This window comes from Hakea prostrata, chromosome 9 (genome assembly GCF_041222555.1).
Source record: "Hakea prostrata isolate BN-2017 chromosome 9, UWA_Hpros_2, whole genome shotgun sequence".
NCBI lineage: Eukaryota > Viridiplantae > Streptophyta > Magnoliopsida > Proteales > Proteaceae > Hakea > Hakea prostrata.
The window spans coordinates 57,750,176-57,820,371 of NC_142608.1; the positions used below are offsets into that span (position 1 = coordinate 57,750,176).

At 35.8% G+C, this 70,196-nt stretch overlaps 5 protein-coding genes and 1 pseudogene across 6 annotated transcripts; 5 read left to right on the forward strand and 1 right to left on the reverse strand.

Annotated features, from left to right (window-relative positions):
* The first annotated feature begins 9,931 nt into the window (after positions 1-9,931).
* Positions 9,932-17,926, forward strand: LOC149005708 (putative protein S-acyltransferase 4). Its single transcript, XM_089168942.1, has 6 exons — positions 9,932-10,460; positions 12,178-12,369; positions 13,769-14,077; positions 15,645-15,872; positions 16,027-16,505; positions 17,716-17,926. The coding sequence occupies exons 1-5, from the start codon at positions 10,368-10,370 to the stop codon at positions 16,501-16,503; spliced, it is 1,299 nt and encodes a 432-aa protein (XP_089025068.1). The 5' UTR covers positions 9,932-10,367; the 3' UTR covers positions 16,504-16,505; positions 17,716-17,926.
* A 1,075-nt stretch (positions 17,927-19,001) lies between these two features.
* On the forward strand, positions 19,002-21,919 carry CRD1 (dicarboxylate diiron protein, putative (Crd1)). The gene is made up of 5 exons (XM_089168969.1): positions 19,002-19,540; positions 19,759-19,823; positions 20,173-20,500; positions 21,125-21,223; positions 21,506-21,919. Exons 1-5 carry the CDS (start codon positions 19,091-19,093, stop codon positions 21,767-21,769), a joined length of 1,206 nt encoding a protein of 401 aa, XP_089025095.1. The 5' UTR covers positions 19,002-19,090; the 3' UTR covers positions 21,770-21,919.
* Positions 21,920-41,270: 19,351 nt separating this feature from the next.
* On the forward strand, positions 41,271-46,442 carry LOC149005710 (co-chaperone protein p23-1-like). The gene is made up of 6 exons (XM_089169171.1): positions 41,271-41,494; positions 44,394-44,574; positions 44,646-44,799; positions 44,884-44,921; positions 45,712-45,766; positions 46,011-46,442. The coding sequence occupies exons 1-6, from the start codon at positions 41,490-41,492 to the stop codon at positions 46,094-46,096; spliced, it is 519 nt and encodes a 172-aa protein (XP_089025297.1). The 5' UTR covers positions 41,271-41,489; the 3' UTR covers positions 46,097-46,442.
* Positions 46,443-48,907: 2,465 nt separating this feature from the next.
* On the forward strand, positions 48,908-52,053 carry LOC149005711 (uncharacterized). Of its 2 annotated transcripts, none has more exons than XM_089169418.1 (4): positions 48,908-49,327; positions 50,279-50,389; positions 50,473-50,562; positions 50,672-51,287. In XM_089169418.1, exons 1-4 carry the CDS (start codon positions 49,082-49,084, stop codon positions 50,747-50,749), a joined length of 525 nt encoding a protein of 174 aa, XP_089025544.1. In that variant the 5' UTR covers positions 48,908-49,081; the 3' UTR covers positions 50,750-51,287. The 2 variants fall into 2 exon arrangements, with proteins under 2 accessions (XP_089025544.1, XP_089025545.1); XM_089169419.1 differs by having other exon boundaries at positions 48,911-49,327; positions 50,473-50,553; positions 50,672-52,053.
* Positions 52,054-56,855: 4,802 nt separating this feature from the next.
* LOC149005712 (uncharacterized) lies at positions 56,856-58,289 on the forward strand. Its single transcript, XM_089168982.1, has 2 exons — positions 56,856-57,303; positions 57,560-58,289. Exons 1-2 carry the CDS (start codon positions 57,106-57,108, stop codon positions 58,100-58,102), a joined length of 741 nt encoding a protein of 246 aa, XP_089025108.1. The 5' UTR covers positions 56,856-57,105; the 3' UTR covers positions 58,103-58,289.
* An 8,758-nt stretch (positions 58,290-67,047) lies between these two features.
* LOC149005713 (glycosyl hydrolase 5 family protein pseudogene) lies at positions 67,048-68,954 on the reverse strand (annotated as a pseudogene).
* Positions 68,955-70,196: the final 1,242 nt, after the last annotated feature.

Below are 70,196 nucleotides of genomic sequence, written 5' to 3' on the forward strand. Positions count from 1 at the left end.
TAGATTCGCGATCTTAAATGCATTTTTGGCTTTATTCCCCCTTCTCCACCGTACTAGCTTCTCTTCCTCTAATTTTTCTTTTACATCTTCAGTTGATTCACCATTTTCTCAAATGCCAAGTCTTCAAATCGATGAGATCTCAGGCTTTTAAATTGCTTTTACTAGATTTTTAACACCCTAAATTAAATTTACATGATTTGTGATCAAATCACAATTAGTAACCCATCAACTATTTCTCATTTTTTATGTCATAAATTATAATAAATGAAAAAGATAATCAAATAAGTGCGCACATACAAATCATACCAAAGCAACCATAAGGTCAATTATGTAGAAATTTTAAGGAATAGACCATCATTTCCCTTTGGATGAAGGACACATGTCCATCAATTACATTCAAAGGTTCATATTAAATTAAACTAAAAATTTTCTATGTTCTAAATATTACCTCAACCTTCGGATGTGATTGATGGACATTGTGTCATTCATCCAGAGAAAAATGAATGATCCATTTCTTTGATTAGTTACGGTGATAAAATTTCCAATTATGTCACCCATGACTCCATGAGATAGCTAGCGTATAAACTACCATAAAAGTGTAGCGTATTCTTGCGTTCAATGGTTGCAACTCATGCAAGGGAAACATGTCAGCGTTCAATGAGCCTCTTATATTGGCATGATACCCGTCTTTTTACTTCATGGTGGCCTGGTTTTCACCTTGTCAACCCTTCTTTATATATAAACATGCCTTGTCTGCAATTACAATCTCCAAATTAAGTTCCACTGGATTTTCTCCCTCCCTCCCTCACCATGGCAAGATTTGCTGTGGCTCTCACTCTCATCTTCTCTCTGTTCCTTCTTTGTCATGCTCGTTTCCAACCAAATAAACCAGAGAACCCACTTGCGGAATGGATTCCTTTAACTTCACACGCTCATCCTGATTCTGCTACTGAGCCCAAGATCTTACTTCCTTCCCAGAGGCTCAATGAAGAAGCTATTTCCACAGAAGAAGTTGCTGAATTTGAATCAACTGACGCTGCTGAGTTCTTCCCATCTGATGATGTAGCAGTTACATCTCCCATTCTGGTCTCAGAGACAAGTACCAGTTCTGTAGATGATGAGGAGAAGCACCAACACCACCACCACCACCACCATCACCATCACCACCAGCACCACCACAAGAAACATCATCATCATCACAAGAACCATACAGATTGCCACCATCACCATAAGAACCATACAGATTGCCACCATCATCACAAGAACCATACAGATTGCCACCATCATCACAAGAACCACTCACACTGGGAGAAGGAAGACAAGCAAATAGCCAGAGAAGAGATTCCATCTGGAGATGACTTGAACAAGGCTGAGATGATAGAATCATTCCATGCTGACAGTACTGAAGGGATGATAAGATCTGAGGAAGGTAACATGAAGAAGCACCACCACCACCAAAAGGAAGGAAAGAAACATGGATGCATCAAGAAATTTTTCCGCAAGCTCCTCAAGCACTTTCACTACTGAGTCCTCTTGCCTCATTATGTTTTCTCTTTGGTGATTTATATATTTACAATTCTATGTGATTTTTGAATTTAGATACATGGACTGATGAAGCATCATTATGTGTTTCTCTTTGGTGATTTATATATATTTGCAATTCTATGTGATTTTTGAATTTAGATACATGAAATGAGGGGGATCCCTGTATATTGTTAATAAATACAATCCTTTAATTTATTTTTCTGTTTAACAATAAATTGTATAAGGGATATGAATACTATTGTTCCTGTATTTGTACATTTTCACTTTTGATGCAAATGGTTTAGCCAAAAAATAAGTTATCTATGAGAACATTTGTATCAATTGATCTCCAGTTATTACATTATTCGCAATTAATTTGCCTTTTTATCCTGTGTGAGTCCCTACTGGTTCGAGTTTAGTGTGTGAACCAACTCAACTGGTATCTCAGATTTTTTATTTTGTTTTGGTGAGAGGTACATATCAGATATGGATTTATGTAATCTAATGTTTATGGTTGAACAGAATTGAAACAGAAAGTGACTTATAGATACAAATCTCTTCTGCCCAAGTCGTTCAAGGGGATAAATTTCCTAATTAATTATAGTTTAAGCGCAGAGGAATGGAAAAAATTTATTTGATGAATATATTAAATTCTGTAAACCAAAAAGACGAAAATGCATCATCTGATTCCTTGATTGCTGATTTCAAGAGTCCTTGCTCTAATGCTCTTAATTAATTATATTGGAGTTTTCCTTAAACTCACCCATAAATTGAAATTTTATTTAAACTCTAGTTTGTTAGGTAACCATTGGATTACTTAAATGCGAGAGGAAAACTTTAAAAGTTGGTCTTTTTCGGTAGAAGTTAGAAAGGTGCTGCTGTCAATTTCATTTGGACATTTGGTATTGAATTTGAAGAGTCCTGGCTCTAATGCTATTGGGTCTGTTTGGAGATGAGATCTCCAGAAATTGGAGATTTCAAATCTATTGATTTATAATGTGGGTAGTCGATGGGCCAATTTATAAAATTAGATGTTTGGCTGACCATTGCACGATAGATGGATTCTTTCTAAAACGCATTTGATCGCCTGCTTTTGGTGACCGAGAAAATGAAAATAATTTTTTTTTTGAAATCTCAGATTAAAGAAAACACGAGAAACATGTTACAGAATCATTGCAAGTTTGTATCTCCTACGTTTCATTTTGTTATTTGTTCAACTTTATTGTGGTTTTTTTTTTGGATTCATGAATCCCGGTTTTGAATGGCTTCATGCCTTGACTAATCTAGTGTTTGAAATTTTCCTCCATGGACGGATGAGACTCCGAAAATGAAAACTTGTGCCAGTGTTTGAAATGGAGAGGAAAACTTTAAAAGTTGGTCTTTTTCGGTGGAAGTTAGAAAGGTGGTGGTGTCAATTTCATTTGGTATTGAATTTGTAGAAATTATTTATTGAAGATGAATCTCCAGAAATTTTATTTAAATTTAAAATTAAATTATAATGTGGGTAGTCATGTTTAAATAGGAAAAGTTATTAGCTCCATATGCCGAAGAGCATCCAGATGGGAGCATACGTTATTTGGTACTGAGAAAAGAAAAGAAAAGAGTTTTTATTTTTTAAATATTAAAGAAAACACGAGAGACATGTTAGAGAATCCTTGCAAGTTTCTATCTCCTATGTTTATTTTTTGTTTGTACTTATTTATTTATCAGAAATTTTACTTTAATTTTTTAAAATATTAAAAAGATAAAAATAATAATTTGATCATTTTTAAGTAGGAGAAGTCATAGTTCATATGGAAGAATCATATGGAAGGATAGTTATTTAAGTATAAAAAAATAATTCATGATTAATTCTTGTCTGAATTGTACAATTTATATGCGAATGATTCTTCATTGATTAATAAAATTCTCAACTATGAAATAAATTATGTTTAATCTTCCCTTTACAAATTTTCTTTATATAATCCATTTACAAATTTTCTCTATACAATTTTCTAATGTAGCAGATTAATTGGTTGCAATTGGACTCAATGAGGACAGAATAAAACCCGCAAGCATAATCAGTTAGAAACTTACTATCAATATCAAATTATTAGTATCTCTCTCCTCTCTTTTTTTGTTAAAAAATTATTAGTATATTTGACACCTCTATTCTTCAATAAATAAAAAAAATCTAAAAAACATAAAGACATTTTGATCATAATAATGAACTTAAATCCAAAATGTAAAGAATTTTAATTATTATAAGAGAGATAAATATAAAATAATTAATTTTATTAAACTGAAAATAACTTGGATGAAACCTCAGGGCTCCCAATAAAAATTAGCATCTAACTTACTTGAAAATTAAGTTATTGTAGTAATCTTCTCAGGAAGGCGGAAAATCACATCCTTTTCCTGCAAAACAAACGGCTTGGTTCTCACCTTCCAAACCCTTCTTCATATAAAAGCATTTATTCTCTGCTACAATTTCCAAAGTTCCACCATGTCGAGACTTGCTGTTACTCTCAGTCTCACTCTCATCTTCTCCCTTCTCCTTCTTTCCAACGCTCGTCTTCAACCTAAGGAACCAGAGAATCCACTCGTGGAATCTAACCCTTTTATCACAAACGATCTTCCTGATGCTGCTGACGCATCTGAACCCAAGATCCACCTTCCTTCCGACGAAGAAGATAGAGTTTCTTTTAAAGTAGTAAGAGGATATCCTCCAGTTCTCTCAGAGGAAGTTGCAGAATTCGATGCGGATCTGTCACTATCTGATGCTATCGCCATTGCCATTGAACCAGAAATTATTGAGGAGATCCAAAAGAAGAGCTTCTCTTTTGGTTTCCACGAACACAGCCATCACATGAAGTACAAGCAGCATTACGAAGAAGAAGAAGCAAACAATGTTGCTGACTTTGAATCCACTGCCACCGCTGAACTGACTTCCGACGAGAGCACCCAACCCCATCATCACCACCACCACCACCACCACCATCACCATCGTCATCACAAGAACCATAGAGAGAGTCATCACCATCGTCACAAGAACCACTCACACTGGGAAAAGAAAGACAAGGAGATCGCCGGAGAAGAGATTCTATCTGGGAATGACTTGAACAAGGCTGAAATGATCATAGAGTTACCCCATGGAGACAGTACTGATCAAGAGATGATGAGATCTGAGGAAGGTATTATCATGAACCACCACCAACAGCACCAAAAGATGGAATGGAAGAAAGAGAAGAAACATGTTGACCTTATGAAGTATCTCCATAAACTCTTCAACCACTTCTTCTGATTTCTCTTTTCTGGTTATTTGCGATTCTTTAAAATTTTGGAGATCGGTGTATATTTCAGCAGTTAATGGTATTCTAATGTTTTGTGTGCTTAGTTGTTTGACCTTGCATCTGTGTTTTGGTTGTTAATTTCCTTCTAATCTCCATAAAGTAGCAGAAGATCAACAATTTTATGAAAAATAAAAGAGAAAAAAAACTTAACCATTTTCCCAATTCACTTGATCGATGGATCTAACGAGTCAGAAGTAGTTTGAATTAAAAGAAAGTATGGGGTTGATCTCTAGCAGAACTGACCATATTCCTAGTTGACTTCACTTATGCTACATGGGGCATGCATAGTTAACTCTAAATATAAATTAATTTCCTAAGCTGGAAGATTCTCTCAGCTACTGGCACAGAGACAGGCAGATCAATGAGATGTCATAAACGATTTGAAATAGAAAACCAGAAATTTTCAATACTAAAAATACCAATAGAGAGGGTTGGGCATGCCACCCACTCCAGATCATGTGGTCTTTTTCCACGGAGAGAGAGATAATGGATGCTCCATGATATAGTTGTGTTCCCTTCATCCTTTCTTATTATATATTAGGAGAGTGTGGATCATCTTCGTTGAAGGAGAGCAATGGAGAGCACTCTATCCTCTACGGCGTTACAATCACAAATTATGTGGGGCCCACAAGTAAGAAATAATAAAATATTTAAAAATTAAACCCCATCACTCAAATCCTGTGTGCCCCCTGTAATTCGTGGTTAATTAACAAACGAGTGCTTTGCTTCGGGAGAGACAATCCAGACTCATATTAAGAATGGGTTCTATCTTTAAGTGCTCACAAAATAAATCAGATGTAGGACATTCAATTGGCTCTTCATGATTAATCCACTTTTAATATGTGATAAAGATGTGTGAGGGGAACATAAACTTTAGAGAATTCCAACTCGAGGGGGAGATGGAGATAGCATGCACACCCACGATCATGCTAGGCCTAATAAATCTGGATCCTCTATCTGTTAGGATAAAGATATGTGCTCCCTCACACTTTCCCCCATAATTGGGGTAAGACCCACCTCTGAGTGCTAACAAAATGAATCTGAGGTGGAATCCCCAATGGACCCCACGTGGACCCACTCCTATGTGGTAGACAGGTGTGAGGGGAGCACTGAACTCTACGTACCCATCATGGTAGAGGATCCGACTCCGTTCTAGTTGGTGTTATTTAGTTGCTTAGTATTGGGATTAAGCTTTATGTCATTAACCAAAAATTTTTTAGTCAATTTTTAATCAATCTTTACAATTTAAATAAATATAGGAGATTTCTTCAGTTTAATTAAGGGTGTAAATTTGCCTCTGAATTTGCATTTGTATTTGTTTGGGTATCTGAATTCATACTATTACTAATAGGATGTACTATGGTAATATCATTTCCGTCCGATTATTATCCGTCCAATAAGATTATGTGATTAAGTTGCTTTCTTGGATATGTTTTCTTATTTTATAAAGTTTCACTAGAGATATGTGATTTTTTTTTTCTAGATTTATTACTAAAATAAATACAAAGAATAATCAATAATGAAACAATTTAAGAAAATCAAAGGATAAAATGAGTAGGAAAAAAATGATAAATTATTAATTTTCAAACTTAATCCTCACAAATAAAATGGTAATCTATGTCAACTGGTGGTGAAAATTTATATTTGATTTGTATTCATATGCATTTAGAAGAATAGACATAAAGATTTATTATCCGAATATCATCTGAATTCAATTGAGTCCATATGAAAATCAATAGAATACTATCTGAATCCTTCCGAATATAATAGAACACGGATATGATATTACCACCATCCGATCCGTTTAAACCCCTAGTGAAAAAAAAAAGAAAGAAATAAAGAAAAGAATCAAACCAAACCAAATGGAAGTGTTGGTCTTTTTCGATGGAGTGGGTGAGCATAGTGGATGCTCCATGATATAGTTTTGCATTCCCTTCATCCTTCCTTATCATATATTAGGAATGAGGTCTATTTTTAAGTGGTCACAAAATAAATCAGAGGTAAAATATTCAATAGACTTTATATGAATCCACTTCTAATGTATGATAGAGATGTATGAGGGGAGCATAGACTTCACCCCTAGGAGTAGAGAATTCCGACTCAAGGGGGAGATGGAGATAGGATGCACACCCAAGATTGTGCTTGGGTGATGGGTTCTAACAAGTTTGGATCCTCAACCCGTTAAGGTAAAGACCTGTGCTCCACTCACACTTCCCCACACAATAGGAGCAAGACCCACCTTTGAGTGCTAACAAAATGAATCTTAGGTGGAATCTCCAATGGACCTCATGTGGGCACACCCCTATGTGGTAGACAGATGTGAGGGGAACACAAAATTCTATCCATTAGGATAGAGGATCCGACTCCGTTTTAGTTGGTGTTATCTAGTTACCTAGTGTTGGGATTGTCCCAAAAATTTTTTTACTCAAATTTTAATCAATCTTTACCATTTAAATAAACAAAGGATATTTCATCAATTTAAGTAGGGGTGTAAATGGATAACTAAAATTTGCTTATAAATTCGCATTACTAATATTATGTGGATATGGTAATATCCTTTCCAACCGATTATTATCCATTCAATCAAATTATCTAATTAAGTTATTTTCTTGGATATGTTTTCTTATTTTTATAAAGTTTTTACTTGAGATATGTGAACTTTTTTTCCCAAGATTTTCTCCTAAAATAAATACAAAGATAATCAATAATGAAGCAATTTAAGAAAATCAAAGGATAAAATGAGTAGGAAAAAAAATTGCTAAATTCTTAAATTTCAAACTTAATCCTCACAAATAAAATGTAACTATATCAACACTTAGCCAAAATTTATATTCATTTGTATTCATATGCATATAGAAGAATAGATTTAAAGATTTATTATCCAAATATCATCGGAATCCAACTGAATCCAGTCCAAAAGCAATAGGATATTATCTGAATCGTCCCAATATAATAAAATACGGACAATGGAATTTACCTCCATCCAAATGAAAAGAACCAATCCAAACCAAACCAAATGGAAAATGTTGATCAAACGCAACTCTTCTTCTCCATCAAACACACTCTCTCTCTCTCTCTCTCTCTCTCTCTCTCTGGTTCTTCTTCTGGCAAGCTTGATGAAGTAGTTGATATGGCCATTGGAGCGAGAGGGGTAGCTCAAGCCCGCGCCAGGCGCCCCCGGGGTAGTCGACGGCCAGCCCGCCCTAAGAAACGCAACGCCGATGCCAGGAACTCGTGTGTTCTGTGCCTGATGGAGACAAGAAGTCTTGGATCTGTCAGTAGACAACAAGTTCAAACCCTATCTAAACATGAAAAGAATGAGTTCAGCTTCAATATCTCGCAAACAAAGACTGCTGCTCATCCAATCTATAAGTTGGAAATATCACCAAGACAAAATATGTTTTTCTTTGTATCCTATGTTTTTGGTTAAATAATTATTTTAAGTTAATTGTAAGATGTTTGTATTTGAAGCACCATAGTGTTGAGTGAATTTGTTTCTTCTTCACCCAGCTTGCCTATGTAGTTATATATTCACTCACATCAGTGTGTGACTTACACTATTTTGACATGGGCAGCACTTGTGAGCGTGAATATGAATGTATAACTGTATGGCAGTTGGGAGGAAAAAAATTCCTATACCCTATTATATGCTTTAATATTATTTTAAAAAATAATTAACATAACTCATCATAAACTTACCAGAAAAAACTCATTAGTCAAAAATTTGACTATGGTTGAGAGGCTAAGTTTGTTACACCACTGCATGAACGCATGTATCTGTAGTTAACTCACATAGAGAGGTGAACCAACTAAACAACACCAACAACCCAAAAAAAAGAAGGAAAAGAAGAAGAAGAAGAAATGAAAGAAGGAAAGAAAGAAGATAGATATTAATTATCAACAATTCAGGCACAACATGCACCTACTATAAAATAAAGAGTTTGAATCTCTCCCTGCCCCTTTTATATAAAATACTATTACCCCAAGATGCCGATGCCGTTGAGCTACACATAACTTAGCCTTAACAAAAATCAGTCCCCAAAAAAGATAAAGATAAATGAAGAATGACTATACTCGGTCTAAATTATTATAAACGCGACATTCTTGAGTTGCACGTACCATGATTGATCAAAGTTATTACTCTTCTCTATCTCCACAAATTATTTCAAGTCAAAAGCCTGGTGCCTTTTCTTTGCATGGTAATGTATATTATAAATCCATCACCCATAATTATATATGTAATAATAAATATTTTTTTGTTAATTGTATTAATAAATATGACTAGAAAACTACATGCATATCATAGTTTATTTCTCAATGCAAAAGTCCAAAGGTTTTACCTATTCAAGGTGGATTGGATTACATATATATGTACATATGTACATATATGTTTATACAAAAATATTTGTACATTAATGTATTTATTCAAAACCACTAATGATATGAGTAATAATGCTTTAGGTCCTTTGGCAAGTTGATATATTTAATTGTCCTCGTTCATCTTATCAATTATTTAAAATTCCTCTTACCAAAAAAAATTATGAAAAATTCTCAGCATTGTGTTTATTGGTTATTTTTAAATATGATATAGAAAAGGCATATTACTCTCTTCAATCAGGTGTTTTAATAAAACATACGTGCGTGCTATTGAAATAATATTTGAATAAATAGAAATTGAATCAGCTAGGAATTGGCCTCCATTTTTTTTATTTTCATCTACTGAGTTAAACTAATTTAGACCCGATTCCTTCAGAAACAAGGGCGATTCAAACCGATTCCAGTGCCATTTGGAGTTTTAAAAGCTTGATGGCCTTTGTTCGTGGAGAGCTTGTTCGTGGGCATGAAATTTAAAATTCTCCCAGACATTGCATTGGGATAAACGAAGAATCTAATAAACGGAAAAAAAAATTAATAAACAAAATCAAACAATTTTGGGTTGAAACTTGAAAGCCAGGAAGATAATGAATGAAAAAGAGTATAATTTTTTTTTTTTTCAAAATAAGAAACAACAACGATCTTTTCTCGCGAAAAAGCCGCGGGGAAATTGAAAATTCCAGCGAGGTTATTGTTAGGTACATTAGGGAAGACAGTGGGCAAACAGGTGAAGACAGGTTCTTAAAAGAGAGAGAATTTTTGTTGGATTGGTTTATTAGAGAGAGAAAAGGGAGGAGAGAGAAAGACGTGAAGGGAACGTTCTTGTTTGCATTGATCCGTTTCAGAAGGATGAGCAGGGGGTAGCTGGTTTTGATCCTAAGAAGACATAATTGAGCACCAGAACCTCCTTCCCCTGCTTCATCCTATCCCTTACGGTTTCTGAAGTTGTAGTCCTGTCTGAAAAAAAAAATCTGCCAAAAAAACAAAAAAAAAAAAAAAAAGAGAAGAAAAAGAAATAGAGAAGGAGTTGAAGAACAAAGGATTTGAAATTTTCTCATATGGGTAGAGACCAAAAGCAAGGAAATCTCTTCTGTGAAAGATAGTAGCTGCAGAAGTTGATTAAGAAAAGAAAACGTCATGAGTGGATATAGCGATCCGCATTGGGGTTCTGCCAAGGACATGAGCCCGCCTAAACCCATAAGGCTTTATCATGTCTGGAAGGGAAGCAATGTGAGTTTTTTCCTATCTTATTCTTTTGGGTTCATTTTATTTTATCTGAATTTTGTGTTGTTTGTAGTTTGTATCTTTAAATTGAATTCGATTTTTATCTTATGGGTCTTATGGTAGAGGATTTGGAAACGGAGCAATGTGGGTCCTCTGGTTTTTTATTTCATTTCTTCAATACTTGAAATCATCTTGGTTAGACGGATGATTTATCGATTTTAATGTGATTTTTCTGACCATCACATGATTTTGGGTTATTCTGGTTTTGATTAGAGCTTTATGAGCATACTGTCTTGATCGTTTGCATTGATCATTGTTAAAGTAACTTTACAATCCGAGATTTTTTTTTTTTTGAAATTTGGTGCGGTTCTAGTTTTCTATTATTTCCTTATGAATTTGGTATTCAGAGATTGATTCCCAATTTTGATGCGCATGTTGGGTGATTTTCCACCAATCTGAGGTATTGGATGTAGAAATTAACCAAACAGGCTTTCTGATTTATTTTTTATTTTCATAAATTTTGTTTTGAATGACTGAGATTGTTTAAGTTTGAACATACTTACCTACTCCTGGAGTCAGGAACTACTAGTATCATTGGTTCTGATGCTAGTTGCTGAGATTACATCTCTTTGCCTCATATTGGCTGGCATTCTTTTTCCTAACTTGTAATTTCTGTGTCAATTACATATAACTGTTCTAAAGCAAGACATCATTTGAACACTGGTGATGATGAGAACAGTCTGATACTTGTTTCTTCTATTATGAGTGGACTTCACCCCTTGAAGTTACTCTGTTTATGTGATTTTTTTGCTTGTTTTGTGTTCACAAGATTGTTGTTTTAGAACACATAGGAAAATGGAAGTCCCTTGTTCTGCAAGAATGCAGGTTGTTGAAATGATTCTTTTCTATAGCATTCTGGCCGTGTCTAATAAGCACTTTGCTTTTGCATCAAAGAAGAGAGAAAGACCAGAAAGGGATGAAAAGAGAAAGAACAAAAATGAACTTGGAAAATGTAGTTGAATGATTAGTTACCCTTTCAAAATGAGCTTTAAGGTTCGACCTGGAGTCTGCTTCTATCTCAGTTAACATAGGCCAGGGTTTGTGGATAACAATTTACATATTATGACAGCAAAATGTGATGGGAATTATCTGGATCATCTTCACATCAAAATTGATGAATTATCTTGACTATGTGCCCTACGATAGATGAAGTTGTTTCTTTTATTCTGAACTATCCCTGTTCCTCAAGCAGATTTTTTATTTTTGTTCTTTGAATTTTCTTTTTCAATTGTAAGACCAGTGACCTACTACATAGCAGAGAAACTGCAACAGCAAGAAGGCTTTCAGTTAAGTCATAGATGGATTCCTGCTTCCCTAGATAAAATATGAAAAAATATTGCCTTCCAGTCCATCTCCTCGTCATTTGTGAGGAGAAGGGTTTGTGGGAGCTTGGGGTTATGACTCTTTCATTTAATTAGGAAGATTCTATCTCTGTTACTGGAAGGTTTATCTGGCACAATAATTTCAAAATCCTGGTAAACTTCTGAAATCCTGAAGGTACCACTTTTGTTGATTGGACATTCCAACTATCTAAACAGTTTAGACTTCTTGAATATTTTAAAAAATCTGAAAAATAGGCATTAATAGGTTGTTAACATTCTTTGATTCCACAGGTACATGCACACTACTGTATACATGTTAATGAAATTTCTTGTCTTTGCAGAAATTTTTCTGTGGTGGGAGAATGATCTTTGGCCCTGATGTTGCATCACTATTCTTATCGACCTTCCTAATTGGAACTCCTGCAATAACCTTTTGTGCAAAAGTGTTCACGAAGGTCAAAGCTGCTCAAGAATTTTCGGATCAAGTTCTTTGGTATCCAGTTCTGGCTGTCGGACTGCTTGTGACCTTTTTGGTTCGTAACTTAGTTATCTTATTTGATGCTATGGTTTCTGTTCATAAATATTCGTAAATGTGAACTAACTTCTTACACTTATAGCCTGATCTCTTGTTGTGATACCTTGTAGAAACTTCATATTTCAAAATCAACTTTCCAGTTGATGTGTTTTCTCATATATTTATCTTATCTGATAGATTTGGCCCCTCTTGAATTGGCTGTTGCCTAGAATTTTGCATTATAAGGTAGATATTATTGATCATACATCCTGTAATGTTACTAAAGATATAATCTGCGATATACTGCTTTTATATTCATGTGAGTTGACAAGGAAAGTTTTAGCTTTATTATCTGTCTATTTAGGCCATTTGAGGGTTGACCTCCTACTTCTGGATAGCTATGTTACCCTAGGCTTACAATATAAGAAGAACACAGCTGTGCCTGTGTTATGGTCAGACATTGGAATGATGATGTGAACCTTGAAGAGCTGTTCCAAAAATATTTTCAGAGGATTATAACATCCCAAAGTCCTTGATGTGGATGACATTTTTTCAGAACTTTCTGATGTAGGACATCTTAAGGAAGGGGGGAGGAATTAACTCGAGCTAATTAGTGTTTTATAAAATAGGAGATACTAAGGAAGGAGTAAGAAATCGGTTATTATTATGGGATTATTTACAGTAACACTGATCCACCAACCAGATTTGGAATGGCATATATAGGGATGTCAAATCCAAACTTGCTACCCTGCCCAAGTAACCAGCATATTGTTGTTACCGGGGTCTTGATATTGGACTACTTGTTCAGTCTTGGCAAGTTTAATTTTCCTCCTTGGCTAGCTTAGTCTCAAAGTCCCCCCCCCCCCCCTTCCCTCCTTTTGCTTATTTCTTCTTTGTCCCCTTGAGGGTGTTTATAATATTTTTTATTCACCCCAAAAAAAAAAATCTCCTTCATAGGCTGAAATGACTCAAAGAATAAGAACCAGAAAAGAGAGATGTACTCTTAAACTTACTTGAAACTAATGGGCAGAGAAAGCAACACTCATCTTCATAATGGGCTTATTAAATGCTGCACTTACCAGGTTATCAAGTGAGTTTTGAAATAGCACAATCTTTAAACTGTGATATGCATTGGATATTCCTTCAAGAGGTTTCTATGATTGTGTTGGTGATTTAGACTCTTGGGGGTGTTGTATGTGATGTCATGGTTAAAGATCAACTGTTATGTTACAATTGCAAGGTGCATATGTAGGTCAGTGTTTACTTTCCCTATTTTTAATGACTTTCTGGTGGAGTAAGATCTTTCCCTGTTTTTGTGGGATCTAGTTTATGGAATACTTAACTACTTTTCCCTGTTTTTGCAGGATCTAGTTTATGGAACACTTAACTAAATCTTGTGTTTTTGGCAAATAATGCAGGATTTGTTGTTTCTCTTCTTGACATCTGGTAGAGATCCAGGTATTGTCCCTAGGAACTCAAGACCACCTGAACTAGATGAATCATTAGAAGGTAATACCCAATCCATGGAATGGGTCAATGGGAGGAACCCCCATATGAGATTGCCTAGAACAAAAGATGTAGTCGTCAATGGTCATGTGATAAAAGTGAAGTACTGTGACACTTGCTTGCTTTATCGACCACCTCGAGCCTCTCATTGCTCAATCTGTAACAACTGTGTTCAGAGGTTTGATCACCATTGTCCGTGGGTGGGTCAGTGCATTGGACTTGTAAGTTAATCTTGCCTGCTATTTTTCGAGAACTAAAACACTCGTTAGTACCACATCCGATGTCATTTGATATTTGCATATGCTGATATTATATTGCAAGGACTGCTAGTTTTGGACAACACACAAGTCAATACAGTGAGATAATTAAATTTGATCAGCTAAACCATTCTCAAAAGAATCTTTCATCTTCTAATCTTTCTTTTTTTTTTTTTTTTTTTTTTTGGGGGGGGGTTGTTGTTGTTGGAGCATCTAAGATATGCAACTGACAGTGGTCAAATATTGGCCTTTGGCTAGGAAATTCCTAGGGTTAGATCCCATTGCTTTGGATTTGTAGTCTAGTTTATGAGTAAGTGCATCTATTACCTGGTAGAGATCTGCCTGAAGTAATGACTACAGTATGATATCACCCCATGATTCTCTGTATTGTTGCAATCATTTTAAAGTTACAGAAAAACTAGATAAATCCTATTTTCTTTTACGGCATTTGGAACGGATTGCTGGGTAAAGTGCACAGACTGAAGAGATTCTGTTGGGACAAAACTTCAACAAATTTTTTCCCATATTTGGTCACAGTCATCCTCTACCACCCTCACATACTGTAACATGTTGCATTCAATAACAAAGAGTTCAAGGTTACTTAATTTAAAAAAATAAAATAAAGTCATAGGGTTAGAGAACAACAACAACAACAAGAACAAGAAGCCTTGTCCCAACTAGAGGGTTAGAGAAATTTATTAATATCTTATTTGCTCATTTTCAGGTTATTAACTCCCTACTAAGACTTTGAACATATGAAATTGAGCATAGTCTTCTGGACTAAAATGGGGGGTATGACTGATTAGTATGTTATGGCCTTTTGTTGACCCACTTATCTAGGGGTTCCTGGGCTGCTGACTTTCATTGGCTCACCAGGAAATGGATGGACGTGGTTTTATTCTGATCATTGGATAGAAAGGACATTTTATGGATTGATCACCTCCCAAATTTCGAACTTAATTCTTTCAAAACTGTCAATGGGTTGTTTCCTGCATAGCCCATAAGAAGGTCTACACAAATGTTTGCTACTTATAGCTGAGTTTTATATTTGGAAAGTTATACCTGAGGTTCCTGCTCATGTGACAATTCCAGTCAAACAGAAATTTTCAAGTGGAATAGAGCTCTGGAAAGCAAGACTATTGGAGTGGTTGGAGTACACCATAGGCATGCATGGATACATCAGATTCATACTAATACACAGGAGTATTCAAATGAATTAGGCTTTGAAATTTAGCAGGTGGACAATCTGCGTAGCCCAATCACTACTGTGTAGTCTCCCATAGTGCTGATATTTCAAATTTCTATTTTTGCACTTGGCAAACTCTGTTTGACTGGAATTTGACATGTTATCAGGGACCTAAGGGATCTCTGATGGATGACTATTGAATAGCTATTTCTGCCCCTTGACCAATATGTTCGACAGTTCCTGTATTAGGCTTCATGAACAACCAAACCTAATATTCGTTTGCAGATTGCTCTTTAACATGTCCTTTTTGGAAACTAATAAAACTCTCTATTGATCTGTCTGCAGCGCAACTATCGTTTCTTCTTCTTATTCATATCATCATCAACCTTCTTGTGTATATACGTCTTTTCATTTTCTTGGGTAAACATTATTCGAGAGAAGCACAATGACTCCCTGTGGAAGGCCATGTCAAGAGAAATCATATGCGTTGTTCTTATAGTGTACTGTTTTATTGCCGTATGGTTTGTCGGAGGCCTGACAATTTTCCATTTCTATCTGATTTGTACAAACCAGGTAATCCTTTTACTTCAGAAGTAAATTCTATAAACTTAAAAGTATTATATTTGCATTAAGCTTCGATTAAACTTTCATTGCCAAATTAAGGAGATTTGAGAATTCATATATTGATTAGTCCCTAACTTTTCATGTTATCTTTGCTTTTCTACAGACAACTTATGAAAATTTTCGATACCGCTATGATAAGAAGGAGAATCCATATAATAAGGGGATGATGAGGAACATCAGAGAACTTTTCTTTTCAAGAATCCCACCTTCAATGAATGATTTCCGAGCTTGGGTAATGGAAGAGGACATTGAATGCAGATCTGTGACTTCAAGTATCGGGGGAGGTATTATGAGTTCAAAAGAGAAAATTGACATAGAAATGGGAAGCAAACTGGCAGGGGATGGGAGCCTTCCTGTTCCTGATCTTTTGCAAAATCTGGATTACAGTGGTATAGAGGATAACTTGAAGAATAAGGATGCAGATGGAGGTATTGTGTTTGATCCATTTTTCTTTGCCATTGATCATGAACACAATGAATCAGTGCAGAACTCCCCTGTTGAAGATGAGCCTCTCGAAGATGAAAAGAATGAGGATGGAAGTTCTTCCCATCAAGAAACAAAACCAGTTCTTCATGGATAGAGGTAATCCAATTTCCTTCTCAGTTTCCACAACTCTTTCTTTTGTTCAGGATATTCTTTATTTCTTCTCTGGTAATGCGTACATATTTCTTCAAATGAATAATGGTGCTTTTAAAATTTTTTAGGACTTCAGTTGCATATCGTGGTCAATGATAAATAAACCATACTTAATATAGACAGGCTTCTACATATGGGGTTCTAAGCATGGAACAAAGAAATAAAAGCCTTTACAATCTATTGGTCCATCAGGACACTCCGCCATTGCCAACATCAGGCTGGCATTTTTTATTTATAAAGAATCATTACCATTCAGAAACAAAAATTTATGTCACTGCAATTCATAATATACTGAATGCCTATTAGTTTTTTTTTTCTTTGGTGGAAAAACACAGAAAGTTTGTATTCCAGGATGGTAAAGTTTACAGTAGTGTATTTACAGACCTTATATACATATTATACCTGCCTTCCCCATATTTACATACCCTCTTAGTGTACAACAGGATCCTGGGATACCTGTTGAATATCCCAGAGGACAAAAGGCTGGATGCCTGTTAGTTACTCTTTAGAAACGTTATGGGTTTGCAGACGACATCGGAAGCATGCAGTATAAGGATAAGTTAATCTTTTATTATCAAGTTTATTGTGTTAACCTCGTGCATTAGTTAGCACATTTTTTTATTGCACAGCTTGAAGAGAGTTTAAATGTGTAATGGAATACAGTGTTGGAAAATGAAGGAATTTGGTGCTTCAACCACTATTTAACCTAAGGGCATTTTATAAAGAAATAGTCATTGAGGGACCTAGAGACAACATAAGATATTAATGTGATACTGAGCTTCCAGGCTCATTTTCTCCAGTATCTTGTATTCCAGGGGATTTTTAATATTTCAAGTATCTTGTTTTAACTGAACAACAGCTTTATGCCTTTCTTTTTTGTTTGTTTATTTCCACAGAGCCTTTTTGTCCAGATTGATCATTGGGATTTGCATCTAATTTTTTTTTCATGTATCTTTTTTATTCAAGTTGACATGATCGGTGAGCCTATGCACTCTTCGGTCTTCATCTGTCATGAAAGAGTAAAATTGGAATTGGATGGTTGATGGGATTAAATCATTATGGTTGAAATGTTTATCCTGCATTTTTAGACATGTTTTTGTACTTATAGTTGATCAATCCCTTGTTTTAACATTCAAAAAGTCGTGTCTTCTTTCAGGTCTCTCTGCAGAATATCTTCATTAACTCGGGCTGATAATGATGTATATGTGCCAGATCTTTATAGCTCATTGGATGACAATTTTTGTTGGCTTGGCAAGTTTCTGAGTTTACAAATGTAGAGATTGAATGTTAGTTTGGTGATGTTATCCAGACTGAGGGACAAAAAAAAAGGGAAAAGACAATAATCAAAATTGCTCTGTTAACCTTAATGTTAAAGTCCATTCTTGTGAAAGTGTAAAATAATGCAGTATCCATCAAAAAGGCCAAAGGGTGCCTTCTGTAAGTAAAACGGGCATGGGTTGTTTCTTTTCCAACTACTTTGGGACTAGATTGTATTTTTTCTTTCCTTTTCTTTCCCTTATGCCCTTCTTTATATTCTATATTTAGTAGAATTTCTCTAGCTTTTACAATCAGTTAAAGCATGGGTCACAGAGCAATTTTGGAAAGACTGATGTTCAGGTATGTTATACATGTTTTACTCAAAACTGTTGGGGATGCAAAGTGAAAAGGAAGAGAAAATGTTCCAAACAAAGTGTACCCCTACTTTCGAGCTTCAGTTTTTCCTTTACTCTTTCTCATTTTACCCCTTTGAAGTGTTTGGGGCTAGAATGTGCAGATGAACACTGATCATTACTGTAACAGATGGAAAAGAAAAGAAAATTTTCTTTAATGTGCCTAAATAAATTGAGTAACCAGACCCCAATGGGTTGGCTTGAGGTCAAAAATTTGAATCTCTTTGAGGCCAAGGTTTTGTGTTTATTGAAAAGATCAACTGATGCGTGTAAGTTGGTTTGAGCAACTCAAGTGCAAAAATAGAAAAGAAGAAAAGGGAACGGACAATGCAACACGACGATGCGTACAATAACTATTGAGGCCCTTAAAAAGACCAGAATGACTCATGTGGCCTTGTGTGTGATAGTACATGTGCACAGAACTGTTACGCATACAATTTAACTATAAGACAAGACTTTGCCCTTAGCCTAAGAAGACTCAAACTCTTGACCTCATAGTTGAAAAAATGGATCCTTTGCCAGCTGGGCAACCAATGAAGGTTTCATTTCACAATCTTAATATGTCATACCAAAATCTACCCAGTGGGTGGGTGGGAATATGCCACTTGGCATAATTGCATCCCGAAGGAGCTATAAATGCCAGATCAGTACAGCCAATGAGTACCTGACACTTGTCAAATTCTCATTAACACTCATAGATTTCCTTGGATGAGATTCAATCCCCAATTCCCCATCGACCAATTGAAAAACACTCTCCTTATCCCTGACTTTGTGTTCAAAACCCACGCTCCCCGCTCACCCTCTCCATTTGCTTCCTTCTTCTGCACAAAAACAACTCTCTGCTACTAACTACCGCTGGAAATGGCAGCAGAGATGGCTTTGTTTAAGCCCATCTCTAAGTTTTGCGGAACCACACCCAAATTCGGCAACCCGAGGCCATGCTCCAAGTTCTACATTAACATGTCAGTTACCTCACAACCCACCACAGCGAAGCCCAAGAAACAAGCCAAGGCTGCAATTAAGGAAACCCTTCTCGCTCCTAGGTTCTACACTACTGATTTTGATGAGATGGAGACACTATTCAACACTGAGATCAACAGGAACCTTAACCAGTCTGAGTTTGAAGCTCTGCTCCAAGAGTTCAAAACTGATTACAACCAGACCCATTTCGTTAGGAACAAGGAATTCAAGGAGGCAGCTGATAAAATCGAAGGCCCTCTGCGACAGATCTTCGTCGAGTTCTTGGAGAGGTCCTGCACCGCTGAGTTCTCTGGTTTTCTTTTGTACAAAGAGCTGGGAAGAAGGCTAAAGGTAAGATTTTGATACATTCACCTGCAGAGATATTTCCATTGAAAGGCTTGAATCCAGCTAAAAGGTTACAGAAATAAAGAAAGCTGTGTTTATGAGCTTAGAATTAAGTTAACCAATATTGGAGATATATTCATGGATAAACCATGGTTTCAGCATATGAGCTTCAACATCTGCAATTGTGCTTGATTAATTGATCTTTATGAGATACTTTGTGGCAGAAAACAAATCCGGTGGTGGCTGAAATATTTTCACTCATGTCCAGGGATGAAGCCAGGCACGCTGGGTATGTAAACTGTGCATCTGCTTTCGTTGCTGTGTCTTTTTACGATGATAATGTCAATTCTGGTACAAGGAGTTTGGATATCCTTGATCTGTGTCTCTGTCTGACATGTCACTCGATCCAGTTGCAGAATCTCCTAAATCACATGCAGATCTATTAAGCATGATCATTCTTGAGTTAAATTTTCACTTTAGAGTCTTACATAAGATACTTGTGACCACAGTATCTTTTGCAGCAATGTCAAGAATCCCAGTTCCTACCAATGCACAGTATAAGGAAAAATTAAGTACCTTGTTGATCATCATTGTTACTGTAAAATACCTTACTAATCCTCACTTTTACTGAATTACAGGTTCTTGAACAAGGGTTTGTCAGATTTCAATTTGGCCCTTGATTTGGGTTTCTTGACAAAAGCTAGAAAATACACATTTTTCAAGCCGAAATTCATCTTCTATGCTACATATTTATCTGAAAAAATTGGATATTGGAGATACATTACAATCTACAGGCACCTCAAGGCCAACCCAGAGTACCAAGTCTATCCAATTTTTAAGTATTTTGAGAACTGGTGCCAAGATGAGAACAGGCATGGAGACTTCTTCTCTGCTTTGATGAAAGCCCAGCCTCAATTCCTCAATGATTGGAAAGCAAAATTATGGTCTAGATTCTTCTGCCTATCGGTATGTGATTGTTTTCCATTTATCTTGCAATTTTGCTTTGTCCTCTTTACAGTAGTATTCAACTCAATGCCTGCTTTTTCTTTGCAAGAATTTACTACTCATTGGTTTAGAACTGCATAAGCCAAAATTGCAGTCTATGAGTGGACTTCTGCTCATTCTAGTCATAAGAACTGTCTTATCATGTCTTGGCTTTAGGTCTTGGGTGTGTGTTTTATTCCACTCCTATTGCTCTACCATTTGTGGGAACTTTCTCTAAATTTTTCCTGCTTGTGCATCATGGGATGGTCTTTTAAGTTGGTTTTCATTATCTTTTGTCTCAAAGTACACTATTTTTATTATTTTTATCATGGTCATAATGGTTTTACATTACCTTTGTTTACATAACACTCTCTTCAACCTTAATGAATTTGTATCACTAGAAATGCTCTTCTGTAGAAGAAAACTATTAAATTTATAGACTGATGCTTTGATGGGAATGTATCAATATCATGTTCTGTTTTTTCGTGCTTACAAACTTGGTTTCTGTTCAATAGCTTTCTTGAGACAGTAACTGATGTAGAATAACTAAGTGGATTGCAGCTTCTGTACCTTTACTGGGATTTCTCATGACTTTGATTCCTGCAGGTATATGTGACAATGTATCTGAATGATTGCCAGCGTACGGCTTTCTATGAAGGTATTGGCCTTAACACGAAAGAATATGATATGCATGTCATCATTGAGGTAAGCCATAGATTACCTTTTCTACTCCTTCACGTACAAAACTCTGATTTTCCATCAATTTTCAATAACAAATCTTCTCTTTCCCATTTCATTGGCTTATTAGTTTGATTCCAAGAATAGGATCAGATCCTGATTAACCATTTTTGTTTCCTGTAAATTAGAAAGATTAAATTTGTCTTCATGTACCTGCCAAAAGAAGCAAACAATTTTTATAGCCTTTTTTGCCCTTTTGTATTCAACTAAACTAGTGTCTGTGATGGTCCTATGACTCTGCTGTTGCAGACCAACCGTACAACTGCTAGGATTTTCCCAGCAGTTCTGGATGTTGAGAACCCAGAGTTCAAGCGGAAGTTGGATCGGATGGTGGAGGTCAACAAGAAGCTTCTTGCAGTTGGAGAGAGCGAAGACATACCCTTAGTGAAAAACTTAAAGAGGGTCCCCCTCATTGCAGCTTTGGTTTCTGAGCTCTTGGCTGCCTATCTCATGCCTCCAGTTGAGTCTGGATCAGTGGATATTTCAGAGTTGGAGGCACAACTTGTCTATTAGATGTTCCATGTTTGATCTCACGCAGTGCCTGATGGCTTGAGTGCTATTGTTAATGGTCACTGCAAGGCTCTTGTATGCAACTGAGGAAACATTACTTCTCTAAATGGAACTCTTCATGCATGTTCTATGTAAAGCTACAAGATTTTGTCATTATCCCCTTTCTGGGGAGTGTGTGGTTTCTTTGTTTATATCTCTTGGCAATTACAGTGCATATCCCATGGCTAAACTTGGAACAGTTCCTTTGCCTCATCGGCTATACCCTCTTCCAGTTCCAGTTCCCTGTGCCGCCTCTACTTTATGAGGAAGAAGCGCTTGAGCCTGGCTTCTGGCTTTGTCCAATGTAATTGACCCTTATTTTGTTGGATCTGAAATCTACGGAAATCCATGCATTCTAAGAGCAGTGTCTCTGCAAATCTTCTTTGATGCCAACACCTGCTCTTGGAACAGGATTTGACTTGTCTGAGGTTTGGGTGTGAGCAGCCATGGTGGTGCCGACATGCCCGAGTCTGGCTTGTTTTTTTTAGCTTGTAACAAACTTAGGAGTAGCCCAACAAACCACTCCTGATGGTTTCATTTGGCTTGCATTATTACAAACCAATCTGCAGTGATTCTAAGATTCCTAACCCATCCTATGTGAAAGATTCACTTGCATGGAATAAAAGTCTCACTGAACAAATGGTTAAAGCGAACACTAAAAAATCACAACCAGAAAGTGAAACAAATTGAAGCAATATAGCAATTTAATAGGGTTTAAACACCAATGCAGTGTGTTACATGACTTACATCCACAGGCAAAAAAGAAGAACTTTCTTGCCCGTTGTTGGAACAACATTACAAAACTCTTACTGAAAACCTTAAAGGCAAAATTCCCCAAAATCTCATAATGACTTTTATGCAAAAACGTAAGGTACATATTTATAATGTCCAACTTCCAATTGAGATAAATATGGTATCCTGGTTGGCTAGTGCTTTTTAACCAAAGCATAATAGTCTAGCAGGGGTATAGCTGGATGCAAGAAACTCTAAAATACCTTGAAAACTAAAAAAACTCAAAATAGCAATTTCAGTAGCTACAAGCCTATCAACTATGATGTTTCAGCGACAAACACCCTGGTAGACAAGCCTATTAGGGACATTTAAATAAGAAACCGAGCTCTAAATTTGGCTAAATCCTCTGCAATGAAGCTTTGAGGTTCGGTTGCACCACCTTATTCACTACACCTGGTTGTTGGAAAAATAGGAATTGTTGATTGTGCATCCCTATATGTTGGAGATAGACTTATAAGCAGATAGGATTCGGCTCGAATACACCAGTATCCGAATCCGAATCCGATTAGAAGACCGTATCTGAATCTGAATCCGGTAGAAATTTAGAGAAGGCATCCGAATTTGAATCGGGAACTTTATCGGATATCTGATAACAATCTGATCCGATAAACCATCCGATTATTGATTTGTGATTGTCATTTTTTTATTATTTTTAATTTTTGATTTCCAATTTCCGATTACCGGTTTCCAAATCCAATTATTAGCCTCATTTTTAGAGAAAAATGTTTAATACTCTACTCTAACTGGATAATTTTTTATTTTCGATTTTCCGATTACCAATTACAAGTTTCCGAATCCGATTATCATCCTTTTCAGAAAGAGAAAAAAAAAATGTTGGATACTTTACTTATCTTGATATTATCTGATCCGATAAGCAATTATCAAAATCCAAATTAGGTTACTTAGCGGACGGATACAAACACCCTTAAACGAATACGAATGCAAATTCAAATGCGGATTTTGGCTATCCATTTATTGGAGAGGGCTTGATCAAAGAAACTAATGTTTATTAGCAAACCCTTTGTTAATGGGATATCATTAAGGACAGAGTAATAACACATCTTAACTATGAATGGAAAGAAATACATTGTTGTTATGGAAAAAAACAAGAAGAGAGAAACAAAAAAATTCCATCTGGTAAATCATTGATCCGATATTACACATCTTCATCATGACTTTTGCTTTTGTGGTCCTTGAGTTATTGACTCTTATCCAATGTACTGTGCACACGGCGATTTATCGTGGTGTCGCGGGTGTAACACGAAAGCCCCAGCGACACGATACTTCCTTTTTATCGACGATTTATCGCCGATAACCGTCGACTTTTCGCCCAGAAATTGGCGATATCGCCGATCGTTGACTTCCCTAACGACGGGTACAAGAGCGTCCGCACTCAGCGCATAAGAACCGGAATTGTCACCGAATCCCAGTGGGTATGCGTCGTTGGAGACTGAAGAGGAGGCCAGGGAGAGGACAACGAACGCCAGCATTTAGAAGCAACAAAGAAGAATCGAGGGAGCTTTCATTTGGGAATCCATGGTGGAAGAAGCAACGAAACAACGAAGTGTCGAATGTCGAGTCTAGAATCATCTGCAAGCAAAGAGATGAACACCTGAACCGCTTCTGTAAACAGAGACAAAGAGGCAAAAATGAGATTGCCTCCCTGTATTGATGAGGCCCTTTCAACAATTCTCTTTTCTCTTCCCCTTCCATGTAAATCTCCAAGGAATTGTCTACTCCAAAACTCTAATCAGTTCTCATTTTGTAGGAATCCGCTATTGGTTCTTGACTATTGTTATCTTTCTATTCTCTCTCTCTCTGGATTATTCATATCACTGCAACTAAAGAACACCTGGAGCAGCAACCATGCTTCCAGAACTTGAAGAAGCCATCAGTCATTGAACAAATTCAGACAACAACGAGACAAGGAAGTGGAATAAACAGGAAATAAAGAGATCAAGGCGGAAGGAGGGAGCTTTAAGCCTTTAACAACCAAAAAAAAGACAGCACACATGGACTCTGCAACCCAATCTCTTTCCGGCCAAAACCCACAATGCCCAGTTCCTCTGCCTTCAACCTCTGCATGTCCAACGATTTTTTCTTCATTCCTCCAGGCTCCAACAAGTAACAACTACACCATCTCATCCTACCTACGGGAACTCACCCTTCACCCCCCACCGAGGCTGGCACTGAAGCATCTCTTCGAACGAAGCCGAAAGCACTCGAAACCCATTTCAAGGATTTTGGTCTTCGAAAAATACATAAGCGGATCCTCCCAAAGATTCGGGTCGTGGGTGATTGCCTGCATGTTTAGTGAGAAGGAATCACTGTATCATTGCTTAGTTGGACATCCAATGATACTGCCCTGGTAGATCGTTGATCCAATATAAACACACATCTTCATCGTCACTTTTGCTCCTAAGGTTTTTGCTTGTGATCTGGCTTTTTATTGCATCCATGCTCTTCTTTCACCAAGACTATAAAATCCTCTAAGCAATGTAGTATATTATTGAACAAAATATGGACCACAACCTATACAAATGGTGAATGATAATAAGATATACGAATAATTTTATCGAAAGAGGCAGAGATTATGAAGAAAACAACATTAGAGAACATAGATGCTGAACCGAGCAATAATTAAGAAAGAAGAAGAAGGAAAACAAAATAAGAATTAGGAAGGTATCTTACTTGAAAGAGTCCTCCATTAGAATTTGAGGAAGCTCTAATTGTAAACTAGCATTTTATAGAAAAACCAGCTGAAGTTTTCTATGAAATGGTCGTAAAGTATAGTAGCGTGAATGATTGCGCAATTAACGGTATTAATGAGATGCGTTGTATAATTGTATTTAGTTAATCTATGGAAACTCATTTATGACATTCAAAATTTTTGGAAATCGTGATATATACATATCTTAGCGTTGAAGGAAAGGTATACGTTAGCATTTCTCTATCAGGAGGTGTATGTTAGCAAAATCTATATGGAAGTAAACAAGCCACCTTTGTGGTTATCAATCTCAACTAGTCTTGATCCTTCTCTGTGGATTGAGTCAAGTCCATGGGTTAATTTTTTTGTACATGTGTCAATCTTTGATTTATTATACGAAAAGTTAAATGAGGGTATTTATTTAAACTCTCCTTGCTGATGTAATAGTCCCCTTTTTAATATAAAGTTACAATTTCCCCATCCCCAAAAAAAAAAAAGAAAAAAAGAAAGAAAAAAAGAAAGAGAAGGATTTGACTTGTCTGAGGTTTGGGTGTGAGTAGCCCCATCGTGGTGCCAACAGAATCCGGATCATCTCCCCCCCATGGCTTCCTGACCACAAAAATCAATGGGTTCCACTGGTGAAAAAGTTTTTTTTTCTTTTGTTTTTTCCAAAAAGTATTTTTCACCATGGGCCCCACAGGTTTTTGTGATCAAGAAGCGTTGGGGAGCACAATATGCTCCCCATCGGTATCGCAGATCCGGACTCGTGCCAACATGCCTGAGCTTGGCTCTTTCTTTTTAGCTTGTAGCTAAGTTAGGAGTAGCCCATCAAAACCACTTCTGATGTTTTCATTTGGCTTGCATCATAAACCAACCTGCTATGATCCTAAGATTCCTAATCCATCCTATGTGAAAGAAACACCTGCATAGAATAAAAGTCTCACTGGACAAATTATTAAAGCCAAAACTAAAAAATCACAACCAGAAAGTGAAACAAATTGAAGTAACAAATTAATTCAATATGGTTCACATATTAATACAATGTGCTACATTAACGAGCGAAAAATAACTTTCTTGCCCAGGTCGCTAGAACAACATTATAGAAATCACACCCAAAACCTTAAGGCAAAAATTCCCAAATCTCACGATGACTTTCTTAAAAATAAATAAATAAATAAAATGTAAGGTGCATATTTATAAAGTTCCAATTGGGTAAATATGGTATCGTGGTTGCCTAGCACTTTTTAACCAAAGCATAATAGTCTAGTAGGGGCATAGATAGATGCAAGAGACTCTAAAATACCTTGAAAACTTAAAAAACTCAAAATAGCAATTTCATTAGCTACAACTATCAAATGTTTTCAGCGACAAACACACAGGTAGACAAGCCTATTAGGGACATTGAAGTAAGAAACCGAGCTCTAAATTTGGCTAAATCCACCATATTCACCACATCCGGTTGTTGGAAAAGCAGAAATTGTGAATTTGGCATCCCTGGATGTTGGAGATAGATGTGTAAATAGATCGGATTCGGATACTATCCCAATCCGATTAGCAAAATTGCTATATGAATCCGAATCCAAATCCGGTAGAAATTTAGAGAAGGCATCCAAATTTGAATCTCGAACTTTATCGGATATCCGATAATAATCTAATCCGATAAACTATCCGATAATTGTTTGATGATTGTCATTTTTTAAAATTTTTTATTCCGATTTTCAATTTCCAATTACCAATTACTGATTTCCGGTTTCTGAATCCAATTATTAGCCTCTTTTTTAGAGCAAAGTGTTTAATACTTTATTCTAACTGATAATTTCTGATTATCGGTTTACCGACTACCTATTTCCGAGATCCGATTATCATCTCTTTTCAGAGAAAAATGTTGAATTCTTTACTCTAAATTTTTATCTAGATATTATCCGATCTGATAAACAATTATCTGAATATGAATCCAGTTGTTTAGTGGATGGATAAATATATTTTTTGGTAAGAAAAATTGTTGTATATGAACACCCATAAACGAATACCTAATGCAAATTCAGAGGCGAATTTTGACTATCCATTTATAGGTCTAGTTGGAGAAAGAGTTTGATCAAAGAAACTAATGTTTATTAGCAAACACTTTGTCAATGGGATATCATTAAGGAGAGAGTAACACATCTTGAACTATGAATGGAAAGAAATACATTGTTGTTATGGGGGGAAGGAGAAACAAATAAAATTCCATCTGGTAAATCGTTGATCCGATATAACACATCTTCGTCATGACTTTTGCTTCTAGGGTCCGTTGAGTCATTGACTCTTATTACACGATGACCAGATCGATAGACGTAATGATCCGCTTCAAATGGAATTTTCTGGTTTGAACATAAGCGGATCCTCCGAAAGGGTCGGGTCGTGGGTTATGGCCCACATGCTCACCATTGTTTGAGCGGGGACCATCATTTCACTACTTAGTTGGACATCCAATGATACTATTCTGGTAGATCATATTGATCCGATATAAACACACATCTTCATCGTCACTTTTTCTTCTAAGGTTTTGATTATGATCTGGCTTTTTATTCCATCCATCCTCTTCTTCCACCAAGACAATGGATTTTATACTCTGAGAACCAAAGTAAATAAAATTAGCTTCAACAAGGAAAACATACTCCTGACTTAAAATTTATAGGAAGAGGCAGAGATTGTGAAGAAAACAACATTAGGGAACATAGATACTGAACCGAACAAGAAGAAAGTAGAAGAAGGAAAACAAAATAAGAATTAGGAATGTATCTTACTTGAAAGAATCCTCCATTAGAACTTGAAGGAACCTCTAATTGTAAACTTGCATTATATAGAAAAACTAGCTAATTAAAGTTTTCTATGAAATGGCCATAAAGTATAGTGACGTGAATGGTTGCGCAATTAACGGTATTAATGAGATGCGTTGTATTTGGCTAATTTAGGAAAACGCATTTATGACACTCAAAATCTTCGAAAATCGTGATATATACATATCTTAGCGGTGAAGGAAAAGTATATGTTAGCACTTCTCTATCAGGAGGTGTACGTTAGCAAAATCTATATAGATTTTATCAAGCCACCAACCCTCATGGTTATCAATCTCAACAAGTCTTGATCCTTTGCCGTGGGTTGAGTCAAGTCCATGGGTTAATTTTTTTTTGTACGTGTGTCAATCTTTGATTTGTTATATGAAAAGTTAAGTGAGGGTATTTATTTAGACTCTCCTTGATGCTATATGTAATAGTCCCCATCCCCTAATATAAAGCTGCGATTCCAACCAAAAGTTAAGTGTTACCTTTGCTATTAAATATTTTTTTAATCCCCAAAATACTCTTAAATACCCAAAGCATATCATTCCCAGGAATGGCCATGAGAGAGTTTATTTTTCATTTTGCAAGGGAGTTTGAAAACCTTAGTTAGGTTGATTGACTTCTTGGGATCAGAAATCCACTTGAAAACATGAATCAACTTGGTGACCCATAGGCTCAGGATTATCAGACTAAGGTCATTCCTTGGACAGATGCTACAATCTACTTAAAATGGACCTTCATGGTTTGAGGACCAATGGGTCATTCAAAAGCATAGGGTTGTGGGTTATGATTCATAGATTCAACATAGTGTGGCTGAAATATTTTCACTCATGTCCAGGGGATGAAGCCATGCATGTGCCAAAAAAGTCCCTTGTACCTATAGATAATTATACCTTCGTAATGAAGTCAATGTTTGTCCCATGGAATATTATCTCCTTCAAGAAATAAACTAAGACAGGAGTAAAAAAACACTTAGACACCATGAATAAAATCCTAAGTATTTGTGAAATGGATAAAATTACAAATAGTCTTCTTCAAACTTATCATTGCTATGAGAAGGGGTTTAAATAGAGGAGGAATGAACATTGGGAGAAGGCATGAGTGGTAATGGAAAAAGAGAAGGAGAGATAGAGAGACCTAAGAGAGAGAATTTTCATTTTCTTGGAAAAAGCAACAAGATAGGTGAAGGGGAGAGGCCAGATCCTCGACCCACATGAAGCGGCTCTAGTGTGTAGCAAAGATTGTTGTTCTTGCAACCACATTGAAGGAGGCTATGGATGTTATATGTATTAGCCCATCGATTGCAAGGAGAGCCCCCACGAAAGCGCTATTATTCCCTTGATAGGATTGTCACTAATGCATCTTCTACTTTCAAGTTTCAATAGCCATGGGTAGAAAAACAAGAGAAACAAAGGACTTGAGGTTACCGCTAGTGGAGGTGATGGAGGAGTTCTAAACTCATTTTTCTCGAGGTTTCTTGGATGATGTCTTCAATTCTTTAAGAGAAACAGGGTAATGTCACAATGGTTGAGGGTACTTTTTTAGGAAAAAAAATAAAAGAAAAAAGATGACTCAACAGAAAATCTATACTATGTGAGATTCTAAGTTGTCTATGTAACTGTGACTAGGAGTGCAAGTTTGGCTTTGGTGGCCTGACCCACCCTAAGCCCACCTTGAGCCCTTAGGCTAAAGATTTTGGCCTTAAGAGGCAGGTTAGGGTCAAAATATTCTCACCCTGAACTAGAGCCAAGGGCGGGCTTGGGATTACTCTCTGGCCTGTCCAGCCCATCCCTGATTTTTGCCCTGATTTTGACCCTGATTTTGGCTTTGATTCTGGCCCTGATCTTGACCTGTGGTTTGGCCCTGATTATGGCTATGATTTTGACCCTGATATTAGCCATGTTTCTGGCCTTGATTCTAGCCCTGATTTCGGCCCTGATCTTGGCTTTGATTCTGACCCTAATTTTGGCCCTGATTTGAGTTTGGACTCTCCACCTATACGGAGAGGAATTAATTATAATCCACACAAGTGTCAAAATTTAAAAACATGATCATGTTTTGTAGAAAATTAATGAAAATAAATTATATTTTCATTACCAATGTAATAAGCATCCATCTGATTTTGGCTCTAATCTTGACCCTAAATTTGGCTCTAGTCTTAATGTTAATTTGATACTGATTATGTATTAGATTTTTATCCTAATTTTCATATTAACATTAATAGAACTATAAATCTCTCTGATACCATATTTAAAAATGAGACATCGAGTACTGATGGAAGTCTTTTGAAGAATTGACCCTTAACATCGACCATCATTATCTATTGTGTATTCTCACTGCACGAGATGGCTTACTCGGATGTGAGCTTTCTTTTTCAAACCTATCTCAATGTACTTATTCCCATCTTTTGTATCCAAAATGGCAAACTCAATGCACGAGGCTTCTTCCATCGTGGGGTTTGGACAAATGTCATAAAGTATGTAATATTTGCCACTGCTTTACAGAAAGAGTGTTTTCTTACTTGATCTCACAACTTCAAGGTCACAATGAAGAAACCTAAACTTTATGTCAAAACCCACCATCTTCCATATTCTTTATCTTGTAAAATATTATTTGACTCTTCTGAACTTATGAATTCATCTTGTTTGATCTTTTCTGGCATACAAACGCACAATGATTATTCCAGTGAAATAGATCAAAGATAAAAGCTAAGAACTTAATGTTATTATATCATTTAGAGATTACTTTATTGTTTTTTTATTCTCTTATAGATTGTCGTCAGTTTTTTTCTTTTTCCTAGTATATGGGGCTTTCATTAGTAACCTAACAATTCAATTTTCTTAGCTTTTAATGTTATCAAGCCTTTAAGTTATTTCATTTGAAAACAAACCCTTATGCTTTCCAGATATTTTTACTATGGGCGATTAGTGGTAAAAAATATGGAGGATTAAGCTTTACTTCTCAGATAGTTGGTCAGATTCTTGCAATCTCAGGTTTGTAGGCTACCTTACATATTCTCCAAGATATTGAAATTTATTGTTCATTAGTTTTTTTTATTTCTTCTTTCAATATACTTGTGCAGAGTCATTATAGATTCAGAAAACAAACTAACTAATTACTTGTGGCATAAATAGGATTTAGACTTTTACTATTTCAATTTTTTGTATTTCCACCTTTTGAGAAATGGCTTGAACCAGTAATGGTTACTTGTGTTTCTGCGTATGTTTTTATATTTATCAAAGATATAAATTTTTTTAACACAAATGAGAGATAAATTTTTTTAACAAAAATGACATTTTAGCAGAAAAAAAAATGAACTTAATATTGCTAAGTTAAAATTTTTATATACAATCATATGCTGCTAAAGTGCTAATACTAGCATTTGAAAAATATGAAATTTTCTTGAATTTTTAAAAGAAATTTTTATATTTGAATCACTTTAAATATTAAAAAAAATTCAAGTTAAGTCACTTATTTGGATAAAATTGCTCTGATACCACATGTAAAAATATTTGCTCTGATACCACATGTAAAAATATTTATATTCAATATTACATAAATCGATTAAAATCTCATTTTCACAATAACAGTAAAAGATGATGATAAACATATCTTGTTTAGGATCCATTGGAGACGAAGCGCAGCGGAATCTTTTTCTATTTAGTTTCCCACTTGGAACAAACATAAATCTTAAGTTGATTCTCCATGCACTCCATTTTAGGCTCTAATAGAATATGATGTTGCTCATATTTTATAATTATGGTGCATTCCATATTGGGTTTTTTATGATTAAGACAAAATCCACCCTAGAAGGGTTTATAAATTTCTATGCTCGTCATTTTTTTTTCTTCCCATATTTGATAGTGGGTGGTATCATTATAACTTTGTTTTTCATATGTGGTGGATGAAAAATTCAGAAAAATAAAGAATGCCTAATTATTTAATTTCTAATAAGTCTAATATTTGATTTGTAATCATGGTTTCAATTTTAGATTATTTAAGTTGATATGAAAATTTTTATGGATTATCTCCACTTTATTCCTTTTTTATATTTGTTTCATCAAATATTTATTAACTTTACTGATTAAATTCTTTGAATCTGCAGAGAAGTTCTCACATATTTTTTCTAAAGACTCAATATTTGGGAGGTTTGTCACAGTACTTAAATTTGGCTAGTTCTTTCCCCTTATTCATTTTTTTTTTCATTTATGTTGTGGATTTTGTCATGCTTAATGTTTTAGCCTATATTCTATAGGTATCTGTATTTCTTATAGTGCTTTGTCATATCAATCTTCTCAGCATGTGTATTTGTTGTTTGTTTCTGGCTTCCAATAAGTTATTTGGACTAATTTCAAGTATAGAATGTGCTTAATACTTGTACAAAGCCATTATAGATTCAAGAAACAAACTGACTAATTACTTGTGGCATGAATAGGATTTGGATTTCTACTATTTCAATTTTTCGTATTTTCACCTTTTGAGAAGTGGCTTGGACCAGTAATGGTTACTCGTGTTTCCGTGGTATGCTTTTTTGCTCATCAAAGATAGACTGCATTCATTTTCAATCTCTGTACATGTGCCTAATTGTCATGTTTCAATTCTTGAGCTCTTATCAATTCCATTAACACTGAGTTACCCATTTATTGCTGGGCTATCTGGATTCACTCTCGATTTGGTATTGAATGTTGTATGCATATTCAAGAATGCTCTATCTGTAAGTATTTCTCAAGTTCTCAACTGCTACTGTTTGTTTTCTCATATATCAGCTCTCTCTCTCTCTTATAAGGATGTTGTATGCATATTCAAGAATCATTGTTCACAAAATCTAGCTATGACCCAAAAAAATATATTTTCCTCATAGAATTTTCATCGTTGAAGCTTTAGTGTGATCACTTCTTCTTAATCTTTAACTTCAAGTTCTTTTTCTCTGTTTGGTGTTTTCTTCAATTTAATTTCGTAGTATAAATTTGAGGACAATGTTGAATAGCCCAACAGTCCTGACTTCGAGCTAAACCAATAAAAGGTTCTATTAAGTCCTCTTCAACTTTTAAGTACCATTTGGTGATAATCTTGTCAAAGGGAGAAGGTTATCTGTACATTTTCTTTTATTCCTGAATTCATGTTTTATGCCTTCCAATGTCTTAGGTTTATTCTTCTAATCTTGAGCCTATTGTCATGGAATAACTCCATTTTTTTTAGCACAAACGATCAATCACAAATAAAAAAATCTAATATTCCCCTCTGTCAGATTATAACAGTCAAAATATTCTTCTAAAGAATCTAACCAATGAAGGAATACATATACGGTTTTGTCTGTTCCCTCTAAATACTACTATTGTTATCTGACACATCCCTTCACACACATAGGTCAATGTGTAGTATAGGCACAGGATAGAGTTTTGTCTTGAATGATTGTGGCATAGCACTTGTTCACTAAAAATTTAATCCTAAGCAGGTGTCCACCATCACTGGATTATTCATTTTGCAAAATGTTGCAGTTGTAAGTTTCATTTTTTCCTTAGTCTGATGTTAGCTTTGTCTTAACTTTTTTTTCCTTTTGGGTATTCAAGCTCTTTTGATTTTGACTTCATATTTTGCTGATGAATCTTATATGATGTTGCTATAGCAGTCCCAACATCAAAGAGCTGCAGCAAATGACATTTCTATGACTTTAACGTCTCTCTTCAAAGCATTGGGTCTAGTGGGGGCAGGTATCATGTAAGTATTCATTTGAAACACAAACATCAACCATGATAAAAACTGATTTAGATTCATATGGATAATAGGGAATGCAATCACATATTACTCATGTTTCTGCGGTATGCTTTTATGCTTATCAATGATATAATTTTTTTTTAACACAAATGACATTTTAGGAGAAAAAAATAAACTTAACATTGTTAAGTTAAAATTTTTATATACAAACACATGTTCTGAAGTGCTAATACTAGCATTTGAAATATATAAAACTCTTCTTGAATTTTTAAAAGAAGTTTTTTACATTTGAATTACTTTAAATAATAAAAAAATTCAAGTTAAGTCACTTATTTGGATAAAATTGCTCTGATACCACATGTAAAAATATTTATATTCAATACATTGAATTTTACTTTATTGTTTTTTTTATTATCTTATAGATTGTCATTAGTTTTTTTTTCTTTCCCCTAATATATGGGGCTTTCATTAGTACCTAACAATTCAATTTTCCTACTTTTGTTTTTAATGCTATTAAACTTTTAAGTTATTTCATTTGAAAACCAACCCTTATACTTTCTAGATATTTTCACAATGGGTGGAGAAGGGGGGTTCGGGGGCGGGCCCCGTGCCCCCCCCCCCTTTTTTTTTTTTTTTCAAAAAAAATAAATTCCTTTTCTTTTCCCCCCCCCCCCTTTTTTTTCTCTTTCTCCTTTTTTTTATCCCCCCCCCTTCTCCCGTTACCAGAAGGCGGTTGGTGAAAAGAAGTATGGAGGATTAAGCTTTACTTCTCAAATAGTTGGTCATGTTCTTGCAATCTCAGGTTTGTAGGCTACCTTACATATTCTCCAATGTATGAAAATTTATATTTATTTTTGCAATATACTTGTGCAGAGTCATTATAGATTCAGAAACAAACTAATTAATTATTTGTAGCATTAATAGGATTTGGACTTCTGCTATTTCAATTTTTCGTATTTCCACCTCTTGAGAAGTGGCTTGGACCAATAATGGTTACTCGTAATTTCTGCGGTATGCTTTTATGCTTTTCTGTTTATCAAAGATATAATTTTTTTTAACACAAATGAAAGATAATTATTTTTAACACAAATGACATTTTAGCAGAAAAAAATGAACTTAATTGCTAGGTTAAAATTTTTATATATAGGCACATGCTGCTGAAGTGCTAATACTAGCATTTGAAAAATATGAAACTCTTCTTGAATTTTAAAAGAAGTTTTTATATTTGAATAACTTTAAATAGTAAAAAAATCAAGTTAAGTCATTTATTTGGATAAAATTGCTCTGATGCCACATGTAAAACTATTTATATTCAATATTGCATAAATCGATTAAAATATTATTTTTACAATAATAGTAAAAAATGTTGATGAACATATATTGTTTAGGATCCATTAGAGATGAAGGCAATGATCCCCCGACAAAGTTAGGATTCCCGAAATTTCTTTCTCTTTTAGTTTTTCACTTGGAACAAACCCCCTGAAGGGTTTATAAGTTGATTCTATGTACACCAAAAAAATTTTCCCCTTTTTTTTTGGGGGGGGTTATTTTTTTTTTTTTTTCACATGTGGTGGATGAAAAATTCAAAAGATAAAGAATGCCTAATTATTTAGTTTTTAATAAGTCTAATATTTGATTTGTAATCATGGTTTCAATTTTAGACCATTCAAGTTAACATGAAAATTTTTATGGAGTATCTCTACTTTATTCATTTTTTATATTTGTTTCATCAAATATTTATTAACTTTACTAATTAAGTTCTTTGAATTTATCACGGTACATTAGCCTACAGAGAAGTTTCCACATATTTTTTCTAAAGACTCAATATTTGGGAGGTTTGTCACAGTACTTAAATTTTGCTAGTTCTTTCCCCTTATTCATTTTTTTTTCATTTATCTTGTGGATTTTGTCATGCTTTAACCTATATTATATAGGTATCCGTATTTCTTATTGTGCATTGCCATATCAATCATCTCAGCATGTGTATTTGTTGTTTGTTTCTGGCTTTCAATAAATTACTTGAACTAATTTCACGTATAACATGTGTTTAATACTTGTACAGAGTCATTATAGATTCATGAAACAAAATGACTAATTACTTGTGGCATGAATAAGATTTGGACTTCTACTATTTCAATTTTTCGTATTTGGACCAGTAATGGTTATTCGTGTTTTTGCGGTATAGTTTTATGCTTATCAATGATATAAATTTTATTAACACAAATGAGAGAAAAGAAATTATATAATTTTTTTTTAACACAAATGACCTTTTAGCAGGAAAAAATGAATTTAACATTGTTAAGTTAAAATTTTTATATATAGGCACATGCTTCTGAAGTGCTAATACTAGTATTTGAAAAATATAAAATTTTTCTTGAATTTTTAAAAGAAGTTTTTAGATTTTAATCACTTTAAATAGTAAAAAAATTCAAGTTAAGTAACTTATTTGGATAAAATTATTCTGATACCACATGTAAAAATATTTATATTCAATATTGCATAGATCGATTAAAATCTCATTTTAAAATAACAGTAAAAGATGATGATGAACATATCTTGTTTAGGATCCATTAAAGACGAAACGCAAAGGAATCTTGTTGGATTTAAAAAAAATAATTATAATATAATATACTATTTAGATAAGTTTCAAATCATTAAAATTCTATCTCCATAGTTTTGTTTTAGGACTCATGTTTATTCTTACTCTATAAGACTCTTCTGGATGTATAGATTCCAATCAAAGGGTTTTGGCAATTCGGCATATATATTAGGTAATTTAGATTACCATATGTGTTTAGTCCCATATCGGATGGAGCTAATGATTATATGATTTATATATACATATATAGCTCCCAAGTGGGGTGTATGCCGGGAGAGAGCTAAGTGTGGATCACGCGTATGCACCGAGTTGGACTGAGTTGAGTGTGGTTGCGGTAGTGGTCCGTAGACCCTAGTCTAACCAGGCCATGGGGCACTATAATATTATTTATAGTGCCTATGATGGGACTTGGGACTTGGGGTCGTGGATCTAGAAAACCCGTTTTGGGTTTTGTAGTAGGGAGATGACTGATCATGCAGTTGGGTCTCTAACATTTGACGAAATTACAAGCGAACTCCCTTAGAGTTTTAGACTCTATGACTGGTGCCCATATGTTGGTGGGACATTTGATTATGGTTGCAATTACAATTATAGACATATTAATGGGCCCTAAGCAAGCTTAGTTATGCCAAATCGTATGATCAACTCCTTGCTTTGGTATGCACAACACAATTTGATAAAAACAAGCAACCATAGATTATAATAAATAGGAGATGGACTGTAACAGATGTAGAATATGGTTTTATTTAGAAATAAGAATGCAATTTATTTGTTTATTTATTATTATTATTAGTTTTTGCATTATTAAAGCAATATAAAATATTATTTTTATTTTTTTGCTAAAAGGTCATTTCTATTAAAGGCGAAAAAAAGATTACAATCATATAATGACGTTTATTACTAATTACAAGGATAATTATATCATTTAAATCTTAATTTTTGATTGTGGTTGCTTGAAGATCATATAATCTTAGATTAAAATGCTACTTCTGTAATCTGTTGTTATGCACACTCTGTGGAACTCATGTTGCGAGAAAGGCTTGAGTGCTAAAATCAATCAAAATAGCAATTTCAGTAACTACAACTATCAAATGTTTTCAGCGACAGTAGACAAGCCTATTAGGGACATTGAAGTAAGAAACTGAGCTCTAAATTTGGCTAAATCCCCTGCAATGAAGTTTTGAGGTTCGTTTGCTCCACCATATTCACTACATCCAGTTGTTGGGATTGTGCATCCCTAGATGTTGGAGAGAGCTTGATCAAAGAAACTAATGTTTATTAGCAAACCCTTTGTTAATGGGATATCATTAAGGAGAGAGTAACACATCTTGAACTATGATTTAAAAAAAAAATACATTGTTGTTATGAGAGTTCAAAAAAAAAAAAAAAAAAAACAAATAAAATTCCATCTGGTTAATTGTTGATCTGATATGAACACATCTTCATCATGACTTTTGCTTCTGAATAAGCATAACGATCCACTTCGAATGGACGTTTTTTCTGGTTTAAAGATAAGATGATCCTCCCAAACAATCTGGTCGTGGGTTATATGGCCCACATGTTCACCATCATTTGACAAAGAAACTTCGCATGATTGTTTAGTTTGGACGTCCAATGATACTATCTACGTCCAATGATACTATCTGGTAGATCGTTGATCCGATATAAACACAAATCTTCATCGTCACTTTTGCTTCTAATTCCATCCATCATCTTCTTCCACCAATACAATGGATTTTTTACTCTGAGAACCAAAGTAAATATAATAAGCTTCAACAAGGAAAACACACACGTACCTGACTCTAAGCAATGTAATACATTATTCAACAAAATATGGACCCAAATAAAATTTATAGGAAGAGGCAGAGGTTATGAAGAAAACAACATTAGAGAACATTGATGCTGAACCGAGCAATAATTAAGAAAGAAGAAGAAGAAGGAAAACAAAATAAGAATTAGGAAGGTATCTTACTTGAAAGAATCCTCCATTAGAACTTGAAGGAAGCTCCGACTGTAAACCGGCATTATATAGAAAAACCAGCTGAAGTGTTCTATGAAAAGGTTGTCAAGTATAGTGGCGTGAATGGTTGCGCAATTAGCGGTATTAATGAGATGCATCATATTTAGCTAATTTAAGAAAAAGCATTTATGACACTCAAAATTTTAGGAAATCGTGATATATACATATCTTAGTTTCGAAGGAAAAGTACACGTTAGCATTTCTCTATCCGGAGGTGTATGTTAGCAAAATCCATAGAGATCTTAACAAGCCACATTCTTGGTTATTAGTCTCAACAAGTTCATCCTTCGGCATGGGTTGGGTTGAGTCCATGGGTTAATGCGTGTCAATATCTGATTTGTTATACCAGAAGTTGGTACATGTTGCACCCAATTCTAAACTCTTGAGTTAACCATAGTTCTTCCCACTAATTTGGTTCACGAACATTGTTTGTAGAATAGGAAAGTGAAAGCGGGTAAGCGCAGGGGTCAGGAAGCTACCTCCGATTGTTAAGTGAAAGCGGGCTAGCTTTAACAAACAATGTGGGAGTGAATGAGCATTACCAACAACGGTGGCAAGTAATGAAATTACTAGTGTACCCTCACTTCAAAACAGTGTTAAGTGATTGTTAGCTCATATAGTGTACAAAGACTATTTATCCTTCTTTTAAGTTCACTTGTTAATGCAAAAAGTCCATTTTGTAAAAATGAGATATTAATAAATTACTAGTTTGCTCTCATTAATGGATCATGGACTAACTATTAGCTTTAGTATTGACTTCAAATTGGGGTAAATCGTGAGAAATAAGTTTTCTACCAAGGGTAGAAAAGTAATATAAAGTTTAAACTACTACTGTCTACCACTTAGGGTTATTTTGGGCATTTTAAAGAATGGAGACATATCATGTAACTGTAAAGAGGGAAATAATATAAGCAGTTAAAAGTACAAGAATCGATAATAAAAAAATTAAAAACTATAAAGAATAAGACTAAATTTTTTTGATACATTCACTTGGAACAATTAATTTACAACAAATACAATAATGAATCAATGATCACAATTGCTTCCTTAAGAATGTTAAACCAAAAATGATTTGAAAAAGCTGTTTACACAAAGCATAATAGTCTAGTAGAGGCATACATCGATCCGATAGATACATGCAGGAGAGGAGACTGGAGATATTCTCAGAAACCACTCAAAAAACTAATTAAAGAAACTCAAATGGCGACCGAAATAGCTATAGCCTAGGTTTAAAGTATCCCACGATACCATGTGATACTAGCCGAGACGTTTCCATATTTGACCCAACCAATACGATTCATCTCGATATGTCTCTCCATTGAATTACACTAAAATATATTAACTAGAGCGATACAATACTTGATACAGGACGATACATCTCTTAAAATCACATGACCGATACGATACTCGATACCGATACTTTAAACCTTGGCTATAGCTATCAAATATCAAATATAGCCAGCGACAGCAACAATGGACGAGCTCCTCAAAGACACTGAAGTAGGAAAGCCAAGCCCTAATTCCAGAAATCCCATTGTAATGAAATTCTGTGCTTCAGGATGTTCCATGCACGCTAAATGTTGTATGCCCAAATGTGGGCATAGGTCCAAGAGGGTAGTTTTGCTGGTAAGATCCACTTCAAAGCAGTGAGACTGGATAACCCTTAGAAAAGTTTCTCCTCTGGTTCTCTCATATCTCTCTGCCTTGTGATAGCATGCAAGGCTGATTTGGTGAACTGCATTGGAGCTCCAGTCATGGGCACCATTGATTTGCATTTCTCATGCATCACCCACTCTACTCCCTGCCCTCACCAAATGAACCTGGTTTTTGTAATGTTCATTAGCAAAACATCCCCATCAATTCACAAAAGAAATACAAAGCCAAAAAAAAAAAAAAGAGAGAGAAAAGAATATAATACCGTCTGGTAAATCATTGATCCGATAAAAACTTTGCCTTTTCTTCCATCTTCTTCTATGAAAATTGATTGTATTCGCATAATAAATGTTGAATGAAAGAGCGATTCACAAATAAAATTTACAGAAGAAGGCATAGATTGAGGAAGAAAACAATATTAAAGAAAAAGAAAACTAAAATAAGGATACAGAAGAGATTGAAGCTTGAACAATCTCCATTACAACTTCATGGAAACTTTGACCTTAAAACTCACTCCATATTTTCTGTGCAAAGGCATAACATATAGTGAGACATGCATTTGTGTAATTAATCGTTTTAATGGGATGAGTTGTATTCTACTCTATTTGAAGGTAAATATATTTATGACGCAAAAAATTTAATTGCTTTAATTACTATGAGAAGGCCGTAAAGTATGCTGACGTACGCAGTTGTGTAATTAATTGTTTTAATGACATGCGTTGTACTAAGATAATTTAAGAAAAATGTATTTATGAAACTAAAATTTAATAGCTTTAATTTCTACGAAATGGCCGTAAAATAATGTGCTGTATTGTACTTAGCTAAAATCCAGAGATTTGAAATCTCTGGATTTTAGCTAGTGGGAGATTTATACTCGTTTGGTTGTGTGAATCCTAGATTCAAGAAATTTAGAGATTTATTTTTTTACACTAAAAATGTGAATCTGTAGATTTATGGCTGATTTCAGATCGGATAAAATTGACTTCCATCTACATTCGGTTACCGACTTCGAGTTTAAAACCTCACCCAATTGCCAAAGCCCACGGCCCACGACCCACGGCCCATCTTATCATATTTTTCATTTAAATGACGAAATTACCCTATCACTAGTTAGTAATGGATGAACTGAAATGAGATTTGAAAAAACGGCTCGGTCTTTCTCGAACCTTCGAGCTCTTTCACCAATATGCTCTTCTCCTAATGAGATAAATGATCTCTCTCTCTCTCTGTTAATGAAACTGTGGAAGCCAACAACAATTGCTGCTTCGCGCTTACGCGCAGGTGATGAATAACACATTTGCCTGAGCAACAGACCCATTTCTTTCACTCTACAACTCGTTCAGTTTCATCACTGTTGATCATCCAAGTTATCAAAGATGAGGTGAGTTCTGAATTCCTTGGATGATTTTTCTTTCCTTCGTCTTATTTTGTTTTTTCTTTCACTTTTCATTGCCGAAAATGGGTCCTTGCCAGAAAGTGAATCCTATTAATTGTTGTAAGGTTGGCTTTGCTGTTGCTCTTCTGCTATTCTTTTCAATTCTCTGTTGTTGGATAATGGGTTTATGAGATATGCTAGCGTATGAAATCTATGAACTAGCTGCTGGAAAATAATTTTGTGGTGGGTTATATTTTATCTTTTGGAGATTCTAGAGTTGTTCGTGGGAATGTATGTACTTATTGTTCGTATGGATTTCTTTGAATGTCTCTGTTTGATCTTTTGGAAACCCAGCTTTGACTATTTCTATGAGTAAGAACTCATACTTTTTGCTTGATATCTGATTATTATATATTTTTTCGGTTGATTTTTGGTTTGAGTTTATGCCCCAATTGTGCCAATTTAACTTCTTATTCTAGAATATTAAGCGTTAGGTGAGAAATATCAAGTACTTCATGTATTCTGTTCGGTATTGTTGATGAAAAACCCATAGAAAACCCTGCACAATCTATTTATAGCAGATTTTGTGTATCAATTTTCTAATAGGCGATTGCATTCCTCAGTCTTCATAGAGGAGATTGGATGTTTCTTTTGTTGATAGGTTGGAAGGTAGAGAATCATGTGTCAAATTAGAGTCATACTCCATCGTTGGTTTGTTCAAGTCCTTCATGCTTTATACTTGAGCAGCTGCCTGAAGCTGCCTGCATCTGGCTTAAGTTTTAGGGTGGACCTAACTAATCCCTACTGGAGCCAAGTGCTTTTGTTTAACTCTTAAGCAATCTCTCCATGTTAAGAATCACTTTCTTGTTTGTAGTGGGGTTGGTTCTTGAGATTGAATAATGATGCCGGAGGAATGATGATGCGCACAAAAAGTAATGAATCCCTGGTGACTCAAGCATTTAATCTTGTAGAAACTAATATGAGAAACTTAACTATTATCCGTATCAGTTTGTGTCACATTATCAATTTATAGGCCGTTTTTCTGTTTCATCTGAGATATACATTTGGTGATAAATTTAAAATTTTCCATGTAATGGATCATCTTGAATTGGTGCTGCATACTGTTTATAGATTAATGTCACTTCTGGGATTGGATAGCTTTCAAAAGGAAGAGGTTGATTGGGATTCTAACTTCGAAAGAAGTTCAAATCTTTTTTATGAATAAATGCTGGATCGAACAAGTAATTTTTAAATATTCAACCACGAGAATTAGGTAAACAAGCAACAGACAGAGAGAATTATATGGTGGTTGGGAGGAACTTCACTATGACAATGCTTTGCAAGTACTTGGCTTCCACTACTTAACTTCTTTCCTAGGTAGCTGCCATGAAATCCTTATAAGTTGTCGGTCCTGGTCCATTGGAAAACCAAGTGTGTTTCTTAAGGCCAAAACAATTGTACAATGTGCTTAATGACATTTCCTGTGTGTTCTAAACCTCTAACATGAGAAACTACTTTAGGATTTTTTTTTTTTTTGGGGGGGGGGGGGGCGACAAATTTCTGATAGGTGTTAAAACCCAAGAAATGAAAGTACACTAACTGTTATTCTGATTAGTCAAACTACACTTATATAGCCAAATATGTTCTAAAGAAAATCTAGATTCAAGCCAAAGCACATTGTGGACAACTGCCTGGGGTTCACAAGCTTCCCTTGATCTCCAATGGTTTAGAATATAACCACTGGGTTTTCAATGGCTAGAAATTCTTCCTCATAGATAGGTATCTGGATGTCTGTTTTGGGTTGGTAGACATCTAATAGGCTGAATGACCTCTGACTCATCTAAGATACTAGATTAGTGTCCAAATGATTAGGTGGATATTCTTTAAAAGCACTGCTGGTCTCGATTTATTCGAATACCCAATTTCAAGCTCAACGTCGATTGAGTGGCTGCATGACTGTGTGGATGCTTGAATGTCTCTTTATGCGGTGACAGCTGACAAAAGACTAATACATATATTTGATGACTTCGACTCTTGCCTTGTTGTTGCTTGCTGACATCCAAAAGAGCCCGCACCTTCTGTCCGTTGCTACCGTTCAACTGGAACAGAATATCCTCTGCCCCAGGGGCTTAGACATATAACCTAAGGTTAAAAAAAACGATCACTATCTCGAAAGGTACAATGGCAAGATGGATAGACTAAGATGGGGGAAGGTTGGGAACTCAACCATCAACAAAAATACTCAAGAGAAGTGCTGGGAACTAGAATAGCATTTGAGCCATGCATGTTGAACAAGCTCTTTGTTGGTCACATATGAGACTTTCTGAAATGGATGACCGAAAGCAGCGAAAGTGTTGTCTGGGCCATTGTTCCCTGATTTCTAGCCACGTAAGTTTAGGGATAAAACTAGTCAGGTCTTTTAAGGGTACATTATGAAATTACTTGTGATTCGTAAGTGTAAATCTTATATCTAATGGAACTGCCTTCTTCATCAGTACCTCCAAGACTTGGTTTCTTCGCTTCATTCATTAAGATATTTTTCAACTTATATGAGACTACTGTTTCACTCCTCCATGCACGCATATACACCATATACTCACTTTGATGTCAATATTGGTAGATGATTGATCTTCACATTCAAACGGATGTTGGTAATCCCAAACTTATAATCACCAAAACAGGGGATTTACTGCAAGTTCTCTTTTTCTTTACTTGGTTTTCTTTTTTCTTTTTTACTTTTTCCTTCTTTTTTTTTTTTTTTTCCTTTTTTTCTTTTTTGGGGGGGTGACAGATGGAACATACAAATACCGTATCTTAAATGAGAAGAAAACCAAAATCCTGTATGTTGTCCATAAGAGAAATACAAAGCAGAAAAACTCATGAAATATTTTTCTTCATGTTTTAGCCGACATCCAACTGTGAAGTGGGCACAAAGGTCTGACAAGATCTACCTCACAGTTGAGTTGCCTGATGCCAAAGATGTGAAACTTAAGCTTGAGCCAGAAGGGAGGTTCATTTTCTCAGCCACAAAAGATGGTATACCCTATGAAGTTGATATCGAGTTACATGACAAGATCAATGTTGAGGTATGCAACCAGTTAAGTTAGTTTGCGATATATGAATGGACATTGAGTAATGTGCACTACTTTCACTGCAGGAAAGTAAGGTTAGTATTGGTTCGAGGCATATAGTCTATGTTATTAAGAAAGCTGAGAAAAAGTGGTGGGGTAAGCTGGTCAAGCAAGAAGCAAAACCTCCTGTGTTCCTCAAAGTCGATTGGGATAAGTGGGTTGATGAAGATGAGGAAAACGGTGGGTGGAGTGGTTTGTTCTGATCTATCCTGTTCCTGTAAGTTATGTTTCTCTTCTCACATTAATTCGTTTATGTTTCAACAGAGAAAGCTGGAATGGACTTTGATGATATGGACTTCTCGGTGAGTCATGAACTTTAATCATTTATCATCCTTTTTTTTTCCCCCTCCTCTCTCTCTCTTAGGAGCTTTCTCATCTTATGACTTTCTGGGGTATCTGCCATTGTGATGGGGGCTATTATGCCCCTTTTAGATGATTTGCTAGCATGTTATATCTGTCAATGGTTTTCCTTGATGGTACTGGTGTCTTGTATATCCATCATACTATCTGTGGTAACTCTTCCATTATTTGGCCTACAATGCTTCAGTAATTAGGCATTAAAGCCACTCCAGGACTTTGGATGAATAAAACTGAATGACTCAATGAACTTATTGTTTCTTAATCTTACGAGTCATTTCTGCCAAGTAGTCACTGTGAGACATGTTAGTTTGCTTTTGATCTGGAAAAAAAAATGTCAAGCTGATACAGCATCAAATGATGCATGCTGGGTTCCTTGCTATTAAGTGAACCGAGTCCTGTAATTTGATGTGTGTGTTTTTACCAGCTGCTTGTTCTTTCTTGTAGAATGATCACGATGTCTGTTTTTTACTAGCTGGTTATTTTGCTGGCTGATGTGGAAGTGGCTTATCAATATCTTTTTCTAGTTCTGTTCATCTTCTACAGCTAATCAGTCTCACCTGATATGTTTCTGGTTATTAAGAATATTTTTAATAGTGAGGGATGGATAGATTTTATTTCAGTCGTAAAACTTAACTTGCCTCACTAATTGACCCAAATTCAAGGGATAGATAGATTCTGTTGTTGCGTAAACTTTTGGGTTTTAATATGCTGACTGAGATGGATATTGTGCAGAACCTAAACATGGGTGGGGATGATTATGATATGGATGAACCACAGGATGAGGAAGGTTAGAATTTGTTTACACCTCTTCACCACAGGCCCTTAAGATTTTGTTTTTCCTTCTCCAGTTATGCCTCTTCTTCTGTCCCCAACATGCATCCTACAGTAAAAACTGGAGGATTTATACACTTCTCTTCCCATTTCTGTTCTGATATTCTACTCTCAGATTTCTGCAACAGAGCTTTACAGATATTATGGTGCATTCAATGTTATCAATGTCACTTTTGTAATGTGTAATTGTTTCTTTGCAGAAGAAACAGAAACGAAAGAAGAGGTCGAAACCAAGAAGGAAGAAGGGGAACCTTCTGCAGCGCATGCTGAGGAGACTAAGGCTTGATTGCATTCCCCAGAGATAATCTTAGGCAGAACATTACTGACAAGGATGATACACGATCTTGTGCCATGCCTTGTAGTATGTTGAACTGGAATTTGGTGTGTGGTCGATATTAATGTATGGAGGGTATCTTTTCTTTAGGAAATCTGTTGTTGCATGCTGTTTTGAACTTTGCTGGTTCAACTATTTGAGAGTTTAAAGTCTTAATTGGACTCATTTTTATTAATTGCAAGTTTGCAACTATGTAGATTGTTGTGTTGCCAAATGAAAACAAGTTTTGTCCTTAAAAAGCGAACAGCTCTGATTTGGGGAGACTAATAAATGACTTGGGCATGCATTTGAGGTTGCCTATGCAGCTTACTTTAAGTGGTGAAGAACAGTATTGTGGAAGCAAAAATGACAGGCTTTGGTTTAAAAATGAAAGGTGTTGGTAACTGAAAAAACATCACAATCTTCATTGTGTATGTGAGAAAGACAAAAGGTTAGCATCAACCCTCCTAAGTATATTTTGCGAGTTGCCGAAAAAAGCTGAGACTTGCCGGAAAACTGGAGCAGCTTGGGCTACTAATCATGAAGAGCTTGCAGAAGTACAGATTTCCATGTTCTTGAGACCAATCTGCAAGTAAATTGTGGTCCTCCATTTTTGGGTCCAGAGAAAATTTTAGATAAGGAGCAGAAACTGATTTAATGTAGACCCAAATGACAGAACCATGGAACACCAAAGGCAAAACGGTTACAGTTGTTGTACCAAAAAAAAAAAGGATTAGGATAAGCCAAGCATTAGAGCCCAGGAGTCATAGTAGTTGAACAGACAAGAGTCATGAAGAGGGGTCAGCAAAGAGGAATAAAAGAGGAAAAGTGGTCCATGGCTCAATAATGATATTGGAGCGTGGCAGAGGCAATCTCTTTTTTGGGGGAAATTTCATGAAGGTGTCCCCCATTAATAGTTCCAACTTCAAATGAATTATGTTAAATATACTAGTCAAAATTTTATTTGAAGCTTCACAAAGATATGATAGTGACATATAGATAGATAAATTAGATTGGTAAAGAATACTAAACCGGCTCGACTAGGTTCGAGGAATAATTTTCCTACACAATCTTACCTTAACAATTTTTTTCGAAGATATCGATTTGGGCATTACAATTCAGTGAAACGAATTAGTGAAGAAGTATAGTTCACGAGTAAAGATGACAAGAAAAAAACCCTTTTGGAAATGAAAGGTTTAAAGGGATTCTTATCTGGGCAGGGCAGAATCTAGGACCTTTATTTGCTGTTCAAACCTGCCGACTACCCAAAGAACAAAGCAACAAGGTGGGCCCTGACCCGGCCCATGAAACATGATTGAGGGGTACATAGGAAACCTGGCAATATTGGCTAAAGGTTAAGAGTGTTGGCACTTGGCCGTTGAGGGAAAGAACCAAGAAGAAGAAGAACAAGAACAAGTCCTCGTTGATGGCATCAACTTTATAACCTCATAGGCCAAAGATACGTAGGCCACCAACCTAGCCTGCCGTTGTGACAACATCTCTGTGGGCCAGTATCTCTCTTTGGAAAGTTGATATGTGGGACCTGATGACCCACCTAAAATGGGTTCACTGTGAACCACCTGGTTTCTGATTCAACCACAGTTTTGATACCAATGTCAGGCCGTATTTCTCTGAGTTTTAAAGGACAATGGGTAGAAAAGTCATTATGTTCTGTATGAAATATCAATACTTGTCGCCTCCATCCCTCGATGTTAAATCCTAGCTTTGTCCGTATGTTTCACGTCAAAATGGGTTTTAATATGAACCCTCTAAATTTGGTTATTTGGTTGAACCAAAAAGTGAACCCGGTTCAAATGGTTGGCCTTGAAAACGATGAAGCTTGTAATAGGTTCCAAATGGCCCCCACAAAAGGAAGAAAAGCAAAAAGGTTGACGCCCATCATCTCTTTCTAAATGGGTAAGATTGTAGAATATTTAAAAGTTCCACTTGACCAGGTTAGAAAAATGGGGATTTGGGAGAAAAAAAAGATTAAAGAGTTGATTCTTCCTTTCAAAACCAAGTTGGAAAGGCAGTCATATCTGTCAAAGTTTGCTAAGCTGCCACTCTGTCTTGGCCCCTACGCTTCTCATTTCCATCTGGCTCTCCCTATCTGTATGATGTTGGTAAGCCCTTACTGTCTACTCCAAACCAAGACTTCTCACCTAAGCACCCTTCCCCCAAAAAAAATTACAAGATTTTCTGATTCAGGGTTCTCCCTGTAGTTTACTAAAGAGAAAATTTAGCCCAACAAAATTGATTTTTTTTTTCCTTTTTTTAAATGGATGGTTGGGTTTTATCTTTAATAATGTTGGAACTGTGAAGGGTTGTTGTAGTTTGTTGAAATTGTCAGTGTACCTGCTTAAGAAATAACTATCTTACCAGAATCAGGAACCATATATTTACAGGCTTGACTAAGTTTTTCATAAAATAAAAGTTGAAATGGATAAATATAACTTTATGGTTCTAATAAAACCTAGCTATGATGAGATGGATTTGAAGTTGATTAACAAATTTATACTTTAATTTGGATTCTAATGGAGAGTTGTTAATAAGTGGGTGTGTGTGTGGGTACTGGGTAGTGGCATAGCTATGATTTGAGGAGATGAAAGAAAGAAATTCATGTATTTTCTCAAAGTGAAAGAGAAAAGAGCTGTCCAACTTTATGAAAGATAAAGTGTTTGGGTGGGTATCTTTGTAATTTCAGTGATGCTTTTTGTAAATTTGCTCACAAAGAAAGCTAGTTGGTATGGGACCTTTAGGAGCCAACCTTTGTTTATAAGCACCTGCAATAGGAGAAAGACAACAATCATTCTAAAGCTGAAAAAAAGAAAAGCAGTAAGAGAGAAGAGAGGAGAAGAGAACTGAAGAAGAAGAAAAGAGAAGAGAAGACTAGAGAGAGAGAGAGAGAGAGTTCTGAAGGGGAAGGAGTGTTTCTCTAGAGATAGAGAAGAAGAGAAGATGCAAACCCAGAGGCAAATCACATGGGAGCAACAACCAGGGCAGATCCAAAGGACAAAGAACTCAGGTATCATCGGCAGTGAAAGCCCACCAAGGGAAGATGAAGATCTGTCAAGATCTGCTCTCACAACTTTCAAAGCCAAAGAAGAGGAGATAGAGAGGAAGAAGATGGAAATCAGGGAGAGAGTTCAGGCACAAATTGGTCGTGTTGAAGAAGAAACCAAAAGATTAGCAGAGATCCGTGGAGTAAGTTCAAAATTCAACCTTTTTAAGTTTCTTTTAACATCATCTTACTAGGTTAAACATAAAAATCGAGCAGAATTTGTTTTCCTTCCAACTAATTTCATGTTCCAACTCAATTTCAAGAATTAATTTGACTTGTTCTTCTCAAAGACCAAACACAGCTTTGAAAATTTTCTTCTGTTGATCTTTTCTTCTTTTAAGAAAACAGTTATGAGATGTTGAACATGGTAACCCTGAGAGCTAAAACACAAACTTCCATATTTACTTTTCCTTTTTATCTTCTGAGTTTTTCTGATGTGAACTCAGCTTCAAGTGGGTTTAACCTTAGAGGTGTTGCAGAAACTCTTTACAATTTTCTTTACTTCCTATAATTGATTCAAATAAATGGAAATCATTTAATGGGTTTCTACCAAACGGGGCACTACAAAAGCTGTGGACCCAAATTTCGGTTTGAACCAATCAAAATGCTCTAACAAAGTAGATTGTTGTAATTAAGTGAAGCAACAACATCATTTCATATCTCAGTCACTGTAAGCAACACTATTAGGTACCATACAACCCAAAAAGACAACAGAAAAAGAGAGAGAGAGAGAAAATGAAAATAATATTTGAAAAAGAAAGAGTATAACATTCTCTTGAATAAAAAATTAAAATCATACATTGGATGCTCTTTTCTTCAATTTTCCTTCTTTATCTCATCCCACTTTTTTTTTTTTAAAAAAAAAACCTTAATTAGGAAAAATAAAATTAAGAACTCAAGTATTACATAACAGTAAGAGTAGTTTCAGTTGTTGAATGTATTATATGGTTGTTGAATTCATATAAAAAGGGTTTGTGTTCTTCCCATTAGAATGTTTTCTTCTTTTCTTTCTTCTTTATCTCACCCTATTAGAATCTTTATCAATCATTTTATATAATGAGATTTTTGTTCAAAACAAAATAAAATTTTGATAGGAACTTGAAGCATTGGCGGATCCAATGAGAAAGGAGGTTTCTTCAATACGTAAAAAGATTGATACAGTGAACAAAGAATTGAAACCCTTGGGACAAAGCTGCCAAAAGAAGGTGAATTTCATTATCATTATCTTCAGAAGTTTGATAATATAAATTAAACAGATGATTTATGCTTATAATGCATTTCATTACAGGAGAAGGAATATAAAGACGCTCTTGAAGCTTTCAATGAAAAGAACAAGGAGAAAGCTCAACTAATTACTAAACTTATGGAGGTGAATACGGTATTTTTCTTTGGTATAAAAATAATTTGTCTTCTCAGTTCAATAATTTTTACTGCAATTTGTTTCTAAAACCATTTTATCCTTTGTATGATCTTTGTGGTGAATATAGCTTGTGAGTGAAAGTGAGAGACTAAGGATGAAGAAGCTGGAGGAGCTGAGCAAGAACATTGATTCCCTTCGCCTTTAAAGTCACAATGTTTATACTAAATTAGGTCTCCAGTGTGCTATATTTTAGATGACCTTGATTACTCTCTTTTATTATTTTCGTTGATTTGGTGTATTGTAATGTTTATGTTTTTGTGTTTCATTTGCTTTTCATGAGGGGTTCTTGATCTGATTTATGAAAGAACTAAACACCCCCCTTAAACAGGTTTCTAACTAAGAACACCTTAACTTTTGATATTTCTGTTTCTGATTATTCTTGTAATTAATAGTAAGATAAGCTTCCCTGGTTGCATGTTTAAGATGATTAATGTCATTTTCAGTTTATGCTTATAACTGAAAACCTAAAAGCAAAATATTACATCATTCACTTATCAAATGGTTTAAGTGTTTGATAAGTTTCATTACTTTATAATATAATGAAAGTTCAGTGCTCCATAACCTACCATATGTGTTGAAACATGAATGGGTTAATGCATGTCGATCTTGACCCGAAATGAATAAACTAAGTGAATAAAAAGTTCAACTATGTGGAACTTTATTGATAGGAAAAACATCTTTTGCTGTGCACGGCTGCCGTGCACTGATATGCCAAACAAGTGGTTGAAAAAACTTAAAAATTATAAAATTTTAATCACAGCCTTCTGTTTGGCATATAAATGCATTGTTGTGCACAACTGAGGATTTTTTTTCTCTACTGCTAAATGTCAAAATTTGACTTTTGAATTTGAAATCTACTGTCAAGTCTCTATATTTGCTAGGTGTCACATTCATACACACAAGCGTACGAGATACACAACCGGAGGAAGTAGACAAACTTGAAACCTTCTACAATGGCCAGATTGATATCAAATGTGTATATATTATAGATTTATAGCCTAGTTGGAAATATTTTCACATTTTCTAATTGATATTAACAATTTCTTATGAGAGCTTAAGTTTGATCAACAGGCGTTAAACACATTTGATAGGGGACTAATGATGCTTAATCTCCTTATCAATCTTTGCACTTAAGTTTAAAGAAAGTCAGAAAATTTGAGGAAGAACAGAGATGAAACCTAAATTATATGTCATATCATCAATTTGAATCAGTTCTTAGTTAAACATAGAATCAGAGGTGTGCATGTAAAACAATCATACCCTTATTAAAATTGGTGGACTTAGAATGAGATTACACGGTATGCAAAAAGACAATCATACCCTTATTAAAATTCAAAGTAAGCTTTCTTGGAAATGAAGACTATGAACACTACAATTATGAAACCAATTTTCATGGCATAGATAAGAACATATTCTTCGAATGTATGGAGAAAAGGTTACAGACGTCTTAATTCACCAATTCTGTAGTAGAAAGGTGGAATTGGGTCGGACCATTTAAAATCTTAATCATAACTCTATAAGACTAAGCCAAGGTAGGCTAAGTTAGACGCTTGACCTAGACATTTGCTTCGATGGTCACCTTAATTTAACCAAAATCTAATGCTAACCACTTGTATAATTCCATATTGTTGCCTTATTTTACTAAAATATCTTACGAGGTGTTATGATCGAATCAACCCAAATCAAACACTCAACTTAACTTGGCTTCTAGAATTTTTTGGACTTAGAATGGACCAAGGTTGCCTTTAGGGCTTTTAAATGTTGAAAATGAGATTTGTAGAAGTTCAAATATTCAAAATTCTACCAAAAAAAGAAATGTTCAACTGTTTTCCAGTGTTAAATTTTTTAGGTTTATATAAGTTCATTATTCACTTTATCATTACCAAAATTTAAAGGAGGGGGGGAATTTACTATTCACTTTACTCAAGAAATTGGTGGCCGTGAATGAAATTACAAGACTTACAAAAGGACTATCATAATTCAAAGCAAGCTTACTTGGAAATGAAGACTCTAGACACTATAATTATGAAACCAACTTCCATGGCGTAGAGAAGACTCTGAAAGATGTATGTTCCTCCATATTTGAATGTATAAAAAAAATGTTACAAATGTCTTAATTCACCAAACATGAATGTTGCATTGGCGAGATTAGACACTTAAGTTAGATCTTGGCCTTGATCTCGGCCTTGATCTCGGCCTTAAGCAGAATCTAATACTAACCACAAAACAATGAAACATTAATGTATAATTCCATACTATTGTTTTACATTATCAAAAATATTTACAATGTGGTAGGGTCAAACCAACCCTAATCAAACACTCAACTTTAATGGTTCCGGACCTTATCAAAATTTTGAACCCAAAACTTATTCAGACTTAGAATAAACTAAAATATGCTCAAGTCATCAATTCAAAACTTGCCCCAAAATTATCTATTGTATCACATCACATAATTTATTTTGAATGCTGGTCCTTGCACTGAGTGCCATAGAAGTCACAACAGGGACCAAATAGGAGTTAGACAAGGCATCCATAGGGGTCCAAGAAGGGGTCCATCAGCCATACTTATGACTACAACTACCATTTCCAGTTAATATGTGAAACTTAATAGTAATAGACCCAGCAACTGTGTATATAAATATTGTCAAGAGTTGGTTCTATAAAATATTTCTGCATTGATGGAACTCAAGTAAAAGATGAACTCCCCTTCCTGTGTATTTATTTGAATTAAATGCCACCTGATTTTCTAGCTCTCACACATTTGAAGGTTGACAGCAACTGCTTATGTTCTTTCTGAATTCTTATCCTCTAAATCAATAAATTTTAATACTATTCTTCATGTTCTTGAAATTAATGATCATTAAGGACATACACTTTCTTTACCCAGAAAAAAAAAAGTACACAGGTTTGATGTAAGTTCATCTGGTTGTTCTGTCCATTTAAATACCTGGGGGCTGGTAAGTTCTTGATTCTCTTTATTTATGAACTTCATGAAAACTCTTTATTTTTTTGGGTTAAATCAAGAAATTCTAGGGTAAAGTACATGTACTAAGAACTATATTTTGAATGCATGAAATCAATAGAAAAAGTTCACCCAAATAAATAATCAATGTAAAATATGTATTCTTGGTGTTATGTGTATGTATGATTTCCAATTTAAAGAGGTTAAAGAGGATGGTTTAGTTGGATTTGAGCTTCAGAGGTAAGATCCAAGCCCTTAATATAATTTTTCATTTGATACGAGCTAAAATGATTTGATAATAATCTTAAAAGTAATTCAACCTCAACCAAAAACCGATAGAATATTATCATCTGAATCCGACTAAATCAGTCCGAAAATCGATAGAATATTATCCGAATTTGTCCAAATATAATATGATATTACCACGGTTCGATCCGAATCCGATCAGTTTATAACCGTAGCTTCACCTATCTAAGTATGTTGTTGAACCGGTGAGGGAACCATAAAGAATCTCCAATAATGAAGGGAACAATCCTCGTGGCATTTATTATTCAAACGATTGAAGACATGAAACTATGAAAACGTGAAGGCTGGCTGAAGAAGAAGCCAAGGTCATGAGCCCAGGGCGCAAAATAGCAAGAAGTAGATATTTATGGCGAAGGGTAATTTGGTGATTTAGACAGAAGCGCAATTAATAAGAAGAGGTTGTTATCTTGTTCTATCGTTGGGGTTTGGGAGAGTAATTAAATGCCGTATCGTATCGTATCAGGGGGACCATTACGGTCTGGTTTCTTAATTACGCTCGTCGTCCGCCTCCTTGGGCTTCCTTTTCGCATTTAAATGCCATCAATTCTCTAATTATAGTTTTACTGGCTAATGACAATGAAATTTCAATAAATATGAATGAACCATTAATAGGTTAAATTGCAAAAGAGGAGATCTTCTCCACCCAAACATCATGTATTCTCATCCTTCCACACTCACATAAGACATAGATTGCAATGGGTTGACCATATAATTACACCAAGGTCTGCCTTGTTGATAGAAAAGCTAGGGTGCAACCAAGGTCCGACATGTCGGCCCGTGTCGGACCCTGGCGACACGGCAACTCGGGCGACATGTCACCAAAAGTCGGTCGACTTTTGGCAGGGATTCGATTTTTAATCGAACCCCTGTTTCGAAGGGTATTTCAAATCATTTTGACTTCAAATTTAACATGTAACCTGATTTGAGGTCAATAAACACATTGGGAGTGTTATTTTGACCTAAAACATCACCTAACCTAAAGTTTATAATTAGCACATGTCCGGTTATATGCGGACAAAACTGGAAGTTTGGAAAATTCATATAAACTAATGTAAATATGCAAAAAGAACACAAATACAAAATTAATAAAGAGATGTACTAAAGTTTACAATTCATTATACAATTATGTTGAGTATGGCTCATGCTTCACATATTGTTGCCAACAGACACGGAGGTTTGGGGAGGCCGCCCCGGAAGGGGTGTGGGGGCAGCGCCCCCGGAGCTTTTAAAGGCCCTATGTCACTTTGGCAAAAAACGAACGAAAAATCGGCGAAAAACAAACGAAAGGCTGTTATATATGGCGAATGTAGCGATATATCGCCCATTTTTTGGCGATATATCGGCGATATATCGACACAGGACAATATATCGCCGACTTATGGTATTATCGGTGTCGCTGGGGGGTGTCATGTCGCCCCCCAGCAACATGACGAAATATCGCCTCGCGTCGGCGATGGGTGCAACAAGATTGGCCCCCAACCTTGATTCAGGATCAAAATCTCAATGGAAGCCCAATCTTACGGGGTCAACTTAGCCCAGACCCACCTAAGCTGAACCGGGTTGGTCCTAATAAACCCTGCTCAGCCTTGATTAGACCTGTTTGGTCCTATAGACCTCGATCAACCCTTTTTGGCTTAGATTTGTGAGTTAACCAAATTAAAGACAAATGCATCTTATCAATGGCAAATTAGGGGCAGAGTAAGTATTTGTCATCGGAAGGACAGGGGGTCAAGTACTAATATTTCACACATAGAAAGAGAGGAAATTGGCCGGAATGAAATTTCGAAAAATTGCACCAAAGAGGAAGGAATTTCAAAATATGGATGGGGAAGGGGGGGTATGGCCTCCTTTGGCCCTAAGGTTAGCTCCGCCTTGGGCAAATGTAAGAATCCTCTCCAATGATCGTAGGGTAAGAGCAGAAAACACAATAGATTCGAGCAACCAATTATTGTGAAACCAAATTAAACCCATCAAACATTTTCAAACTCCCAACTACCATGCCCTCCATTATTGCTCAACTAAGCTTAAACTACACCAATTTAGAGCATTTCAAGCCACCTTAAAAGCCCAACAGCTTCATAGAGTAAAGGAAACCTTTTTCTTTCCAAATTTAGTTCATGATTAGCCTTAATCACATTGAGGTTAGGAGCTGTTATATGTTTACATCAATTCAATTTGTGATTGATTCATATAATAACCCAATTAACTATCAAACTAACACATTATACTTTCTACTTAATGGTTGACACATGCTTTGGAATCATGATTAGATTTAGCAAATGGTTTAGGTCAGCCAGTTCATCTTCCTCCCTTGAATTAAGGTTTCAATTAATGGGTTTAAGTCTCTTTAACGAGTTAGTTTTTAACGATCAACCAACAATAACGTCACATTTGTCGCGTAAGATGGATTCTTTTAAAATATAGTTACATGAAAGTGCAACATTTTAAACGAAAAGCATGCTCGATAAAATCTATGTTTCTCATTTTTATTGAGTTCTAAATGTTGCTTGGTGAGATAACATTTCAAATTTAAACTTAGGTATATATATATTTTTTTTTGTTCGGGGAAATATTAAGTTGGGATGGGATATTAATATGCCTCAGCAGAATCGAACTCACTACCTATTCACTAAGTGGTGTTGGTTTCAACCACTAGCATGTTATATTATTATCGTATCATATTTATTAGATACGGTCTAATATATTATTTTTCTTTTGGAGTGAAAAATATAGACCATCGTATCGATTGTGCCAAATATGAATACATATCGATTAGTATCATATGGTATCGTGGAATACTTTTAAACCTTCATCGGAATGGTACGTTCAGGGCAATCTTCAATAGGGATGGGTACACCGACCACGTGGCAAAATGAAAAAAACTTGATGATACTTATCACGGCGAGCCGTGCTGGATTGTTTATAATTAAAAATTGGAAGGAAGCGATGAGGCCAGTTTGGTTTTGGTGCAGAATTGAAATTCGATTAGTACTTCTCACGAACATTTAATGCCCGCCGTTACTGACAGCTTCGCTCTTCATTATTTTTCTGTCCTTTCTAATAATCTCTCTCTCTCTATCCCTCTGGGTTTCTCATTTACTAAAATTCTCTTTCTCTTATAAATTGATTCTCTCTCTTTATCAGATTTTCATTTCTGCTCGGCTTCTTCATACCCCATTGCCGTTCTTTATCTTCCTCTGCTTATCCTTGTTGAGCTTGGTCTGGGAAAGATAATGGCTGCGGATGTGAGTTCTCTGGTTCAAATACTGAGTGGGTACAAAGAAGAAGAGTTGAAGAACGAAGCTGCTGGTGGGAAATCGAAGAATTTGATTACTAGGGATTTACTTGGAGGGAGTGGTGGGTTCTCTTCCACCGAATTGGATCTTGATATGCAGGTCCCTAGTGGCTGGGAGAAACGCCTCGATATGCAGGTTTGTGTGTTTTCCATTGATTATTCATCAAAACCCTTTTTTGGGTTTCTTTTGTTTTGGGTTTCCCCCAATCAAAAATTGTCTTATGTTGGTTTTGTGATCCTTTATAGTTTCTGGGTTTTACGATGATTCAATTTCGAACTGTAAAGCTCTGATTTTTCTGCAATTTAACTAAAATTGGGGGAGATTAGATAGAGTTCTATATGAATTCTCTCTGTTTTCTGATCAGAGTTGAATCTCTCTCTCTTTGCAACAGTCAGGTAAAGTCTACCTGCAGAGATGCAATTCGTCAATCTCACCATCATCATCGGGTTCAGAACAGAAACATTATAATCATCAACAACAACGATCGCAGAATCGAAGTATTCCTGAGCTTCAAGATTTGAATTTTCCTCCATTAACAGCATCAACAAACCCTTTGGAAGAAACCCGTTTGGAGTTGAGACTCGTTCCTTCTTTCGATTACCAGAGTGTCTGTACTCTTGATAAGGTAAAATCAGCGTTGGAGAGAGCCGAGAGGGAATCGAGTAAGAAGCGTTCGTCATCTTATGCATCTGCTTCGTCTTCTTCAATCAAGGAAGCAGCAAAGGAAACGGATGAAGGAGAAGTGAAATCATCTTCTTCATCTGGGTTTGATTCTGGTTCTGATTTGTTGCTTGCTGCGGGTTGTCCTGCTTGTTTGCTCTACGTTTTGATATCAAAAAACAATCCCAAGTGCCCTCGTTGTGAATCCATTGTTCCAATTCCTCTGCAGAAGAAACCAAAAATTGATCTCAACGCTTCTACAGCAAACATCTGAGAAGATGAAGAGCAGAAAGAACAGAATTGGCTCTTGGGTTTTCGCCTTTTTCTTATTTTTTGGGTTTAATTTTGTAAATGATAGATAAATTATTACGGTATAGGCTGGTTAGTGATTAGTTAATTACATTTTAAAACATGTGATCAAGATTTTCATTTAATATAGGAAGGATATTGAAAGCTCTTTATTTCTTATTTAATAAGAAGCTTTTTATTTCTCTTTTTTGTTCCTTGGAAAAAGTTGGGAATTCAAAGAATGAATGGCTAGGATCAATTCTTCGTAATTTCCGAGGTAATTATTTATATTGAAGCAATTATTGAATTCATTTATGAACAGTAGTTAATGGTTGTTGATGGGATCAAAATTTAATGCCTATTAAATTAACTTCAAAGCGTGGTTAACCTATTAACTTCAAAGCTTGGTTAACCTTTATAAATACGTAAGAGGTTAAGAGTTTAAATCTCATTAAAATGGTTGGTTCAATTAACAAAATTTAATATTTTATAATAATGCGGTCAACTATATATTTTGTTTTTACTCAATTGGATAGAGGTTTATGTTCTCCTTATATTTTTTTTTTCATCACGTACTAGAAAATGGGTTCAATATTTTTTATTCATTTTATCGAACTCATAGATGGATTCCCTTAGGGCTTGTTTGGTTACATTGAATCCAATCTCTGGATTCATAAATGCGAGTTTTATACCTGTTTGGTTGTGAAAATTCATGGATTCATGAAATCTAGAAATTTATCTTTTTACATTAAAAACGTTATGGGTATGGAGTGAAATCTAGAGATTTCATCAGAGCTTTCCAAACTTGGACTTTCGAACCAGAACAAAGATCTCTCTAGGGTTTTCATTCCACAGGTTCAAGTTAACTAAACAATCAATTTTATGAATTATGACTAGTCATAATTCATAAAATTGACTTTTTTGTTAACCTGAATATATGGAATGAAATATATGGATTCATCCTACAAAATTGTGTAGTCAATGTGACTTTTATGAATGTACAAATGTCATAGTAGGGGTGAACTAGGTTTCACCCCGTTTCACCCCATACCCATAAAACTACAAATTCACGTTTTTAATGTAAAAAAATGAGTCTCTAGATTTCATGAATTCAGGAATTTTCACAACCACACGGGTATAAATCTCGCATTCATGAATCCAGAGATTTAAAATCTGTGAATTCATCTAACCAAACATGCCATTAAGAGAGTAGAGACATATAAATTGAATCAGATGAACTTAAGATTGAAAAAGAAAAAGAAAAAAAAAGTAGTTTCATTAATAATTTCAATAAATAAGGTTCATAACTCAATTACAAGAAGATCTTTTCTTGGAAATTCTAGCCAATTTATGAAACCTAATCTTGCACTCCTTTTCCCCCATTTGGACCTCCTTTATGTCCAAGGAAACCTTCATTTATTTCGAATTTAAGTTTCTAATTGAAAATGAACCGGATTAGGTCTGGCAGAGTTATTGCCCCATCCCATTCCTGGACCGGCCACCTAACCCGGACCAAAAAAACCAACCAAACGAAGCCACGAGGAATGGGGAAAACGAGAGCCGGAAATTTTGACTGGAGAAGTCAAAGTAATTTGAAATTATAAACTGAGTGGAGGTTATTTAGGTCATTTACACCACATATAATTAACGCCATTTATGAGAGGAATTTCAGACGAACGTAAACAAAACCATTAAGCAGGGTCATACGGCAGCATTAAATGCTAAGGAGATGCAAAGACCGTAATTAGTGTGACAGGAGTATGGGCATTTAAGTAATTTAACTACATCCATGGTTAGGTTAGTTTCCTTAAGTAGGGTATTTTGGTCAACTCAACTTATACATCGAATCTGCACGAGCCAACTTTGGAACAACTTAACAAGCAAGGAATATTACCATTAAACAGCTATAATGACGGCAGAGTTAACGGCAGTTAATCAAGGAAGACCTTCTAGTCTTCCATTTTATAACCCTCAACTGCCAATCTATAACTTGACGTCATCTCTCCGTCAGCATTAATTAAGCCACTTTCCTCCATTAAAACCCTCACTTGAATTCAAAACCCGATATTCCAAACCAACGACTTTTTACCACCGACGTGGAAAATAACATCCAATAAAAATTCATCACGTGTTCATAAGTGGGACCAGCAATAAATAGGCGCCACGCGTCGGCTTCTGAGTCGTTCCATTTACACGTGTAACGCATCACGGGTCACGACATACTTGTGAGATGTGTGTGACATTTAATACGGAAGATTTTGTTAGGGTTTTTAATGGGTTGAAGTGAAGTATCGGAAGCCATAAATGGATGCGCATGTTAAAAAGTAGGTAAAATTACTAACGTGCGCTTGGGGTGGCTATACTTCCGTCACTCTCAACGGGGTTCCATTAAATGTCACGCTTTATTGTTGCCGTTGGGTTTTAGTTGAGGGAAGATATTAAGAAAGAGAAAGAGAAAGAGAAAGAGAAAGAGAGAGAGAAGGGGAGTTTAAAAAGTCTTAAAAAAAGACCTGAAAACAGTAAAGACTAATGGTGGCATTTAATATGCTTTGCTTAAATTGTCACGGACATTAAATTTCATGTTCATTTAGAATGAAATAAATGGTCATAAAAACCAATGATATTTATCAAAGGGAGAGGGTTTAAATGAAGGGTGAAATGATAGTCATGAAAAAATGACAAAAGTGTGTTGCTTGTGAAATCTTCCATGATAGCAATTAATTAGGTAGCTTTACATTTATGAACTTTTGGGTAGACAACCAGACTTTGACAAGTTCTATAAACATGCTAGTTAGGTTTTGAGAAGCTTGGTTTATTGGCAAAGTACATTGGCTTTGAAGGTCATGAGCATTTATTTATGATTCATGGTAATTAATGTACTTTGTGAGAGAAGCTCTAAATTTGGAAGAAAAAAAAATTATTCGTTCAGCATATCTCTTTTATACCAAATGAAACGTCGAGATTAAAAGTTTAATTTTAAAATTTGAAATGTTTAAAATAGCATTTTTATTTATTGCTTTGTTAGCCACTTATTTGATATATATATGTGTGTAAAGAGTTCTGCACAACAGATGATGTTTTTCCAAAAGTTTGATCTTTATTTTTCTTATAAATGGTAATAGATCAATTTTTAAATAGTCTTGATCCTCTATAGGTCTATCTCTAATTGGTAGGTGATTGTATTATTCTCTCTTCTCTATCACACATTTAGAAGGAAGCTTGTCTCTGAGTATTAACAAAGTAGATCATAAGAGAGTACTTCTCTTAAATATATGATAAAAAATGTATGAGGGAGCACAATCCTCTACCAGTAGGGATTGAGGATCCTAACTCATATTCCATTACGTAACATCTATATCAATATGGGACCAATGGAAGTAAATATGTTTATTGGAAAGAAACCGCTAACCAAAAGATTGATACATTAGCAATTGTAGGATCATATTTAATTCAGCTGTAATTTACCCAAAAGTAAATTAATATTGATGTGACTGATGAAGAAAGGGCATGTTCCAATGGGGAAGAATTGAGAGCAACAACCGACTGGAGTGTCTGACAAAGAACTGGATCTGATTCAACAGAGTAACAAGAAGGTCAAGAGGAGAAGGCAGGTCGTGGATGGGGATGGCTCTGATGAAGGTTTGGGTCGGAGGTCATAAGTTGAGATGGTGGCTACCGGTATGCGTGACGAGGTTTTTATCAGGATTTTATGAACGAAAAGGAGGCTAGCAATGATGATGTGGAAGCTTATACGGAGGGTTTGTCAAAGTGGGACACGAAAGATGACCGTGGTGAAGAGAGTCAGGCGAAGAGCTTAAGAGGTAGGAAGGGAGAGGATTATACTTTCGATGCTAATGACTTGTGCCCGACAATCTACATATCATTGGAAGAGAAGGAGCGGCTCCGGCGGCCTTGGAGGTAGGCTGTGATAGTTAAGCTCGCAGGTAGATCGAATGGATATAAGATGTTGTCAAGGCAGCTACTTTAGCTTTGGAAACCAAGTGGTACCGTGGAGTTAATTGATGTTGGAAGGGATTACTTTATTGTCAAGTTTGGTTCTTCAGATGATTCCAGGAAGCTTCTAACCGATGGTCCTCGGATCGTTGTTGACCATTATCTATGAGTTCGTAGATGGGAGCCAGATTTTGATCCTAATACTGATGAGTTGAAGAAGTTGGTTGTTTGGGTTCATTTCCCGGGGATAGCGAACTAATATTTTGATCATCAATCCCTGGCGAACTTAGGAAGTAAAGTTGAAAAAGTAATTAGGGTCGATGCCATGACAGAAAGGGCTACCAGGGGGCAGTTTGCAAGAGTCTATGTTGAACTTGATCTAGAGAAACCTCTTCTGTCCAAGTTCAAGTTGCAGGGGCGAGTTTATGATGTGTTGTATGAATCTTTGCAACTTCTATGCTACTCATGTGGTCGTTTGGACATAGTAGAGAAAATTGTTCTTTCCATAAGGTGGCAGAAGAGATCTCAGTGGTGAACCAAGTAGAAAGGGTTGAGCAGTAACAGGGGGAGGTGAATGATGGTGGTGGTGTAGCTTCGGCGGACATGTATGGGCTGTGGATGACGGTGGTGAAATTGAGATACCAAAGGACAATAGGGGAGGAGATGGCGATGGCATGGAGGGGATCATCCTCGTATGGAAGGTGGAGGCCAATATAGGGAAGGTGTTGCCACCAATGATGTGGGCACAATTCTGGATCTCGATTTCAAATGTTGAGGGAAACTGATTTGGAGGGTGATGCTAAGGTGGGGCCAAGGGCTTTAAACTTGGGAAGCCAAGGTGTTGGGAGAGAATTTTCAAGTCAACCGCAATAATGGAGGGGTTGTGCGTGGTAGATTATAAGTTGATATGGAAAGGAATGATTTTCATGTGGTTGGTAGGGATTTAATTAATGCTAATCAAAGGAGGAAGTCTTTGGATCACCAATTCATTACTTTTTACCTAATGAGTTGGCACGAGCTAGGCAATCTCTAGCTAGTAGGCTTTCAAAAGTAGTAAGCTCGAATGAATTTATGGAGATGGAGGATCCTATACGTGCACCTAATTCGGAAGCTTCCTTAGACATTGGAGAACATACTCGTTTGGTGGTGAGTGATCTGTAGATTCCTTGGGATCCAAATAAGCCATTTGACCTATTGGATCACGGTGTAGGTCAGATCCAAGTTGAGACTATGGCAGTGGATAGAGGGCATCGCAAGGGCAGCAATGTTATGCAAACAGATTGATATTTCTTCTCCTTTTTTATTATTTTATTATTATGAAGGTCTTTGCATGGAATTGGCGAGGTGTAGGGAGCAAATTATTCTTTGAGATCCTGAAACACTATAAAAAAGGGTTCAAACATGATTAATTAATTATTGTTGAGCCTAAAATCAGTGGGGCTAAGGCGAATAAGGTGATTAAGAAGATGGGAGGAGTGTATCATTTCAAGAGGGATGCAGTTGGGCTAGCTGGTGGAATTTGGTGTATTTTCTTGGATGCTCGATGGCAAAGTAACTTGTTGTTCTCTCACTCTCGATTTCTTTTAATAAAAGTGAAATATGTGAATGATAGTTGTAGGTTTCTTTTAATAAATTTTATGTTTCCTTAAGAAGCAAGGTGAGTGTGGAGAAGACTAGGATTTTTTTTTTTCTCTCTAAGAGTGTTCTTCTTGCACAGGCTAAGGACATTTTGAATATCAGTAACTTCTTTAAATCTAAGAACATTGGGCGCTATTTGGGAGTGCCAGTGATGGGTGGCAGAGGGAAAAAGGGAAGGTACAACTTTATTATTTCGAAAGTTAAGGAGCGTTTTGCCAGGTGGAAGGCGTCTTCTCTTTCTTTGGCTAGTAGAGTGACTCTTGCAAAGTCAGTTGTTATGGCTCTTCCTTATTACACTATGCATAGTTATGCTATCCCAAACAAAATTTTGAGCTAGGTGGAGAAGCTTGCCCGTAGTTTTGTGGGGGGGGGGGGGATACTCCGGAGAAGAAGTGGGTTCATCTGGTTAAATGGGATCACTTATGTTGCTCTAAAGAAATTAAATGGAGGTTTGGGGTTTAAAAATTTTCCCTTAATGAATAATGCTTTCTTGATGAAACTTACTTGGATTTTCTTACACCAAGATTCTATGTGGGCGAAGGTTCTCAATTCCAAGTACCTTTCTTCTTGTCGGTGCTCTCCTTTTGTGGGGATCTACCGAGTGCTTCCCAAAATTATCAAAAATTGTAAGTTTGTTATTCAGCTCTACACTGTTTTGGTGGATTCCTTGGTCTAAGCAAGAGTGGTGCTTTATCAACATTGTTGAGCAGGTACCTCCAAAAATAATTTTGCTCAATTCAATTAGTGATTTTGTGGATGACTTTAGTGAGTGGAAGTGGCAAAAGTGGAGCGCTTTCTAAACTAGGAAGCCATTAGTAGACTTGAGCATGTTGATCCGCCTAAGGTAGAGATGGGTAGGGACGTCATTATTTGGACTCTAGCTGTGGATGGTGTTTTCAAGGTGAGATCGGCATATGGAGTTTTGTGTACAGAATCTCCTCAACTCATGCAGTTAAATTTGAACAAGAAGTTTTGGGAGGCTTTGGAAGTTACAAGTGCCTCTCCGGATTTGTTTCTTTGTTTGGTTGGCTAGTCTAGGGAGGATAATTACAAATGAGAGGAAGTTCAACATGGGTTTGACGGCTAATGAGAGTTGTGGATTGTGTTCTGCCATGAGAGAGGACACTATTCATGTTCACAAGGACTGTTTTGCCATTAAAGGAGTGCGGAGTCGTATGGTAGATGTTTGCCATCATTCTTGGTTTTTTGGGTGCTCGTTTGAGGAGTGGATTAGGGGTAATATTTGTGATTCAAGGGGGCGATGGAGTGAGGGGTGGCCAAAGTATTTTGCTTGTGCCTTGTTTTTATTTTGGTTTTGGTGTAACCAAGAGTATCATAATCTCAAGTTTTCAAGACTAGCTGATGGGAAGGGTGCTATTGATGGTCTTTATGCTTCAGTGAGGGAGGCTTGGGAGCCATGCCGTTTGCAGGTGCAAAGAAGTCATTGGCGAAGGAGTGTAGCCAAGTGTGAGCGTCCTCATGTACTCCCCTTCAAATGCAATGTGGATGCGACATTTGGGAGGAAAGGAGGTGATTGAGTTGGCGGGGTTATTTGAGATAGCGAAGGGATGTCTTTGGGAGGGTTTGTGATGAGGATTCAAGATAACTTGGTGGTGGAGGCCAAACAGTTGGTGATTTTGGAGGGAGTTCATTTGGTGGAAAGCTTAGGTACTTGGCCGTGTTATGTAGAGACTGGCTCGGTCAAGGCGGTGGGTCTCTTTGAACCAAATGCTTGGGTTCAAGGAGTGGTTGTGAGGGTGGTTGGAAGTATTCAGGATGTGGTGGGGTTGTGTGGGCGTTTCCGCTTCAAGCATGTTATGCGAAAAGCCAATAAAGCAGTTGATTGGATGTCGAAGATGGGGCTTCTTGCTTAGAGATCATTAGTGTTCTTTCTAGATCCCCCTGAGGATTTGAGGGAGATCCTTAGTGTTGATCTTACGCTAGGATCTATTTAGTTTTTTCTTGGGTCTGTGACCCTGCTTTTGTACCCAAAGGTATATATATATATACTAAAAAAAAAACGAAGAAGAAAAAGAATAAGGATCTTGTACTTGTTAAGGTAGAGATTTGTTCTCGCCTCATACTTAGGGGTCTACAGTGTTATCTTTGTTTTATTTTGTCAAGACTCAAGGCTTCCTATTGTATGGTAAAAACTAAAAGGTGTGAGAAGAGTACAAACCTCTACCTTGATGAATAGAAAATTTAGATTGGTAAACATTGATTTGATTTTCTATTTCAAAGAGGACAAGAATACATTTTCACATCCTCCAATTTTACCTTCCTTTTTTTTTTTTTTTACCCCAAAAATAAATTACTGGTCTAAAAGTAACGGTCAAACAAGCCCAGCCCAGCCCAATTAGCATCGTTCAGGATGGGCCTTTGTCGGGCCGACCTGACCAGGTTTGGTTTGAGCTGAGACCCCTAGTTAATATATTACATGATTGAAAAAAGGTGGATAATCGAAATGCATGACATTCCAGATACCCTTGAAAACTAATTTGAAGTCCTGAAGAACAAGAATTCATAAATAAAGAAGAGACAATCATAACAAAGTTACCTGTTCTTAGTTTACACATCAAGGGCAACATTCAAATATCCATTTTCTTTATGCAAACCTGGTAAAATTTTTACATAAGAATTGAACAATGCTCTCAAATTATATATCCAGACAGTATTCTTCGACTCTTCTACTAGAAATATCAAAAATTGACTGTTCTAAGGATTGTAATTCTCTTAAATTTGTTCATAGGAAATTGGATATCTGAGTTGCAGGTTCACATGACCCAGCTGAGTTTGGAAATTAAGAGGTCATTACTTGTAGATGACAGGATGGTCAGATGGTGAACTGGATGGATTATTTCATCAAAAATAGGATCTATGGATCTTAAATCCATTAATAGCAGTTAAGATTTGGCTATGAAACATTCAACTTTTTAATTTTGAAATTAATCCAAAAATTCATATAACCACTCTTCTGAATCTCTTTTGGCTGATATGGGTTTTATTGTCCAGTCTAAGTACTTCGGATTAAATAGTTTATTACTTTTCACTATTTCTGCTGAAATCAAGCAACACATGAGGAAAAGAAAAAAGACATTTCTCAGCTGTAGCACTAGCAAAAATTGAAGAAGAAAACAAAGCACTATGTAGAGAAAGGAAATCGGGGCATAATTACATTCTATTTCTTCTCTAATTGAAGACACTCCGAAAACTAGAAGAAAATGCTGGTAACAACGTTGGGTTGCAAAAATGTGGACATAAATTCTCAATATAAACCAAAATTGGAGAACACTAATTCTCCTGAATCTCTTTCATGAAGGTAGACTTCCAATGTAAACCCTAGGGATCATAGGCAATGGTACTATTGATGATATTGAACCACTGACTTGCAGGTTCACATGTCCCATTCAAGCATTTGCATGGATTTGTGATAATGGTGTTGTTAGTGTCTATATCCAAGCACACTTGACTACCATTAACCATTGTTGAGAAGTGGAAAGTGGAATTTGTTATTCTCTCCCATATGGCATTTGGGTTTTTGCAATCAGTTGCAGTTCCATAATTGGCAGGTTGACCTGCTCCTGCAGCTAGTAAGCAATAATATGCACCTTTAATTTGCAAGTTCTTCTCAGATGTGTAGCTCCAAGCTTCAGGCTGAGCACAAGAACCCAGCTTTACAGGAACATCTGGTGGTGCGTCTGCACTCCTTGGAACACAAAATCCTGTTAATGGATGGTAAATTACACCATATTCTTCATGATCAGAAAGACCTGGTCCTCTGAACGGAGACTGTAGACCAGCAATTCTCTGCATGAAGCTTGTGTTCCTAATTTCTGCCCAGTCCCAATCCAAAACAGCATAGAGTTCATTTATTGCCATAATGTGATCTCTATAGTAATAACTTCCCATGAGTGACCACCAAGCAAAATCCATGTCTAGTTGAGCTAAAAGAGCGAAAGCACAGCTCGCAAATCTGTTATCAGCAATGTTTTTTCCTGTTAAATCTATTCCAATCTCACTCATGAACAATGGAAACCCTTGATCCAATAGAAAGAATGCTTGATTTGATATGGTCTGAACCTGAGTTCCACATACGTCATTGGTGCTTCCATTCTTCCAATCACTAGATGCAGCGAAGCTGTACCAATGAACCTCAAACACAAGCTTCTGCTTGAAAGAAACACTAAATGGTCGAATCCTAAGCACTTCCAAGGTTTTGTCAAAGTGTAGACCCGAGACAATAACAAGCACATTAGGATTTGCAGAATGTATCACCTGTGCTCCTTTTTGCATGAAGCTATTGACAAAAGAAGATGGAAGAACGACATTGTAAGTTCTTGGTTTTATGGTGTTTGGATATGATAATGACCTAGAGTAGGGTTGCTTAAAATTTTATGTTCAAATTTTTGGTAAACTTACTTGTACCAAACGCTTTCGTTCATCCCCGGTCCTCGCAATTCATTCCTCAAACTCATGCCGACAACATTCTGAACTCCATTGAACAATGTGGCAATTTTGTTCCAACCCTCTAGCCAAACTTGTGGGTTGAAGTACCGATCACCGAAGAAGCCATTGCCATCGTATCTGTCGCAGCACCACATGGGTTTGCTTACATGGTTGTCTATTACAACCATTACGTTGTTCTGTCCAAGGTTCTTAACTACTTCCTGTGAAAGTCATAAGAAATAATATATCATTTCACATGTCTACCTGGAAAATATTAAACTTAATCTTTGATAATTTGACTTGAATCTCACTTCTAGCTTACTTTTGAGAACCCTTTTATAACAAGAGAGAGGAGCTAACCCAGAGAATGAAAGATAAAATGAGGAAAGTTTTCTTGCCTGGTAAACTTGCACTAGAGTCATATTAACCAAGGATGGATTATTGACTACCATGCCAGCAACTGATTCAGAAAGGTTGAAGTGCTGGAAGGACTCACGAGCAGTCATGCTGGATAGGCTCTCATTTGTAACCATGAAAGTTGCATAAGTAAGCCTAACACAATTGAATCCCATGGATGCAATATTCTTTGATATTTTATCCAAAGGCTGCTTGCTGAGACCCTCAGGCATCATTAACAAGTGACCTATCCAATTTACACAAGCTAGCTTCACTCGTTTCTCATCTTGGTCCACGATCCATCTTGAATTTGTATGAAGAGGCAATGATGGTTGGGTTAAAACCCTCAGCATGGAGACGATCAAAAGAAGAAGGATGGAAAAGCAGGTATGGAGTTTCCTCATTGTTGTCTTCTCAGCTGATGAGTGAATTGGGTCTTGATGATTTAGTCTGGAAAAGAGAGAGTGATTATTTATAGATGACCCAAATGCATAGTGAGTTGGGGATTAGTTAAGTTTATCCACAAATCTTGATCAAAAACTATAAATAGCAATTGGGTTTTGGATCTAACTCTGAAAACTTCAATCTTGCTAGCTAATAACTAGAGTATGAACTAATCAACCTTCTGTAGAATCCACTCTCCTGATTGGCTGCTCTGGATTTTATTGCTTTCTGCCTTAAGATGTGGACCAAAATTTGACAACTCACAATTAAAACCTAAGGCTGGGCTTGAGCTTAATTTGGGTTCAGGATGGATTTAGCTTTTAAAAAGCCCAGCCCACTCCAACCTCAAGGCATGGAATTTCTTGGTGAGCTTCAGAATCAATATTTAATGGTTGATCTTTGACTCTATAATATTGATATCCATATCTCTATTGATCTTGACCAATAACAATATTTTATATCTTATATTGAATTATAACAAGCTAACGCGTTGAACTAAAAAAAAGGCAATTTCACTCTCAATTACATGAAAGAGATTTAGACAGGGAAACACCAATATTCAAAACCTTGGTCATTCCTTTAAAATTTCATTCAATAAGGTTCTTTTAAGAAAGAAAACTTCATTATTGCTGCAAAAAAACTCATTTGGGTTGCTTTCCACACCTTAGTTATCTCATGATTTTTGCTTTAATTAAAAAGATTCCATATCTTCTTCATTCATTGTTATATCTTAGATAAAAATGAAAATGTAAGAAAAATATAAAAAACGTTACATCATATTGGTGGTATGACACATCTATATACATGCATATTCCATCACACAATAAAATCAAAAGGAAAGAAATCATCATAGCTGTCTTTGTTTATATAGATTCCTCAGCCAGTTAATCTAATATATTATAAAGAGTATAATCTCTCTCTCTCTCTGTTTACACACATTGTTTGAAATCAAAAAAATTTTGGTAGCCAAAGCAAGTAGGTATCTCTCTAGTGGGTATATTTGACAAACAAAGAAGTTGAAGAGAAACTTAAACCAAATGGAATGAGAATTTCAATAGAAAATGACTATTCTCCAACCACATGCTTAGCTAAGATTTTTTCTTTGGTGACTCTTTAACCTCTTTAGTCTTTACCCATTATTAATTCCGTACAAATTCACAACAATAGTCTTCTCTTACCAAACTACTAATCAAGATTTTCGT

Bases quoted from the DNA above. Each gene is read 5' to 3' on its own strand.
- LOC149005708 (XM_089168942.1), top strand. From the start codon at position 10,368: ATGAGTGGATATAGCGATCCGCATTGGGGTTCTGCCAAGGACATGAGC. The intron at 10,461-12,177 runs GTGAGTTTTTTC...TTGTCTTTGCAG, and splicing joins ATGTCTGGAAGGGAAGCAAT to AAATTTTTCTGTGGTGGGAG. The intron at 14,078-15,644 runs GTAAGTTAATCT...ATCTGTCTGCAG, and splicing joins TGGGTCAGTGCATTGGACTT to CGCAACTATCGTTTCTTCTT.
- CRD1 (XM_089168969.1), top strand. From the start codon at position 19,091: ATGGCAGCAGAGATGGCTTTGTTTAAGCCCATCTCTAAGTTTTGCGGA. The intron at 19,541-19,758 runs GTAAGATTTTGA...ACTTTGTGGCAG, and splicing joins AGCTGGGAAGAAGGCTAAAG to AAAACAAATCCGGTGGTGGC. The intron at 21,224-21,505 runs GTAAGCCATAGA...CTGCTGTTGCAG, and splicing joins ATATGCATGTCATCATTGAG to ACCAACCGTACAACTGCTAG.
- LOC149005710 (XM_089169171.1), top strand. The intron at 44,575-44,645 runs GTATGCAACCAG...CTTTCACTGCAG, and splicing joins ATGACAAGATCAATGTTGAG to GAAAGTAAGGTTAGTATTGG. The intron at 45,767-46,010 runs GTTAGAATTTGT...GTTTCTTTGCAG, and splicing joins TGAACCACAGGATGAGGAAG to AAGAAACAGAAACGAAAGAA.
- LOC149005711 (XM_089169418.1), top strand. From the start codon at position 49,082: ATGCAAACCCAGAGGCAAATCACATGGGAGCAACAACCAGGGCAGATC. The intron at 49,328-50,278 runs GTAAGTTCAAAA...AAATTTTGATAG, and splicing joins GATTAGCAGAGATCCGTGGA to GAACTTGAAGCATTGGCGGA. The intron at 50,390-50,472 runs GTGAATTTCATT...ATTTCATTACAG, and splicing joins GACAAAGCTGCCAAAAGAAG to GAGAAGGAATATAAAGACGC.
- LOC149005712 (XM_089168982.1), top strand. From the start codon at position 57,106: ATGGCTGCGGATGTGAGTTCTCTGGTTCAAATACTGAGTGGGTACAAA. The intron at 57,304-57,559 runs GTTTGTGTGTTT...TCTTTGCAACAG, and splicing joins AGAAACGCCTCGATATGCAG to TCAGGTAAAGTCTACCTGCA.